Genomic DNA, 51,516 nt, shown 5'->3' with positions numbered 1-51,516 from the left:
GCTCCGGGGGTGGCTGGAGACCATGGATTTAGATACACAGCATATCCTTCAGCAGGACTTTTCTCCGTAGCAATCAGCTGCCAGGGCGTGGGTGTAGGGAAGGCAGACAGTTGGATTCTATTCTTAGGATCCTTAGAGTCCTACGAGATTTTTGTGCCTGGAGAGGAACACTAGCCACCGTCTGTGCTTTATTTATTGTTTAATTTATTTACTTCATAAACCTACTTAAGCAAAAATTGTCTCAACATTTAAACACTATTTATACAACCAAGTCAAAATCTACACACTTTACAAATCAAATTATTTAAACATTGATTGCAAACTTAAATCTTCCTATACATTTCAATCAAATCATCAGTATAATATGTCAGCTTCCCTAAAAGCATCAAGCATTTTGGTAAAGCACACACATCTTACAAGGATTATAAAATTTTTTACACCTACTCTTATACTCACTATAAAAATGGGTTTGTAGACCCAACAGAAGGACACTATCTCACTTCAGACCAATTTTTGAATTTGGATATCCAAAAGAAGAATATAATCTCTGTGCAGATGAAGTTTTGAATTATTAATCAATGAATTCTTGGTTGGGACCTGGGAAATACTTTACCTTCTAAGATGATGAAAATCTGAGCCAGTGCTTATCTTATATATCACTGGAACTTTTCAAGTCCCCACTTTTCCCATGAAGTAGTGTATTGTAACTGGATGCCTTTTCTTTAAACGATGTCATCTTTAAGTTTAATGACTATGATATGCAGATGTCCCAGAGATGTCCATGCCCAAACCTCTTATGTTTAACGGTAAAGGGACGTTTTCTATGTAATTAAAGTTATGGGCCCTAAAATAGAGAGCTTATCCTGGATTATCTGTGTGGGCCCAATCTAATTACAAGAACGCTTAAAATCAGAGAATTTTTAAAGCCAGAGACATGACAGAAGGGTAGGTCAGAGAGGTTCAAACTGTGAGAAGGACTTGGCCTGATGTTTCTGGCCCAGAGATTGATGGCAAGGAACCTCAATCCTACAACCATAAGGAACTGAATTCTGAATGAGCTTGGGAGTGGATTCTTCTACTTCAGTAAGGAAGGCAGCCCTGCCTACACCTTTCTTTTGACCTAATGAAACCCTGAGCAGAGAATCCAGTCATGCTCTGCTGGACTTCTGACCCACAGAAACTGTGAGATAATAAATAGGTCAAAGTTGCGTTAAGACACTACTTTGTGGTAGTTACTACACAGCAATAGAAAACTAATACAATAACTTTACTGACATTATTTACAAATTTATCTAGCTCATTTGCATTTTTACAAACTTCCCCAATATCCCCAATACTGTTGTTTTCCCCAATATCCAATCTCCTCTTCTTCCTTATTATATATCTCCTGCCTTTTAGCTGGGCATAGCTGCCTGGAATAAAGACTCTATTTCCTAGCCTCTCTCCCTTGCCTGGTGTGGCTAGACTAAATTCTAGCCAATGAGATGAAAACAGAACTGTCGGAGGTACCTCTCAGAAAGCTTCTTTAAAAGGAAATGGGTGTGCCCTTCCTTCCTCCTTCCTGGGACTGTAAGGGTGAAGTAATGGCTGGAGCTCAAGGAGCTATCTTGGGTCAGGAGGTGATATGCTAAAGGTGGTAGAACAGCAAGAAAGAAAACTGGGTTGTGGTGATCATAAAGCTGCCATCCAACCCTGCACTCTTTTTTTTTTTTTTTTTGTGGTATGCGGGCCTCTCACTGCTGTGGCCTCTCCCGTTGCGGAGCACAGGCTCCGGACGCGCAGGCTCAGCGGCCATGGCTCACGGGCCCAGCTGCTTCGCGGCATGTGGGATCTTCCCGGACCGGGACACGAACCCGTGTCCCCTGCATCGGCAGGCGGACTCTCAACCACTGCGCCACCAGGGAAGCCCCAACCCTGCACTCTTTATCTGCAGATTCTTCTATGTGAGACAGAAATAATCTGCCATCTTGTTTAAGCCATTATTATTTTGGGTTTTACTGTTACTGTAATCTCATTATAATTAGTAGGGTAGTATAGAGGCCCCCTTTCCCAAGAAATGAAGGATCATGTTTGAGCAGTGAGCAGTTATCTTTTGGATGTTTGCCTAATTCATGTTCATGTAACACACTGTTGGAGCTTCTTTCTTCCTAGTTGTAATATATGACCTGATGGTGCCAATCAGTCTCTTTCATTTTTGGTACAGTTCCAACTTTTTCTGGAATTACTGAGAGCTCTCTGGATCCACCCCTCCCTACTTCTGCAGATAAAGAAAAATAAGTGCACCTTATGAATAGATATAATATCTGCTATACTTATACTCTTCTACTTATCAAAATTAACTAAAAATATCCTATTATAGTCATACTTCTTCACTCAGTATATTAACTACATTTTTGTACATTGTATAGTTACTTTTTCCTTTTTGAAAATCACAACAGAGTTGTGGGTTTTAAAAATTCACCTTGTTCCAATTAACAATATTATTTTCCTTTTGATTATCAAATTGTCACAGAATGTCAATTTGTGGAAGCCTATTAAAATTGGTTCCTTTGCCTTCTCAGCTCTACCCTACATTTAAGAAAGTATCTTTGCTTTTTGTCTTCACCAATAGGTTCCAGGCCTAGAGTTATTTATCACATGGAGCTATTCTCCAAGGGACCTTGAGTCTTTTTAAAGGTAAATAATATTTGAGGCAAAGATTCAGGTGCTAAGAATGCATATCAGATTTTTTCCTGATGTTGTTTCTATGCCGCTTTAGTGACAAAGTTTGAAAAAGTTATTTCTTTTGAAAACCCCAAATTCACATTGGGATTTCCTATTTAACTCAGGCACTACCAAATCCTTTTTTATTTGACTCTGACATACAGTTTTACATTTATTTTCCCTACAGCATACCTGCTTGTATCCTGTAACCCCTGAACCCAGTTATAATGTCGTGTTCTCTCTTTAGTGATCCTATAGGGTCTCACTGAGCATCATTCTCTAATTACTTTATTGATAGATTCATCCATGCTGGGCCAATGGGACAGAGAGGTGAGACAGAATTTATAATACTGGCAGGAGAGTGGTTGAAAGGATGAATTATGGAATCCAAGGAATTTTAAGGAGGAGGATAAGACAGCACAAATCAGGAGAAAGAAGAGAGGTTGTGGGATAGTGTGGGACAGGTACAGTGAAGGTCCCTGAGAGAGCTGGGAGGAAGGAGGTGGTGGTCAGAGCATGAAGTGATTGAACTTAAGACTACAAAGGCGGAGCAGTTCTAGGAGGGGGCCACGGTCATGTGTTCCATGCCTGGAGATCTACAATTGACCACATGTGACCTACCTCCACCTCCAGCTGCCAAAGGAACCTTTGTATACCCACTCTCGGCCAAAGCAAACACACACACCCATGTCTTGGGTGGGGAGATGAGGGCCAGAGTCCATCTGGGATCTGCCACAAATAGACGCCCGGTTCACCGTCTGCTGGCTGCCCCAATGTACATGAAAAATGTATACTGTGTTCAGGCTGGGTGCATGCCCCCTTCCTGCCGCACCAGCCACAGGCCCTGGGCTGCTCTGTGGCCCTCCCCACAGTTCTGCTACTGGCCGAGTCTCCCTCCTGCTCTAGTCCACACAGTGCTGGCTCAGCTTCTGACTGTGCTGGCCGAGATCTGTCATGCTGGCACTCCTCACAGGAAGGAGCCTGCTGGGTATGCTGAGGCTGGTCCATCTGGTCCCCTGTAGGGGCCTGTCAGGCTCACCTGTACCATCTGTTCCCAAATAGCACTGAGCAGGAAGCTGGGTTGGAGTTGGGGGGACAGGAGGAGCAGAGTCTGCAAAGTAGCACAGGCCTCCCTACCTGCCAAAGCCTGCCCTGATCCTAGGGCTGCAGGCAGAAAGAGATGCAGTGAGAGGCAACTGTGAGGGGCAAGTTAAGAGGGGCAGGTCCCGAGACACCAGAGCTCTACTCTTCACCTTGGATGTTTGGCACGGGGTCCCATGCAAGGACGTGGAATAAAGGCAGCCAGAGGGAGTCTCTCTCCTGCCCTGAAGATGCTACTTCTGGGGCAGGAGAGGGCAGAGGGCAGGGGTCAGGGGCTAGATTTCCGTCCTTGAAAGGCTTGAGTCCTCAGAGTGGGAAAATGAGGAAGCCAGAGAAGCTTGAATATTTCCAGCCACCCAGCAGGTTCCCTCGACGCAGGCGCAGAGATACTCGGTCCCCGGGGTCCAGGGGCAGTAGCACAGAGCTGGTGGCTGCCTCCCGGGTCACGTCTGGGTCGTTGGCAAAGGCCGAGATGACAGGCCATGTGTTCAGCATCAGGCTTACCTGGGGAGGGGAGCCCAGTTAGCACCTCTCCCCAGTCCTTGTTCCGGGAACCCCACTTCCCTGAGGGCTTCCTTCCTTCCCTGCAGCCCCAGAGGGACACTCTGGAACCTGGGAACCCGAGGCTCAGAGCACCCTCGTGGGAGGGCTGAGAGGTGGCCAGTGTTGGACTCCGTGCCTCCTTCACAGTCTTTGCTAGGTGGGCCCTTTCCCACCTTGCTCCTGGCCCCCCAGGATGTAGGCCAATGGAGGTCTGCCTGGGGATCCCCTGGGCTCCACTTATTTCCCCCTTCCCTTCCTCTCCTGAGCCGGGGATGGGACAGGGCCTAGGGTTCAGGTCACCTGGACAGTCTGGCGGTTGTACACCTTCACCACATGGAACCGGAAGCTGTAGACGCCCCGGACAGGGGCCACGAAGGAGCCTGAGGCCCGGTCAAAGCCACCGCCCTCGTTCACCAGGACCTGTGAGAAGCGACCCTACTGAGTGGGGCTTGGGGATGCCTGGGGCTCGGGGAAACCAGGATTGGGGGGAAGGGGCAGTGAGTAAGGAACGGAAGGGGTGGCAAGTAGACCAAACAGGAGGAATGCACGGATTCAAAAGCAGTGGTGAGAAAGGGCAAGGAGGGTGTGGTGGGAATGAAGGGAAGGGAGCCGGGCAGAAGGCTTGGGGGCAACTGGCCACAGCAGGGCTGTTTCCTTAGCAGCACAGTGGGTTTGGACAGTGATTGCAGGTCTTTGCAGGGTAGAGGGATTACCTGGTCGAAGTATATGGCTCCACTGGTGCCATTGCCGATCTCCCCTGCTGGCTCGTGGTGGTGGCTTCGGACTGCAGCAAATGCCACTCTTCCAGGGGGCGCCTCTCCCAGGGCTGCTCCCCCTGGCCCCCCTGCAGCAGCTCGGCTGGGCTCACAGACCACCAGGCACTCACCTTCCAGGAGGACTGGCTCTGTCCCCTCCTGGGCCCACCCGGTCCCCAGGGCCAGAAGTGTCAGGGCCAAGGTCAGCCCGGGGCTGCGTGAGGGACCTGGTGGCCAGTGTCGCTTTGCTCCCAGCATGGCTGAGTGGCTCAGTGACCCACAAGCCTTCTCTGTCTGCTCCTTGGCTTTGCGCACCTCTCCTCCAGGCTCTCACCACCCCTCACCCTGCTTCTCAGCTCTCTCTCTGGGACTCGTGGTCACCTGGTCTTGGCATCTCCCTCTCCATCCCTCTCTGTGCCCCACGACTCTGTCCTGCCTCTCACTCCTGCTGTCACTGCAGTTCCTGCCTCCTCGGCAGGGCACAAAATGACAGCAGCTGGGCTCTGGGAGGGAGAGGAGAAATGAGGCAGCCATATAGGAGGGCTACAGCCAGAACCCCAGGGCAGCCCCTCCCGAGAGCACTGAAGGCTGGAACTGGGACGACAGAGAACATGGGTGTCTGTGTGAGGCTGTGAGTTCTTGTATGTGTATGTGTGTGAGTGTGTGCGTATGTGTGAGACAGCTCCTACAGCTCCTCCCCTCTTCAAAATCCGTCGCAAGTCAGCAGCCCTCTTAGCAGCATCTTTTCCACCGTTGGAGAAAAGGGAGTGTCCTTGTGTTTTCCCAGCAACTGTTTTGATGGAAAGTGCTTGGCTCAACAGTGCCACTATCCTGTGACCTTGGGCCCGTCTCTTTCTTTCCTTGGTCTTCTATATCTTCATCCGAAGGGACTGCATTCGTCCCTTTAAGGCGCTCTTCACCTCCATCTCTCCATGAAGTGGTTCCTCATTCCTGAGAAACAACTGCGTGGAGCGATTGAAAACTCAGAAGAGCGCGGAGACGTGACCCCGCAAGCTTGGAGCAGGAGCGGGCGAGTGGGCGGGGCCGGGGGAGCGAGTAGGCTGAGGGCGGGGCCGGGGGAGGGACCCGGCTGGGGCCTGGGCCCGGGCCAAGGCTCCGGCCGCGGGCGGGGAGCAGCCTGCAGCTGGCGGGGGCGGGCGCGCGCCGGGGCTCGGTGCAGGCCCAGCCCCGGGAGGGGCCCGGCTGACTCCGCCCCCGGCCAGGAAGTGACTCAAAAAACTGTTCGTGATGTGGGGAAGAGAGGTCCCCGTTGGGTGAGGAATCGGGAAGGCCCGCCCAGATTCGGGCCCCTCGCCCTTCTTCCCTGGGCCGGGGGCGCGGGCGAAGCTGGGGCCGGCGGGCACCGAGTGGCGCCGGCGGGACTGAGGCCGCGGCGGGCGGCGAGGCGGGTAGGCGCGCGCTCCCCGGCGCTCGGGCCGCGGGAGCCAGAGGCCGCAGTGCAGAGCGCAGTCGGGGGGCGGCAGCCGCCAGCGGCTATGGGCGGGGCCCGGTCCGACCCCTGGGCCCCGCGTGGGGCTCGTGGCGCGACCGAGGGGTGCAGCAGACGGCGGGGGAAGGGGGAGGGGTGGGAGTGGCTAGAACCTTGGAAATGGCTGACAAGGGACCCAGAGGACAGCCCAGTTCAAGCCCTGGTGAGGATTCATCTTTAAGAGGGCGTCTTGGACCCGGAGATTGCAGAGACCCGGAGGAGAGGGACTCTTTCGTCACCTGTCCCCTCCTTCTGGCCTCCAGACCCAGCTGGATACCCCCCGCCCCCACCGCCCCGCCCCCGCTTCCTGCCCAGGGCTGTGGTCATTTTCCAAAGGCCACACACCCATCCCAGAGAGACAGCCTTGTTTATCCATGACTTGTCTCCGGAGAGAAGGCCCTGTGTCCAGATAATCTGACATTCCCTCCCTATCCCCAGGATGGACTGAAGTGCTGGTTACCTCTTGGGTTTACCAGTTTGGTAACTAGGTGCGACCTGTTGATAGCTGGTGTAGGCCAGGAGACCAAATTTGGGTTGAGGGGACATTGAGGCTCTGAGCTGCTTTCCCGCCTTCCAGGGCTGGGCGGCCAAGGAGCCATGCCTACCTGGGGGGCTGGCTCCCCGTCCCCTGACCGTTTTGCGGTGTCTGCGGAGGCCGAGGACAAGGTGCGGGAACAGCAACCCCATGTGGAGCGCATCTTCAGGGTGGGGATGAGCGTCCTCCCGAAGGACTGTCCTGAGAACCCTCACATCTGGCTGCAGCTGGAGGGCCCCAAGGAGAACGCCAGCAGAGCCAAGGTGAACGCCTCTCCCTGACCCTTCCGGGGAAACAATGACTCCCTCCCCTGAGGAGGCAGAAGAGAGGAGGGGCTGGGGAGGATCTCCACTCTTTGCTTGTCTCACTGGCCCTGAGCTTTGAGGAGCTTCCGAACTCTATTTGTCAAGAGTTTTGGTTTCATTTCTGCTGCGGATGACCCAGATTCTGCCAGGGCTTGGAGATAAGTGACTCAGTTCAAATCAGTTTGTACTCTTTGGGAGAGAAGAGATAATCTGGTTGGGCAAGCAGGCCCCACCAAGGAATTCACTGAGGGGTGGGAGGCCACACTGATTCCTTTGGAGTTAGTCAGGACTTACAGTAAGGCGAGACCAAATACCATCATTGTGGTCCTAGTTTGTTTCCTTATCTATAAAATGTGAATAATAACAGTATCTACCTCACTGAACTTATTGTGAATTAGATAAAGCATGGAAAGCGTGAGTTCAGTAAAAGTTATCAATGATGATCGTTAGGATGGAAATATACAACACGCATACACACACATAAATGTTGAGAAGAGACAGCCTTTTAACCAACTAATTATAACAGTTACTTAAGTTGAGGCAAGTTCTAAATGGAAATTCAGCCACAGGCTGTCAACTGAAAAGGCAAAGAAGTGAGTTTCTCGATCCCCTCTTAACCGCCACGTTTTTCAGGATCTGTAGGGCTCCATTGCTCTCCTCAGGCATCCTGGAGCTCAGAGGAGAGCAGCGGCCCCGAAGGAGCTATTGGGCCACTTAGGATTCCAGCAGTCTCTTTTTTTTTTCCTACCTCCCCTCCCTACCTTTTCCCCCAGGAGTACCTGAAGGGTCTCTGCAGCCCAGAGCTACGGAATGAAATTCACTACCCACCCAAACTGCACTGCATCTTTCTGGGAGCCCAGGGCTTCTTCCTTGATTGCCTGACTTGGAGCACATCAGCCCACCTGGTGCCGGGGGCGCCCGGCTCGCTGATGGTCAGCGGCCTGACCGAGGCCTTTGTCATGGTCCAGAGCCGAGTGGAGGAGCTGGTGGAGCGGCTGAGCTGGGACTTTCGGCTGGGGCCATCCCCTGGAGCCTCTCAGTGTGCTGGAGTGCTGAGAGAATTCTCTTCTCTGCTGCAGTCCCGGGGGGATGCCCACACAGAGGCCCTGCTGCAGCTGCCCCTTGCTGTCCAGGAAGAACTTCTGAGCCTGGTGCAAGAGGCATCCAGGGGGCAGGGGCCCCAAGCATTCCCGTCCTGGGAGTGGGGGAGCCCAGGTCTGCTGGGTGCTCAGCACCAGGGAGTCAGGAGTCCCCTGAGTGACGGCAGGGAGTCTCTGGACACAGGACCTGCAGGGTGGCAGGAGTCAAGGGGAGAGAGACGTGCTATGGAGAAGGAGGGGACAAAGCACGGTGGTCCCAGGGAGATGGATTTGGGGTGGAAGGAGTGGCCCGGGGAAGAGGCCTGGGAGAGACAAGTGGCCTTCCGGCCACAGTCAGGAGGAAGAGAGGCAGGACAGGCAGTGCCTCTGAAAGGGAAGGCCCTGGGGAAGGAGGGGGTGCCTCAGGAAAGAGGAAGGTTCTGGGTCCAGGGCGAGCCTCCTGGCACCCAGGGCCCCTGTCAGAAGGCAGCCCAGCCCCGGGGAGCCTCCCTCCTGCAGCGGCTCCATAATGGGGAAGCCTCACCTCCAAGAGTGCCCAGCCCCCCACCAGCGCCTGAACCCCCTTGGCACTGCGGAGATCGAGGGGACAGAGGAGACAGGGCAGACAAGCAGCAGGTCGCGGCTCGAGGTCGGGGGTCTCCGTGGAAACGAGGCACCCGGGGGGGTAATTTGGTGACTGGCACACAGCGTTTCCAGGAGGCCCTCCAGGACCCTTTTACCCTGTGCCTTGCCAATGTGCCGGGCAAGCCAGACCTCCGCCATATTGTCATCGATGGCAGCAACGTGGCCATGGTGTGAGTACCTGGTGGGGCTGAGAGTCCTGGGGAGGGGGATGAGATGACGAGATGGGCAGTTGCATTCACCTAGGGGATATGTGCGAAGTGGGGGGCAGTACAGCCAGGCTGCCAGGCCCCCCTGGGGGCAGAATGCTGACCCCTTTCCACTGCAGGCATGGCCTCCAGCACTACTTCTCCAGCCGGGGCATTGCCATTGCTGTGCAGTACTTCTGGGACCGTGGCCACCGCGACATAACTGTCTTTGTGCCTCAGTGGCGTTTCAGTAGGGACTCCAAGGTCAGAGGTGAGTTGGGACTGGTCTTTTGTGTCCGGGGATGGGCCCTGCTTCCACCTTGAGGGTAACCCCATTGTGCTCCTCTCTTTCTATAGAGGGTCACTTCCTGCACAAGCTGTATTCCCTCAGCCTGCTCTCCCTCACTCCCTCCCGGGTCTTGGATGGCAAGAGGATCTCTTCCTATGACGACAGGTACTTGCTTCTCTCTTGGTCACAGGCTGGACATTCAAGGAGCCAAGTGGGAGACTGAGGGAGAGACAGAAGCTCCTGACCCTTCACACTGTCTGTAAGCCTGAGTCGTGGGACAAGGGTCAGTTCTTCTCCGTGTGCCCCTATGATTGGGGAGGTAAACCTGCCCTGCAGGCAGGATGAGATGGATGGTGGACAGCTCTGTTCGTCCCCTCATCCTTCACTTTTCACTCATCAAACTAAAGGATGCCTCATATTTATATAGTGCCTTACTGTCTAGAAAATACTGGTTTAGTGGAAAGATGGGAAAGCCAATGACATGAATAGCTGACAAATGCCTCTTACAACCTGGATGTCCAAACACATAGAGAAATTCCCCAACCTTCTGGAAAAACCAGAGTAAATGTTCAAAGTAATGATAAATGAAGAAACGCATTCCATGCATAATAAGACTGTACAAAACATGGTATAATAAAAGATAGTGAAAGATCACTGGTCTTAGAATTTGCAGGTCTGGATTTGAGTCCCAGGTTGCACAGTCATTGACTGTGGAGTCTCTTAGTGGATTAATCTCTTTGTCTCAAGGTCTTCTTCCATTCATTCATCCTCCTTATGAATGTCAAAAGAAGCTAAGGTATGTGTTTGTCTCACTCAAGGCGCTGGGCAGGAGGGCAGTGATATTCCTTAGTTTTTCATGGATCCAATCAAGTGTGGCAGAGGGCCTTACCTCTGTTGTACAGAAATGGAGACGGAGGGTCAGAGTAGTTAACTTTCTTGGCAAAGGCTATGAAGTAGCAAAGGGAAAATGAGAACTTAAAGCTGCTAGCTGGTTTAACTGAAAAACACGGGGCACATTCCCTCCCCAGTGTGCACACAGTGTGGGAGATGGGTGGATTTTAAAAGCTAACTAACCAATTTAAAAAAAACTAGTGACAAGTTCTTTATTCTCTAGGATTTCGGTTTTAAATTAAAAACGAGTTTCCAAACTGAAGTGATTATATATTTTGTTTTTTCAAATACTCCCTAACAGGAAAATGGTATTCTACAAAAAGTTCACGTTCTCCCAGTGCTATTCTGTTTTACGTCTAGATTTCACAGGTTATCTGCGCTATGGAATCTTCTTTACACGCCAGCACTGACAGAGTTAAAACTGAAGGTTGAGTCAGTTGTAATAAATTTTGAAGGCACATGTCTGTACAGTGGTGTACATCCTGATAGGCAGACAGCACAATATGAATTTGGAATTTTGCCTAGTTACAGTGAAAACACAGTGGCACGTAGCACAGGCCTACTGAATACTGCGGAACAACGTATGATGTAACGTGATAATAGTAAAATATGCTTAACTTGAAAATACCTTTTATACATTATGTGATACCATATACATTTTTATGTCATCTTCTTAATTTGTTTCCCAGACAGAAACTCAGAACCAGACACCTGTCACACCGAATCCTGATTACTAGTCCCCTCTATACCACACTGTCTTTCAAATACTGACTGCCTGCTTAGTACTAGGTGCGTGGCCTGCCGAAGGAAGCAGGAATGCAGGGAATCAGGGAAGACCTGATTCTCGAATTCAGAGAGCCCAAAGAAACTGTAAACCAAACAGTACAGAATGGAGAGGAAAGGGATCTCCCTTCTGGCTGGGATTTTGTGGGAAGAGAAGGCTTTGAGAGTTTTTGTTGATTGATTGACAAGGACATGGGACGCGTTGGAGCTCTAGGTTTTAAACCTGTTAAAAAGGACTCACCTCACGAGTCCTACCCCAGTCCTGTGGAATCAGAACTACTAAAGTGGGGCCCAGGCATCTATTTTTTTAAAGTTCCCCTGGTGGTTCCGTTCATCAGTGAGGTTGGGGAAGCCCCTTCCAGATGGAGGGAATAGTTTGAGAAACATGGAAGTCGGACAGCACGGGGCATGTTTGAAGAACAGGGTGTAATCTGATCATTGATTTTGGCAGGAGCTGAGTACAGCAGGGAGTATGGGGTGAGATAAGGCCGTAAGAGTGGCTTGGAGCTGGGTTCTAGACGGCCTTGGCTGCCAGGCCTGGGCGTGTGGAAATGTTTGGTAGATAAAGGGCAAGTTTGGAAGACTTTTGTGTAGGGAAGAGCATGTTCTCTTGGGGGAGGCCAGGAGAGACTGGAGGGTGGTAAGTGGCTGGGGGCAGGGGACCCCCTCATCAGGAGGCTATGCAGTAGTACCATGCTTGCAATGTCAAGGTAGCTCAGATGGTAATGGTGGGACTGGAAAAGATGGAAGCAGAGTGGAAAGCCTTTCAGAGGAGGAGCATGATGGATCTGTGACTGATTCATGGGGGCACGGTGGAAGAAGATAGAGCCAGAGCCAGATCTTTCTGTCTCATACTAATGAGGCACAAAGTGTTGAGTGGAGGATTGTGGTGACTTGAGGGGATGCTATTGGGGAACCACGATGGACTCATCTTTCATGGGTTTCCTTTCTAACCCGTGGCACCTGTACGCAGTCAGTCACCTGGTGGCTGGAGCAAGGTGAAGGGGCCAGAACTCCATCACCAGAAGTGGGTCACGGGAGTCGATAACGCTCTTTGGGGTTGGGACCTTGGAGAATCCCAATATGGCTGCCGTGGTTTTCGTGGCAGGTTCATGGTGAAGCTGGCTGAAGAGACCGATGGGATCATTGTCTCCAATGACCAGTTCCGGGACCTGGCAGAGGAGTCTGAGAAGTGGATGGCAATCATTAGAGAGCGGTGAGGGAGCCCTCCCCTGAGCACAGGGCACGGACTCAGACCTTTCTCTAAAACCAGCTCTGCTCTGCCACCGGGTGAGGACTCTGGGAAGGGGCTGACATTGCTTTGCGAAGGATGGTAGCTGGCAGCTTCTGATGGTGTTGGTCTTAGCTGTCCGGGAGGTGGGCAGAGGCCCCTCTGTGACCACACATCCTCTGTGCCCGTCCAGCCTGCTGCCCTTCACCTTCGTGGGAAACCTCTTCATGGTGCCTGATGACCCACTGGGGCGAAATGGCCCTACACTGGATGAGTTCCTGAAGAAGCCGGTCAGGTAATGCCTCAGACTCTCCTAGGCAGCCCTGGCTTTTGCTCTGCAGGGGCCTTGCAGGCCTGGAGAATTGGGGGAAGAATGACCTCAATCTGGGCCAGCTTTATTCTGTAATAGTTCAAGTTGCCTTGGGCTTGGCCCAAGGAATCCTGACTCAGACCCTTCTGGCTGGGAGGGAAACTCCTGTTTCCTGTTTTCCCTAATCAGTGTGTTGGACGGAGTTATTTGGAAGGTGCTTGCTTTTACTTACAGCCAGCTGCATTGAGCATGCCCTCTGTTGGACATAAAGTGATTAATTTATTAGCCTAGAACTAGATAGTGGCAGGTTCACCTTCCAGGTTCCAAAGGAACAGGCCATCTTCCCTTCAGAAGTGGGTTGATACTGCCCCCCAGTGGTCGGTTTCTGGAACTTCAGGGTCACTCCCCAGAGCCCAGACTAGGCAGGGCAGTTGACTGGGAGTGGAGAGCAGGGAGGCCCACTGGGCTCTCACCTCCCTCGAGGATGCTCATCAGTTCTTCCTGTTCCCTCTGCTTCTTCCCAGGGCGCAGGGGTCTTCTAAGGCGCAGCATTCTGCCAGGGGCTTCACAGAACACGGTAATCAGCAGCAGGGGAGAAAAGAAGAGGAAAAAGGCAGTGGTGGCATCCGGAAGACGCGGGAGACCGAGCGGCTCCGGCGCCAACTGCTGGAGGTGTTTTGGGGCCAGGATCACAAGGTGGACTTCATCCTGCAGCGGGAGCCGTACTGCCGGGACATCAACCAGCTCTCTGAGGCCCTGCTCAGTCTCAACTTTTGAGCCTCACCTGTCTGAGTGACTGCCACCCCGTCAGCTCCAGCCTCCTCCAGCTCAGCTCATTCTGTGAGGGTCCCTCTGCTGCTCAGACCCTGACCCCGTCTCACCCTGAGTTGGTGCTTTGTGTCAGGGAAGCACCAAGGAAGCGCCTTCGTGTGTGGGGAATGCTCTTGCCTGGGGCAATTTGGGGACAGGTCTGTAAGGTGACCTGATCTCATCTTGAGTCAGGACCTCAACCAGCTCTCAGGAGGTTCTGCTCAGCCTTAACTTCTTAACCTTGCTTTATGCAGGGTTTCTGTAGGGAATGGGGGCTGCTGGGAAGGGTGGGTCACGGAGATGGGGACTGTCAGCCCCTCCTCCACGATGAGCTGGGGATGGAGGCTAGGGTGGGTGGGAGGGGAATGTAGAACAGGTGGCCAGGAAGCTAAGCCTTTCCTCCTCCTGGCTGCTGCTCTGATGGCCAGAGGACAGGACGAGTCCCAGGCCTGGCTGGGCTCCTGGGCGCATCAAAGGGAATGCCGGGCCCTGGAAAGACTAGTGTTACGGGGTCTGGGTCACAGTGGGGCAGCAGGGATCTGGTGGAGAGGCAGAGGGAGACTTGGCTTCTGGTCTCAGCTATGCCTGCCTGTGACCTTGATTGATCTTGGTCTTTACTTCCGCCTACAAGTCAGGGGTAAAAAAGCCTGTTGGGAGGAGAGATGAGAACGTGGAGGAAAGCTCCTTGGAGGAAAGGTACTTGGACCAAGCCTCAGGTGTGTCTGTCTGTGGTTGCACAGGCTTCCTAACCAAAACCTCACTTTCAGAGAGCTGAGGGTCCTCTGTCCCCAGGACCTGTGCCCTAGACTTTTTAACACTGCATCCTCAGTATAATGTGCCCTATAATGGCTGCGTCCCTTTTGGGCAACCCCCCCACCCCCAAATCCACATTTACAAAACGGTTAATTAGGGGTGACTGTTTGCATTACCAGAAAACTCTCAGGGTTTCTTCCTATCAATGGCAGCTCTCCTGTTGCATTCAGGTGTTTGTTTACAGTTGAACGAATGTGTCAGAAAGTCCACAGTCCCCGGTTAATGCACTTGCTCGAGCGTTGAGCAGTCACCAAACCAGTGAAGCCATGTTCTGCGAGGAAAACGTTCATGTGACCTGACCCTAGCATCTTCTTTACAGAACATATATGTTGCATAAAGCGAGACCCACTTCTGCTCTGTGTGTGCGTGTATGCGGATGGGAGGGTTTATAGAGTTTGTATCTAGAGGAACCAATCTGGAAAACGAAAATTGAAGAATCAGAGTCAGAAGATACTTGACTGGCCACCAGACCAGCTGCTGTCTCCTCAGGACATTCTTTTTCCTCCTTGATTCCTACAGGTCATTGTCCTGTATCTGCTTGAAGTCCTCCTGTACCAGGGAATTTACTACCTCCAAGGCAGCACATCCATTCGTGGACAGTACTAGTCAGTCCTTCCTTCAGTGCATCCCCAAATATGCTTTTCTGTTACTTCTACCTTTGAGGCCGGTCATTCCATCAGGAACAGTACAGAGCCAGTCAACTTCCTAAAGAGTCCAAAACCAGATAAAGAAGACAGGTGTTCCTGGATTCTGTGCTGTCTGGGCCCTGCAGCAAGTCCCTGGACATGGCCCTCTTTTTAGGCTGATTTCTGTTCCCTGAGTGGCACAGGGAGTTGAAATCACCCCAGATCCTTGTATCAGCAACTAGCATGTGGAGCAGAATGATGATGGAGAGGGTCCTAGGGTCCCAGTGTCTTTGCCCCTCCCCATTGGTGCGGTCCACCACTACACTGCACTGAGCTGGGCTGGGGGCAGGCGAGTTGGAGAGGCTAGTTGGGGTGGTAACAGTGATTCAAAGACAACCCATGGTCCCCTCAGAAGAAAGGAGATTGGTTAATATGGCCTGAATTGGGGGCTAGGGGAACTGCTTCTGGTCAAACTGTGGCAGAAACCAGGGTTGATAAAAAGGGAGAGGCTCCTTGATGAATACTTGGGACTCTTTTTCCCTGAAAGGATTGAGTTTGTAACTTTTGATAGGTTCCTTGTACCTTTCACTTTGAATGCTGGTGGGAATGCAGTGGGCTCAAGGTATCTTCTGCCCTTTTGTGCTAGGGATCCTGGTTGACTGAAGTGGCCCCAGTCAGATGAGAGGCAAGCCCTTATCTTTTGACAGTCCTAAGCTTTGCACAGCTTTGTCCCGCAGCCTGATGAACTGGGGCCAGTGTGCGACTGCTTTATCAACTCACTGCTGTTCAGTGACAGACTGAAGGCTGTCCTGGACTTGGACCTTGTCCGTCCCTCTGCTGGCATCCTAATGGCACTGCATGAAACAAGTATGCAGGGTGACCACACAGCCCACTGGAAATGGATCACCATTCTTGCCTCTACCTCTGTCATAACCTCGTGCCTCAAATTTGTTGCCAGCTCTTTTGGCAATGGAGGGACCAAGAAGGGAGATGTTGCACATTATAACTTTCAAAACCCCATGTAAAGTAAAAGGTCTTCTAGGATGGCACTCCTTGAAATAAATTTCAGAACCCAGGTCAAAGAGATGAGCTGAAGCTAGTGAGATAATTTATCTTTATTGCTTAAACTGTGGAACATTCTCTACACAGCAAAAAGGAGAAATGGGCCAGGAACAGGACATGCAGGGAAACCAAACTTGGGAATTTATTTAGGAGCAGTTGAAGAGGGTAAGGTCCCAACTTGATGAGATTGCAACCTTCAAACAGCGGACAGTCTCTCAGTTAAGGTGAGGCAACAGGACAATGAGAAAGAGGAGATGGTTTCAGGTTTCAAGCAGAGGAGAACCTGAGCTCATAGTTTCTCATTAGGAAGCCCCTGCTGAGGGACAGGCCTCAGGCCCTTCCTTGAGCCTCCCCCACCTAGGATATGACTTCCTTCAAGGCGGCCCCCAGCTCTGGGAAGGAATACTGGTAGCCAGCAGCCAGTGTCCGCCTTGGGACCACCTTCTGGCCCTCCAGCAGCATGACGGCACGTTCTCGCCCAAAGACAGCTTGTACCACAGTGCTGGGGAGAGGGATGAAGGCTGGGCGGCCCAGGGCTGCGCCCAAGGCCCGGGCAAACTCAGCGTTGGTAGTGGAGGAGGCTGGAGCCACTCCGTTCAGGACCCCTTGCACATGGCTTGCTTCAAGGGCGTGGGCTAGGATTCCTGCCAAGTCTCTGATGTGAATCCAGGGGAAGAACTGGTGGCCTGAGCCGATGGGGCCCCCCAGGCCCAGGCGGAAGGGCAGCAGCATGTGACCAATGGCACCGCCTCCACGGCCCAGCACAACCCCTAGAGCAGGCAAGGACGGTACAGGAAGGCCCCTCAGCCTCCAGGCAGTCCCACTGCTCCTCCCTGCTTCCCCTTCCTCACCTTTTCCCCAGGCTGACTTTGCTCTGTGGCAGGCAAGGGGTGTGGCTCTCTTTGGGATGTCCCGCCCTCCCACCTGTAGGTTAGCTAGAAGTGGAGGCATCCTCTGTAAGCCCAGCTCCCCTTATCCCCCCACCCTCCCATCCCAGAGAAGACATTCCAACCCTGTCTGATACCCAAGGCCCTGGTTCTCACCTGAGCGCACCACCACTTGGCGTGTAGAATCTCCAGGAAGCCTCGCTGCAGCTTCCCATTTGGATACAAGGTTGGAGAAAAAGTCAAAATCCCCTCCTGGGCTGTCCTCGTCGTACTCGGCAGTCAGGCTGGGCTGGTAGTAAGCTGCCGGTGGAACAGCACTTGTTTGCTCTGCGTGTCCTTGGTCCTGTCTGGCCCTTTGCAGTCAAGGCTCCCCTTGGCCTCACCCTCCTTGGCCCTTGGGATCTCCCCATGGGAACTCAGAGCCATGGATATTTTCCCCTTGATCTTCTCCATGAGCTGACCTGTTCCGGCCCTGGAGTCATTCTTATCTTTCGTTATGGGGCTAAGCTGAGGTGCTAGAGTGAGAAGCTAAGAATAAAGACTTGGGTGCCAGACTGCCTGAGTTTTCATCTCAGCTCCACCATTTATTAACTCTGTGACTAAAGGCAAATTACATAACCTCTCTGTGCAGAATTTTTGCATCTTTAAAATGGGAATAATAGTATCTACCGCATAGGTTTTTTGTAAGGATTAAATGTAATATGTGCAAATCACTTAGAACAGTGGCTAGTTGTGTGTGTGTGTGTGTGTATATATTTATTTGGTCCCAAAGGTAAAATACAAGAATCAAGAATTCTGTTCCTAAAGAACTGTGCTATAAGAAATAAGGGACCTGGAAGTAGGTGGGACTTTCCCTGGCACTGGGAGCAGTGCCACTCCCCTCACTTTCTCTGAGGTCCCCATTTCTCAGTGAAAGTACACAAAAGTCAGGAGAAATATGCATGGAATGAGGGCCTAGGTAGTTCCCGCGCTTGGAAAAGACCAGCACTCTGGGGCCTGAGCCGCCCCTCACTGTGCTCCCTCCTTTCCCTGGCTAGTCTAAGGGTTGGTGGTGTGGGACATACCTACACCTGTGACTAAGACCCAGACCTGGGGGGATTGTGGGGCCTTGGCAATGGCTCTAGACAGCATTTGGGTGGTCTCCAGGCGGCTGCTGAGAACCTCTTTTTGGAAGGCTTCATTCCACCTGCAGGAGAAACAGGGGAAATAAAATGCCACTAAATACATGTACATACCCTTCCTTTCCTCTCTTTCCCTGGGGCCCATCCATATCCGTTTCTAATAAAACCCTGCATTGCAGCTTAGAGGAATGGTCCATCTCGTCTGTAGAAGAAAAAGGCACATCTACTTTGGGCAACCTGCGTGGGGAGCAAGGTCCACCAGCTGAGCGGGAAGAAGGGCAAGTGGCTGTGGAGGAGTGGGGGTGGGGGAACGAGCACCCCGGGATACGGGCTGAGTTCTCAATCTGGCAGTCCCATTCTCCACAGCTCACAGGTTCTCCTCAGAGTCGGCCCTCTCCTCCCTCTGCTCTGAAGGATGTCAGCTTCAGGGCCCGGCTGACCTGCGGAGAGGGTTGAGGATGTTCTCTCCCGCCAGATTGACGGCGGCATCGCAGCGGGGCAGCCCCGACGTAGCGAGCTCATCCTGTTGGAGAAAGCGCACAGTGACCGCGAGCCCTCGCCCTGCGCCACCAAACTAGGCCCCCCCCACCCCCCATGCTTCCAGAATTTGGACATACCCACGTGATCCGACCGGGCCCTGGCTTTCGGGAGACCAACGTCACTTTGTGGCCCCTGGCCTTCAGCAGCTGGGTTAGGGCTGTCCCAATGAAGCCCGTTCCGCCACCTGATCAGAAAATGAGAGGTGTTTATCCTCCCGGGGGCGCCTTCCGTCCCCACGTGGCCCCCTCTTCCGGTGCCCTCCCATCTGACGCCAGACTTCTCCCCTCCTCGCCCCCTCCCCGCGATGCAGAGGTGACACAGGTCACAGAGTTTAGGGAGATTCGGCTTCTAGGGCTCTGAGGCCAAGGCCAGGTTGCCTGTGCACGAGATGGTGACCTCTCTCAGAAACGGCCTCCTAGCCCTCAATTTCTGGCTATGTGTTCTTTGTATAAACCGGCCTCCTCCCACCCGCTCCCCCTTCCTGCCCTCCCTCACCCACAAGAACCCTCATAGCAACCAGGACCTAACGCGCCTGCGCAAGATTTAGAGTCCACCTCCTCTAGGACGACTGCACCCTTTCTGCGCATGCGTCTTTCGGGAAGCGCCCTCCACTTGTGGGGCGGGCAGGACTGGGCGTGGCCCTGCCTGGCGACCCGGAAGAATTCGTAGTGAAGGCTGTATATTTCACTGCAAGGAGAGGCGGGGATCTTGGCAAGGAGGCCGGGGGGTGGGGAAATAGACCGAGGGGGCGGGGAAAGAAGGGGAGGAGGCGGAGGAGGGAAGGTTTTAGTGTAGAAAAAACCTTTGACCTAAAGCCCGAAGATGCTCAGTCCTCCGAATTATGGCTGTCTCTTCAGTTTGGTGGATACGTAGTACAAGAGAATCCGTCCAGAGGTACAATGGATTTCTCTCTACCCGGCCTATTAGTTCACCTTTTCTTCTCCCTGTTCCGGCTCCTTCCTGTCGGCATTTAAACGTTCTCAAGTTCCCCTAGAGTTAAAATAACCCTTCTCCAGCCCTCTTCCTCCGCTAATGTCCTATCTTTCTCTTCACCTTCATAGCCAAACTTCTTAAAAGAGTGGTGTCCATTTTCTACTTCTACTTCACATCCGTCTGGCTTTGCCGTTATCATTCATTGCCCCTCTCGCCAATATCACTAATTTCCCACGTGTCACCAAAACTAACGCCTAGTTTTCAGTCGTTTTTCTTGACCTCTGTATCACTGGACACTTGCTGACTCCTCCCTCCCTTTGGAAATTCTCTTTTCTCGGCCTCAAGGAAAGCCACACTCTCTCCTGGGTCTTTCGCCCAGCTTTATTCAGTCTGTGTTGCTTGCTCCACCTCCTCTAAGGTCTTACAATGTTGATATTCCTCAAAGCTGGGTCCTACGGATCTTCCTTTCTTCCCATTGTGCACTTTCTCCCAAGAATCTACCTCGGTGAATTCGGTTACCAGTTTTTTCAAAGAAGACTTCCCGAATCGCCTATGAACTACAGGAGAGCCTCAGAGCTCCTGAATCCTATAAAAACTTCCCACTGGATATATCTTCTTGGATATCTAAAACCCTTTTGATTTTACTTACTAAATATTTCCCAGATCCATCTATTTCTATCTCTGCCACCATGACTCTTCTTCAAGTTATTATCCTCTTTGATCTATTTTCTGAAGTAGTCTCTTTAATAGATTTCTGCTTCAGCATGCTTTTCTCTCTCCAAACTGTCCCACACACTGCAAGTGGAATGGTCTTTTAAAAATATGTGGGGAAAATTCCTTGGTGGTCCAGTGGTTAAGACTCTGTGCTCCCAATGCAGGGGGCCTGGATTTGATCCCTGGTTAGGGAACTAGATCCCACGTGCATGCTGCAACTAAGAGTTAGCATGCCACAAATAAAGAATCTGCATGCTGCTACTAAAGATCCCACATGCCGCAACGAAGATACTGCACACAGCAACGAAGATCCCACATGCCGCAACTAAAACCCAGCACAGCCAAATAAATAAGTATTTAAAAATATATATATATATATAAAATATGTGGGAGGAACACTTTGTGGCATATGTATCCTGAAACACTTCCGTTACAAATGAATATGCTGGATAGAATTGAGCACATCTTCACTTAAGTGCATTGTCGAGTTAGCTAGAAAATAAAAGAACTCTCCAGAGACCAAAAACAAAGTGTGCTTTGGGACTGAGGCTATCTTGTGCTTTGTCAGTCAGTCTTTGTAACCCAGAGGCCTGGTTGACAGGAGACAATACCTGGGACAGTGCGGGCGTGGGGAGCTGTGGGGAGAGGGGGAGGAGAGTCTGCTAAGTCAGATGCCTTTAGACCACAGATTCAGGAGGGTGGAGGTCCATCAGTATCCTCATGGAAGTGAGGTGGGAATCCCAGAGCTTTGTGCCCCTTGTAAGAGGTGACATACATAGGGACAGCGCTCTGATCCCAGTAACCACTCCTCCTCCCCTGGGAGGCTGATGGAGAGCAGGTTTGTAATGCCTTAGAGTCTTTTTGCTCTGGGGTTCTGGAGATGGGTGGGTCAGCTTCTCCCTCCTCCTCAGCCTCTCCTTTGACAACTGATCTAGTTAAGTTAAACCGTTTGCAGATCTCAAAGTCCATCTGACACTTTGGCAGTTAAACGTTCGAATCCGAGCCAGACGACAAGACCTGAGAAATTTCTGTCTGCACATCTGGGTGTAGGGGCAAGTGCAGCTGGTGCCCTTCAGGAAGACAAGGGCCCCTCCTGAGTCTGTAGCAATCACAAGGACTTCTTTCATTGAAATGGGACAGTTTCCCCCACAGCTGCTTCCTGAAGCAGCAAAAGGAGTTGAGCACAGTCCCTCTGGGTGGTCAGGCCATCACTGTGGGGCGGGACAGGAAGCCAGGACTCAGGGGGTGAGTCCTCCTCCTCTTCCTCTCAGCGTGGGCTGGGGCAGGGCAGGATGAGGGGTTTGCTGGCAACTCTGCACCTTCCCCCATGCCAGCTCTGTGTGAATGCCCCCTGCTTCATTTTGCTTGGGCAGATTTTTACAACTTCATTCAGGCTCTGGCATGTAATTTGCTAAATGCTATTCACATCATCATTTCACATAGTTTCTAATTAAAGCATGATAGGACCAACCAACCAATCAACCAAGATCGTAACATGGAGATCCAACAGATAAAGGAGCCTAGAACCCCTCTGTTCCCCCCCTTCCTTTTTTTTTTTAAAGAAGATGTTGGGGGTAGGAGTTTAGTAATTTATTTATTTATTTTTGCTGTGTTGGGTCTTCGTTTCTGTGCGAGAGCTTTCTCTAGTTGTGGCAAGCGGGAGCCACTCTTCATCGCGGTTGGTCCCCCTTTTTAACATAGTCTCCTTAGACCCCAGAGTTTGTGGAGATAGAAGTGAAACCAAGCAACTCAGATTGGGACTTGAACCCACGTGCTGAGACTCGAACCTGGCCAAAACCTAGATTGGGACTTGAACCCATAGACATTTTTTTTTTAAATTAATTAATTAATTAATTTTTATTTATTTTATTTTTGGTTGCGTTGGGTCTTCATTGCTGTGCGCAGGCTTTCTCTAGTTGCAGTGAGCGGGGGCTACTTTTCATTGCGGTGCGCAGGCTTCTCATTGTGGTGGCTTCTTGTTGTGGAGCACGGGCTCTAGGCGCCCAGGCTTCAGTAGTTGTGCTGCGCGGGCTCAGTAGTTGTGGCTCACGGGCTCCAGAGCGCAGGCTCAGTAGTTGTGGCGCACGGGCTTAGTTGCTCCGCGGCATGTGGGATCTTCCCGGACCAGGGCTCGAACCCGTGTCCCCTGCATTGGCCGGCGGATTCTTAACCACTGTCCCACCAGGGAAGTCCCAGTTGCATTGTGGTTTAAATTTGTATTTTCCTGATTACTAATAAGGTTGGGTGCCTTTCATATGTTTATTCGCCATTTGGATATCTTATTTTGTGAATTTCCTGTTCAAGTCTCTTGTCAGTGTTTCTTTAGGGTTGTCTTATTTTTTTTTTCTTATTGATTGACAGGCATTATGTATAAATTCTGCATGTGAGCCCTTTGTTGGCATATGTGCTATAAGGATCTTCCTCCACAGGGTGGCTTGCCTTTTCACTCTCTTAAAGATGTCTTTTGATGAGAAGTCCTTCTTGTAGTCCAATTTATCAAATCATTTTTCCTTTAAGACAGTAATTCGCAACTGGGGGTGAATTTCAGATAAAATACAGGACTGCTAGTGAAATCTGAATATCAGATAAACCATGAAAAAATTTAATTATTTCCCAGGAAATTTTTGGGACACACACTGTTTTTGTTGTTGTTGTTGTTGAATCTGAGGTTCAGTTCTAACTGTGTGTTCTGTCCCCCCTCACCAAACATGGCAACATTTCCCCCAGGGGACATTTGGCAATGTTCTGGAGATATTTTTCGTTGTCATAACTGGGGCAGTGGTGGTGGTGCTACTGGCCTCAGTGGGTAGAGGCCAGGGATGCTTTTAAACACCCTGCAAGGGCCTCCCTGGTGGCGCAGTGGTTGAGAGTCCGCCTGCCGATGCAGGGGACACGGGTTTTTTATATTTTATAAAAAAATAAATAAAAAAAAATAAACACCCTGCAATGCACGGGACATTCCCCCACAGCAAAAATTTATCCTGTTCAAAATGTCAATAGTGCAAGGTTGAGAAACTTGTTTTAAGGTTAGTGATTTTTTTTTTTTGCAGTACGCGGGCCTCTCACTGTTGTGGCCTTTCCCGTTGCGGAGCACAGGCTCTGGACGCGCAGGCTCAGCGGCCATGGCTCACGGGCCCAGCCGCTCCGCGGCATGTGGGATCTTCCCTGACTGGAGCACGAACCCGTGTCCCCTGCATCGGCAGGCGGACTCTCAACCACTGTGCCACCAGGGAAGCCCAAGGTCAGTGATTTTTGTGTGCCTTGAAGAAATCTTTCTAAACCCCGAGGTGATAAAGATACTCCTGTCATATTGTCTAGAAGTTTTATTATTTTACTTTTAATGTGTGGGACACCTGGAACTGATGTTTGTGTGTGTGTGAGATAGGGGTCAAATTTCACTTTTCCCCATGGATATTCACTTGACTCAGCAATATGCACTGAAATGAGTGTCCTTTCCCACTGCCCTGTATTTCCTCCTTTGTCATAAACCAAGTGTCCATGGATGAATGTGTCTTTTTCTGGACTCCGTTCTGTTTCACTGCTCTAATTGATTGTCTTTGCATCAACATCACATTGTAATAATTGTAGTAGATTTAAAAAATCTCGATTTCGGGGGGTATCTTAGTTTGGGTTTTCCCAGAAACAGACCCTGATAACAAAGACTTGAGTGCAAGTAATTTATTTGTGATGTGATTCCTGGAAGGGGTGTGGCTTTAGGACTGTCAACCAAAGACGTGAGAGACAGAACAGGCCAAAGGCCTCAGTGGAAGGTTCTCTCAGGGATTGGATGCAGACAGGAAAAAGGCCCTATTCTCCACTCACCTCTTCAGATCCACTCTCCTCCCTGCTCTGTTACCCACCTTTTGCTTCATCTGTATCATTTTTTTTTTAGATTCCACATATAAGCTGTATCATATGATATTTGTCTTTCTCTGTCTGACTTACTGCACTTAGTGTGATAATCTCTAGATCCATCCATGTTGCTGCAAATGGCATTATTTCGTTCTTTTTAATGGCTGAGTAATATTCCGTTGTATATAAGTACCACATCTCCTTTATCCATTCCTCTGTCGATGGACATTGCTTCCATGTCTTAGCTATTGTAAACAGCACTGCAATGAACATTGGGGTGCATGTATCCTTTTGAACCATGTTTGCAAAAAGCAGATTTTAGTTCGAGAACTTTCTAATCTGAATGGTCAGAAAGTGGAGTAGCCACCTTGCTTGGTGATCACCAGATGAGGATGAGGTAGGAGGATTTAAGCATTTGGTTAGAGTGGCTGGTGGGTAAGTTAAGTTCCTTTGAGTGAATTTTCTAGTTCCTTAGAAGATCAGTGACAGAGAGAATAGAACATTGGTTAAGGGTCAGAAACTTTGTATGACTGTAGAAGTCCTTTTACCTTTCTGGGTTCTAATTACACAATTAGGACTTTGGATTAGGTGATAGCAATGATAGCTAACTTATATTGAGCTCTTCTGTGTTTTAAGCAGAATACTGGTTCATTTAATGCTAACAACAACTGTATGATTTGGGAACTATAATTACCTGTATTTCAGACATGAAGAAACCGAGGCATAAAGTCATTATTTTCCCTATGGTCGGCACGTAGCTACTAAGTGGTAGAGCTGGGATTTGAACCTAGGCAGTCAGTTCCAGAGCTGGCATGCTTAACCACTAAACCATACAGCTTTTCAGCGCTAAGTCTTAGTGTTCCAGCTCTAATCCTACTGTGATTTTGGGGTTAAACGAAATAATATTTGTGAACTTTGCATTATTCTATACAAATGACACAACTTCACATCTTGTATTTTTTTCGAAATGAGATTATTACATAAATCAGGCAAAGCCTCATAGACTGTGAGCTCTGATAGGGCAGGCACTGAATCTGTCTTATTTACTCTTGTCTCCCTGTGCCTGGGACACTGTAGGTGCACAGCACGATTTGTTTCTGGATTGAGGGCAGGGCCGTGGCAGAGAGGCACGTTTTTGCTCAAAAGGTGGCCAGCTGGGGGAGTCCTAGCCCCAAGTCCAGGGCAGGCTGCAGGAAGCCGAGGCTGCCTAGTGACTGGACTTCCAGGGGGCTCTGAGTCCAGCGGGAAGCTGGGCTGGATGTGAAGGGTTGGGCTGCTTTTGAGAAGAGGCCCTGTCTAAATCAGGGGTCTGCTCCCCTCTCAGCCAGGGTAGGGGACATTGCCCTGCTAGTGCCTTACTGCCTCTCTCCTCTGTGCCTCCCCACAAGCGCTGGGCATTGTTGAGGTCACACAGACTTGGGCTTGTAGGGTGAGCGCCAGTGCTTCCCTTGGGACCTGGACTGGACTCTGGTGCACCTGGGGACCTTGAGGACTGCCTGCCCAGCCCTGCCTGGCACTGAGCCTGCTTTTCCTTGGCTTAGGGCTGACATTTGTTTTTTGTCATGGATAGAGAAACTTTATTCAATATTTTATAACAATCACAATGACAACAATCTGTAATAATAACAGTAACAACCACAATAATGATGACTAACAACATTGATGATGCTCGATATGATAATCATCATCATAATATATTATAATTTGATATTATAATATTAATACTTATAGGCAGATAGGCCAATCACACATTCCTCTGTGAGTGAATGACCAAGTGCCCTTATTGAGACTCATGGGTTGGTTTGGCGTCCGAATCATAGTTTTTCACCTTGAATTGGGTTCTGTGAAGACAAAGGCCAAGCAGCAGAAGGAAAAAAGCAGGAGGAAAGGAAAAAAGCAGGAGGAAAGGAAAAGCACTGTAAGTTGAGTATTGAGCAAGGTGGGGGACTCCTGGGATGACATAGGAAGTGAAGCCTGGCAGGGAGAGGAGACCAGGTCAAACAAAACCTGCCTGCTTGTACCTCCCCATCCTCTGCCCTGAGCTTGGACATCTGGCTCTCCAAGCCAGGTGGTGCTGGCCTCCCTGGAAGAAGGTGGGACAACCCCCCGCCCCTCCCAGGTTGACTTCTGTGGAGGCATAAAGTAGCCTTCCAGCCGCTCTAGGTTTGCAGCTCTGTGCAAAGGCCGATGGCTGCTGACGGCACCGCCTACAGCAATCATTACCTGCGTCTCTGCTGGATGCACAGAAATGTCTTCCCACCAGATCTAAAATGAGAACCAGGTAACCTTGCAGTGCCTGGAATGCCTGTCTTCTATCACCATCCACACAACGTACCAGCTCTTTGGTTGTCTCCCACGCTGTCTTGCCTGCTGCTCAGTGGTGCCATCTGCCGGACATGTACCCCTTCCCAGCCTTCTTCATTTGGAATGCTCTATTCCCCAGTAGATAGCTACTCGACACCTGTCTTTTGCGTGCTTTATTATTATCAAGTATGCACACAGGTAGTTAAATCGTTAAGTGATTCTGCAAGAACGTTTATGAAAATACTAGCCCCATTCCCCACTTTTGATTTTTCCCCACACCAAAGGCTGTCATCCTGGGATCTCTCTTCACTTCTTGGTTTATTCTCTTGTGTTGGTGGAGCACATCCTCCAGTGCTGAGAAAGGGGGCTGGGAAGTAAACTATTTGAAAATGTTTTAATTTTATGCTGACGCAAACTTCTGTCATTCAGGTGTTGAATTTCCTAGACTGGTGCTCCAATTTTCTTTTTATTTCTCTAGTTTTTGTCAGTCTTTTTTTTGCTCTAGTATCTGGGAGATTTCCTTAGGTTTATCCACCAATTCTCTATATCAGGCTGGATGGCGAGGGCGCCACGGTAACCAGGGGAATGATGGGAGGCAGAGAGGGAGGGAGACAGCTCCCATTGCCTTAGGTGAAGGCTCAGCTCTGTGTGGAGGTACACTGGTTAGCCTCCTCACTTCTTTCTTAAAAATTTAATTAATTAATTAATTTTTTGGCTGTGCCTCACGGCACGCGGGATCTTAGTTCCCTGGCCAGGGATTGAACCCACGCCCCCTGCAGTGGAAGCGTGGAGTCTGAACCACTGGACCGCCAGGGAAATCCCTGGCCTCCTCACTTCTGTCCCTGCCTTTTTGGTAGAACCCAGGGAAGCTGTCTGCTTTGGACTGTAATTGTGTAGTGTTTGTGCTGGGCAGGTCCTAGGCTGTTCTTTTCCATGGCATGGGGAAATCATCTTATATTTGGGCTAATTCTCCTGCAGATGTTGTAAAGTTTTCCTTGCTCTTATCAAACCCCAGCATCTGACAGCTGGAGCCATGACTTTCTCTGCATCTCTGAATCACATCTGCACTGGTGGTTGATCTTGTCTTTTCTGGGTGAGCTGGTTGAAGAGATCAGTGTGGCATCAACAGCTTTTTTCACACTCTGTGTCCAAGAAGAGCTTCTTATTTTCTGGGCTCATGGCTCGGGGCAGACCCAGACACTGCCTTCAGGGCATCCTTAAAGTTCTCCCATAGGTGGTCCCTCCCAGCACAGCCTCTGGACAATCCTGAGGAAGTCTACCCTCCCTCATCTTCTTTCCTGGACAGCATGGCACTGTGTCCTGTGGTTTCCCTGCTCCCTGGGGACTGTGCTGTGTATGGGAGTAACAGGGATAAGATCATTCGCTGAGCATCTAAGCAGTTTCAGAAAGCACTTTTGTTTCTCTGCATTTTTCATGTTTTTGGTCATTTGTAAAAATATAGAAATAATTTTAAAGAGAATGGATAAGCCCTTTATTTAATTATAATTCTGACACAATTATCTCCATTTTTGAAGAATTCTGTCCAGTTTTTCCCAAAACGTACAGTATTCCACACTGTTGCAGTCAAAGTGAGTGTACATTTTTGAATATTCTGCTTTCTTCAATTCACACTGTATTGCATTTCTAACTAGATTTGGAGTTAGGACTCCCAAGCTCTGAGGCAGGAGCAAGCGGGAGATGTTGGCAGTCCCTCAGTGTGGGCAGCCTAGGTGTGGGAGGCTATGGAGGCAGGAGAGTTACTTCAGAAGGAGGAGCCAGGCAGGAAGGCCTGTCCCCCTGTCTCCTATAAATTAGACTGAAGTCTGTTTGATGATCCCAGAACTGTGGCCTGGCATTCACCATAGGCTCTTGTCAGGTATCCTGGGACTGGAGGTTTCCCAGTCCTGGTTCCAGCGGTAGGTGGTGATAAGCATCAAGTATGTGGCAAAGAATGTTAAGAAAAGCTTTTGTTATGAGGCTTGGCTTAATTTCAAAAATTCTGCCTAGAATTCTCTAGAAATTTGGGGTCACTCTGGTGTTAGTGACAGGCTGGATTTCAGGTGCACTCAGAGTTGGCTCTAGGGCTAGGTTTGGCTGAAGCCTAAGCATCCCTTTTCTGGGTTGGAGATATCCTACCCTGTAGTGGCCTCTCATTCACTGGCCTGATACCTTTCATTTACTGTGGATGACTTAATTAGACCTGAGATTCCAGAGACCTGCAGGCCCATGATGCTTCCCACTTTGTCCTAAGGCCTTGGGCTCAGGAGAGCTCTCTGTTTTTTTGTCACAAACATGATTTTGGTATAGATAAAGGGTATAAGGGATAGAGACTGCCAGAAGCCATGGGACTGAGCATCACCTTTAGGGATGCTTCTGATGAATCGATATTGGCTTATCTGTGACCTGGCCTGGTTTGGGTAGGTGTGGGGTTGGTGGAAGAGATGGAAGGAAAGGAGAAGGTGGACGAAAAGTTAGAAAAGGAGAAGGAGAATGAGAGAGGGCACTCACTTCCATAAAGCATGGCTCTTTTAGTTACTGCAGCTTTCACTGGAGCTACATGGAGTGAGTGAAGTTAAATGCCATGTTGCTGTGAGTCCGAATTTTTAGGAAGAAAATGCTTTCACTGAGGGAGGTGGTAAAGGCTCCATGAACTGGAAGTTGTGACTATCACCTGGCCATTTTAGGCTCCTCATATCAGTGGACCAGCGGGCAAAGAAAGGAGGTACGATACTGGCTGGAGTAATTGACCATGATGCCTATGAGAAGCTAGGGTTGTTGCTGTACAAAGGGCGAAGAGAAGAGTATGACTTGAACCAAGGGGATTCGCTGGGGACACCCCTTGTACTTTAGTGCTCAGTGATCATTACAAATGGGCAACAGCGACTAGTCAAACCTGTCAAATATAAGGCAACTAAAGACTCAGCCCCCTCAGGGTTAGAAGTCTGGGTAACCCCAGCAGACATATAACCCAGGCCAACTCAAGTGTTGGCCAAAGGGGAGGGAAATCTAGAATGTGTGGTAGAGGGGTGAGATGAGAAATATCAATTAAGACCTGGGAGCAGCTGCAGCACAGGACCCTGTAGCTTGATTTGCCAACCCTCTTTAAGTCTTTTTAGGAGACTGTGATTGGCTATTAAACTGAAGGTTTGAACTTGTACCTTCCCTCTCAGGAAAGAAAGATGGGCATCTTGGTCTCAGGCAAGATCCAGATACTGTAAGAAGGTGCAAGTGGATTGGGGTGGCATAGGGAAGGCTTCGTCAGGACCATTTTATCCACTACCTCTGATCAGCTCAATCAGCTATACTTCCCAGCTCACACCATTCCCATGGGTATAAATCCCTGGCCACCACTACCTTTGCTAAAGGCAAAAGAACGTCCATGCAAGGCACTAATTGACAAGGAGAAACCACCATGCCTGTGCACTGACCCAAGGGATCCCATGAAGGCTTAGCTTCTTTAGCCACATCCTGGATATGGGCTGAGTGATGCGATCTGGAAGTGCAAGGGTATTTACCCCCAACAGAGCAAACCTTGACCAACGGGAGAATGAATGGGTGTATGTGTTTATGCACAGGTAGGTCCATGTATGGTACTGAGTCAGCAATAGTTAGAATACCAGGGGTTTGGAGCCAGCATATAAAGGAAATAAAGATAGTTATTAATCCTAGCATCTAGAATAGCCACCATAATTATTCTGATATTAATTTCTTCTAGTTTTCTTTCTATACATACATACAATATATAATTACAAAAATTGAGATTCTACTACAGGGAGATATTTATGTTGCTTTTAAAAAGCATTCTATTACACTGCATTTTCCTACATGATTCAATGTTTTGAAATACATTTTTAATAACTTCAAAATATTCAATCATATGAATTTATTATTTCAACTTTGTTCCATGGCTTGGAGTCTAGTTTTTCTACTACTGAAAATGCTGAGATTAAAATTTTTATTTATAAACTTCTGTGTATATCTCTGATGCTTTATTCAAGATGAATTTCTGGAAAGAGTTCACTTAATTGAAGGGAATCACCATGCCCTCAGAAGCGAGGAGTGGTATCAGCCACAGGCTCCTGTTGTGTCTGTCCCTGTCCCGCCCTTTTTCTCTCCTCCAGCCAGTCCCTCAACTGGCAAGAGTTGGAGGCCAAGCAGGCTCTAGGCCTTCATCTTCCTGCTGGTTCCGGAGTAGCCGTTTGTGGCTGTCGTTCGTGCAGAACTTGGGATGCTGTCCCTCCTCTTATCTGTTATATGTATTTGTTTTGCAGAAGTGAGTGAGTGACAGATGGTCTTCTCTGCGTCTCATATCAAAACAAAGCTCCACAGATGGTAGATCTTTTCTTATGGAGGTGGACTGTGAGGAGGGCCCAGTGCGGTGCCAAATGCATGTAAACTGGGGGTCCTCAACGGAGGGTGATTCCTGCCCAGCTCCCTCACCCCTCCCCAGCCACACCCCCAGGGGACCTATAGCAAAGCCTGGAGATGGTTTTGATTCACAAGTTGGTTGAGACGAGACTGTTGCTACTGACGTCTAGTGGGGAGAGGTCAGGGATGCTCTAAACATCCTACAATTCAAAATGTTCTTAGTGATTCTGAATATCCCTAAATATAAATCAGAGTTGGTGTTGAGTTGATGATGAAGGCAAGGAAGGATCTGGTGTAGTTTCTTCTTTATGTTGGAAATACGGGTCCTGCCTCTCCAGGGAATCCCTTTCTCTTCTTTCTTTCCCTATTTTTCTTCACCGTTTCCTCTCCGTCTCTGTCTCTCTCACACACACATCACACACCCACCCCTTTCAAGGCTTATGGAATACCTGACGCTGGGAGGAGAGAGCAGCAGAGAGAGGAGACACACACTCGGGTCTGGAAGTGGGGATTTATTGGGAATTATTGGGAATTCTGTGATCTGGAGGAGCCTTCCTGAGGCTTAGGGATGTGGTGGGACTTGAGCAGGAACCAGAGGCAGATCCAGAGTGAGTGGCACAGAGAACCTGCTCGGGTCCAGTTCCAGATTTCCCTTCAGGCTGGCCCAGGTTCCAGGTTAATTCTCTTTCAGGCCCTTATTGATCCAGAGCCAGTAATGGGAGATCCGGGTGAAGACGGCAGGGGACTTTGCATCTGACTGTCCATAGGAGACAATGCCCTGGGCCACCCCAGCGCAGAGAAGAGGGCCCCCTGAGTCTCCCTGTGGGACAGAGAGGGAAAGGGAGAGAGAGAGAGGAAAGGTGAGCCAGGGAACCACCCACTCCTCCCCATGGACCAACTCTGAGTTGGTCAGACCAATTGGGTTAGCCAAAAAGTTCGTTCAGATCTTTCCATAACATCTTAAGGCAAAACCCGAACGAACTTTTTCGCCAACCCAATAGCATCAGCGGCGGGAACCCTGGTTCCTCATGAGGTTCTATGTCTCTGTCTGATGCTGCTTCTTGCTTTCTTTCCTGGCACCCCATGACCCTGTGTAGCAGCCTGGGAGGGATAGTCAGAGACTGCCTGGGGCCATGGGAGGATGATCAGCACAGGGACAGTTCCAGCTCCTCAGTTCTATGATCTCAAACTTTGTCACTGGCTGACACTCTTCTGACTCCATCTCCTTCCAGGAGATGTCCGGACCCTGAACAGTGACTGTGGAGAAGACCCTAGTCTGAGGATCACCTTAAATGCAGATTTTGTCTTCTGGGGATTGCCCATGCACAGCGGGAGATTGTGGTCAAAAGTAGTGAAGTGTCTGCAGGTCTGGGGCTCCATGAGTCTCAGCTTCACCTCTTGCAGAGTGTTGGAGCCCGGTTCCTGAACATTTGTTCTTCCCCCGCCAGCCACCTGGCACATTCTCCCGGGTGGGATGAAGTTGAATTGGGGTGGAAGGGGGAGTGTCCCCACGGCCAGGGTCAGGTTGGCTTTCCCCTTCAGCTGTGAAGGAAACGAGGGCTGTCAGAGCTAGAAACGGGCTTGGGGGCAACTGGAGGCAATCAGGGAGGGATAGGGCAACTTGCTTCACATTACAGCCACTTCCAAGGGGGGAGTTGAGGGGCAGAGGCAGGTTGGGGAAATGTCAGGGCAATGGGACCTGAAGGAGAAGCGCTGGAGAACAGGAAGTGGAGAAGGGGAAGAAGAATTTCCACCTTCAGTAACATGATGTCATGGCGAACAATAGAGTCATTGTATTTTGGGTGAGGGAACTGTTTTATGACTTCAAGCTTCTGCCCTGTGTCTTCTTTCTTTTTTATGTTATGGGCTCCCAGGATGACCATTGTAGACCTTTGTGAGGGAGAAGAAGGACAAGGTAAAACAGTGACAGTGTGATTTTCTCCTGAGATATGCCCATTCTGAGAAAAGGGGACAGCGTCTCTCCCAGGGTCAATGGTTTCTTCCCAGCCCTCTTTATCTGGGCCACTTGTGGTATTGGAGGGGCTCAGGTTTTACTCAGGGAAGAGCTTTCCCAGGGAACAGAGACACTTTCCAAGACCCTTGGGACTTGCTGGGGACTGAGCGGGCCGTGGAGGACCCAGGGGGCAGGACTGGCCTTTCCTAAGCAGGACCAGCCCTGTGGAGCCAGAGGTGCCGGAGGGAAGGGGGAAGCGCTGGTGTCTCAGGTGGATGCAGTTCTCTGCTTCCCTTGGAAAGGATGGGTTCAGGTCCCTGGGAACCGAAGGCCAGTGTTCCTGAAAAGGACATAGGGGAAGTGGCCCAGAGAACTGGGTGGCACCCTGAAGAGTGAGTCCATATCTCTTGTGCTGGGGTCGGGGAGAGGGAGCTACTTTTAGAAGAGGGGTGCTGGCATGGGGTCTCCTTTCCTTTGAGGGGAGCTGAGCTCACAGTGACTGAGTGTCAGGGGAGCTATTCAATTATGAGACCGATTTCCTTAAGCCCAAGTCTTGCCTCTCCTTAAAGAGACCCAGACCCAGGAGCTCCCCCTCAGGCCCCCCAGGGGGTGTCCCTGGTTGCCCCTCTGGCTGTTTACCTCCCATTCAGAGATAAACAGGACCCTGTTGTCTCACTTCCCTGCACCGTGAGCAGCCATCAGGACAAAGTCCCTTCTTATCAGGAAACCACCACAAGCCACCAGCATATCCTGGGGAGTGACAAGTTCCAGGTGGGCCATGTAGGGGCGGGAGTGTGGCTTGCTCTCTGTGCCCCCGATGATGTCCCCTGGAACAGAGAACCCCAGGGCTTGAACACAGAGAATGCACAAGCTGGGTTAAAGTTGGGAGAGGCTTCTATCGAATGCATCGTCCTCCTGTGATCTGCCCATCCTCCCTCTCTGGTGGCTCTGGTACCTGCTCTTCTTCCTCCAAGCACAGCAGCCAGCTCGGCCTCAGATGCCATGCTGTCGTGTTTCACCTCGGATTTCCCCCACTCCCATTCTGCACCTGCTCGACTCTTCTCTGTCACCATGCAGGACAAGCTCTCCAGGTTCCTGTCTCAACCGTCTCCATATCCCGTGAGTGCTCACAGATCGGCCAAATTACAAGGCCAGAAGGTGAAGGCAGCACAGGACTTGAAGCACAGTGTCACATGTTATATAAAGAGAAGACACCCTCTTCACCCTGCCTGCTCTGGGATTTCCCCTGATCAAAGTGGGGTTCCTCGTTCCTGGGAACTACCACAGGCTGCAGGGAATGGGTGGCCACAACCCCAGTGGAAACTTCACTCTGGGCTCTTGGGGAGAGATCTGGGGTTCTGTTTAAGAGTCAGCTACTTTCAGACTAAAATCTTATTTAGTCTTGATGCTGCAGCTTCCAGATGGAATGACCCAACACTCACCAGCTTCAGCTCTGGAACAGAGGAGGAAGAGCAGCAGGGGGAGAGGAAGATGTTGCATCTTCTCAGAGAGGCTGTCCAGGACAAGTGCCTCTTCTATTTTCCAGTCTTGGGTTTCTAACTCCCAGCAAGTGAAGGCAGGGCAGGACTGGTTACCACAGGAACTGCATGGTCACTTTTTCTTCTCTCATTCTGAGCTGGTTATCTTTCTAATCAGAAGTTTCCCCAGAGATGCCCTCTGTTTTGCTGGAGACAAGGTTGAGTCCTGAACTCCTGAGTCTTGGCTTCAGGGATGAGCTCTCAAGCCTGGTGTTTCATCTGTGGTGGGAGATGGAAGGATCATGTCTTTCCCAGGTAGGGAAGCTCATTAAAGCCCCATCAGAGACACGGGTGGGGGAAAGTCTTTACACTGCGCATTCAGAAAGCACATGCGCTTTTATGGCCATGACCCACAGTAGGAAATACATTTTGCAGAATGACCCAATGCATATACTATATTTATGTGTGAGTACATGAACATAAACTTACACACATGTGCATGAATCAAGAGTTTCAGGAAACAGTATTTATCCTTATGTGCAATGCTCTCCATTAGTTTCCACTCCATTCCATTCCATTTTATTCCACTCCATAGTAAAACATAAGCTGCACCCCACTTAAAGGATGATTACCTGCAATTTGAAAAAATACTGATGTGGATCTCTCTCTTCCTCCAAATCAAAACTTCACTGGAAGAAGAGAATGATCCAAGAAGATTAGATGCGGGAAGTGATCAAACCCTACAACTGGACTTTACATATCTTATCACGAGAGCAAAGGGGATTGGAATTAGCATTTTTTGAGGGAGTATGCATATCATTCATTGTCATAATCTTAGATATATTATTATTTTCATAACAACCCTGTGAAGTAGGTAGTATTATCTCAATTTTATGAATCTGTCTATCAAGGCTTACGGTTCAGAATCAGACTTTCCTCGTTTCAAATGAAGGGCCCTTTCTGTCCTACCACCAAAGACAAATAGAGAAATAGAGTCCTGCTAATGGGAATGTAGATATAGAAGGATGCTTTGCTCCTGGGGTGCTGGGGTTTCCTACTCTCACATTAGGAATCAAGCTTGTTTGATTGAAATAGAATATACACAGATGTCAGTATCTGAGGTTTGACTCTTTTTTTTTTTTCCCACCACAACCTTGGGAATTACCATTACTGTCACTTTACAAATGTAGAATTGAGAGTCAGACACATTAACATGATCCATATCACACAACTCGTAGCTCTCATAACTGGGTTTCAGGCACAGCTGTTGTTTTCCCCAGACTTCAAGAAGCAGCGAGTCCAGGGAAGAGTGGGATAACTTGGTGGAGTGTCATTTCTCTTGGAAATTTATAGGGTACTTAGTTCAGAGATGGGGAAGCACAGGGGATAAATACTTTCCCCAAATCATTCTATCATGCCCTTGGTCTCATCTTGGGCTTGTGACTGAGGTGATCCATTCCTTAGTATGTACTGGCTGGGTGCTCTGTTGCCCTCAGCTCTGACCATCTCTAGAGTGCAACATTTACACATATTCCCAACGTCTGAGGAGTCTCTGCACCAATTCTTTCACTCTCTAGAGTTTCCAGATAAAGAGTGCCAGTTGAATTTATATTTCAGATGAACAAGAAATCATTTTTCAGTACACGTATGTCCCAATATTGAATGGGACATACTTATAATAAAATAAGCTGTTGTCTCTCTAATATTCGACTTTAATTGTGGGTCCTGTATTCTTATTTGCTGAAGCTGTCAATATTACTCTGGCATCAGCAGAACAGAGGAGAATCTGGATGTGGAAAAGTTCTCTTCTGTAGCCATGCACCCCATAGACCAAAAAGCGGAGGTGTAAACAAATGAAGGGTTCCTGTTTTTCACTCATGCAATTAGAAATCGAGAGGTAGGTAGTCCAGGCCTAGTCAGATAGCTTCATAGCATCATTAAGGTTCAGGTCCACCTATACTCAAGTTTTGTTTCACCTGCACTGGCTGAGGGCAAGGGAATGGAAAAGATATAGCTTCAGAAATGAAGTCTGCACTATTCGCCCATATCTTCTTCTTGCTCTGTCCTGGTTGTTTTTGCATACTTTAACAGATTTCCTTTTTCTCTCTCCTCTGTCATCCTTCTACTATTTTATATGTCGTATGTTGTTGGTGGTGAACTTTACATTTAGTCTATGGTTTAGGGATATCAGTTTGGGAGTGTGACTAAGTTAGAGGTGGAATGGCTATCACCTAGAGATCCTGAACTTGGAGTTGAAAGTGGTAACTTATGAGACTGGGTCGTTTCAGCCCTAAGGAGAGTTAAGCCTCATTTTCCTTTGTACCAAAGATAGTGAAAATTATGTTCAATGGGATAATTTTTGTTTTTAGGAGGATTAGGTATGAAAAAATAGTGCACATTCATGTTGCGCAGCCAATGATGGATTGTAGTGGACATTTACCATGTACGTGGTGGATCCTTAGTGTCTTTTGAACACCTTTCCTGTATTAGAGGAATTCCCAGTTATGATTCTTGCCTTCCTAAGATAGAATCCACAACCTCCTTCCTCAGATTCTTTTGCATCTAGGGCCCAATCATGTGACCGAGACTCTGCCAATCAGATGAATGGGTATAAAATTTGATTTAGAAGGGGGTAACATGAGGGAGGAGACATCGTGTGGGATTAACTTTTTGAGTGAGGGTGAGTGGTAGAAAGTCTGGCTTGGGGGGAAGAATTAGTTATGGTTCAGTTGTCTGGTGTTTCCTACAATGCCTGGGTCAAGCCAACAGTCCTGTGGTGGAGTTGGGACGTTGTTTCTGGCTAGGTAGCCTCCAAATCCAATTCTACAACATCTTAGGAAGCAGATATTGACTCTATAGAAGGGAGACTTTACTAATAATGAACTGTTACAACAGGGATGTGTGGTCAGGGGAGGTAATTTCCCCACTGATGGAGATATTCAAGTAGAGGTTGGATGGAGTTTTGTTTAAGATTCACACTTAGTGGAAAGCAAAGAGTGGACCTGATGTAAAAGCAATGGCATTTTAATTATGGCAGTGATTCTTCAGCTACTAAATGCAGAGGGATCATCCCTTCTTTGAATTCCTGAAACATTTTTTATCTGTGCTGTTATTCACTTTGTCATTTAAGTCATGAGGCTGGCTTTGCAGTTAGACGGGGTGAGCTTGAATCTTGCTTCTGCCACTTAACGATCTATTGACCTTAGGAGAGTTCCTTAGGTTCTCAGTCTTAGTTACTGCATCTGTAAAATACGAAGAATGATATGAAGCAGGTTTTTTTTTTTTTTGAGAATTAAATGTGGTGCTAAATATAAAATGCCACATGGTTGGTCCTTAATAAATGCTGGTTTGTTCTTTTAATGGTGTCATACCTTGTGCTGCCATATAACCTTTTGATGCATATATGATGCATATGTCCTCAATGAGGCTGTATATTTATTTGTGTAAAGAATAAATATTATACTTCATTTGAATTCCCCTAAACACCTTACAGATTAGTCAGATTTACAGACGTCAGTTACGGTATGTTTTGCACAGCATCTTGTTTCTATTCATTCAACTTCGGGCTGCCAGGTTGTTTCTTAACCTTGTTCTTTGAGTAATGGCTTGTCTTGTTCAATTGAGCACATGTCTTAAAAGTGGTTTTACCCTTAATTTGCCATGTAGGGATTTAACACCTATAAAGTTTCATATATGTTGAAGTCTCTTTTAAGAAATACAACACATAAAGGAAACTTGGCAGGGGCTTGTGCCACCTTGCATTAGATTGACAGCAATGCAGTGGAGCCGGAACAGCACATGGGCTGCATTTTCCTGAAGCGGACTGGAGCTCACTCTGTGCTTTCCCTTACAATAAGCTCTATGTGCTTCTGTAGTTGATGTTTCCAAATGAGTATGTTTTCCTAAATTTAAAGTCTAAATTTAACAGCTTACATTCAACATCTGTAAATAATTTGCAAGGATATAAGCTGATTCGTTTTACGATATTCTTTTTTCTTTCCCTTTGGACTTTCTTTTATTATGCTAAAATAGTGGTACTTTTAGGATTTACATTATTGTACTCTCCAATACAAAGTATGCACTGTGTTAAAGTATACAGTACACCATTTTCATACATGTACAGCATTGGTGGATGAAAAATGTCTCTTAGCAGTAATACTGGATTGTAGCCTCTGGTTTTATCAGCTGCATACTCTAGGACTATTATATAAGTAAAAATCTCTCTTGTGATACTGGAAAGTGATGAGAATGTGCAAACTGATGTAGTAGCTTTCATCCGCTTCTTAAAGGGTGCCACCACGGAAAGTCCATTTAAGATGTTGGTAGGTTTAACAAAGTTGGAATGCTGGCACTTTCGAATTGAGCAACAGTTCTTCAGACCTGGCTCAGAGCTACAATGCATTTAGTATATTAAAGCAGCTCACATGACGACTTTTTGCGGGCCTTCCCAGGCACTGGAGTTTTTCTGTTAATTGGCTGCACTAGGTCATAAAAGATCTCATTAACATTTATGTTTGATTTTGCAGAGGATTCTAAGAATGCACAGTTGTTCCATTGTCTTGCTAAATTTTGACCTTGTTCCTTTCCTACAACTCTTTCATCTTCCACGTCACACTTATTACCAACCAGAATCATTGGAACATCATCAGTGTCTTTAACTCGAAGAATCTGTTCTCTCAGATCTTGTAAATCATTAAATGTGGACGGACTGTGCTGTGATGGAATAAACTAATGCAAAGCCTCGTGCGTTTTTCAATCCCTCATTGCTGTAAATTGTTCCGTTCCTGTAGTATCCAAGATTTCAAGCATACACTGTTGTGCATCTACTTCAACTTGCTTTCTATAAGAATCTTCTATCGTAGGATCATATTTTTCCACAAAAATTCCTTGAACAAATTGTACAGTCAGAGCAGATTTTCCAGCTCCTCCTGAGCCAAGAACGACTAGCTTATACTCACACATGGTGCAAACTTGTAAAGTCTAGTACCTCTTGCGCTGTCACCGGGTCCCCGCAGCCAGCGTCGCCTCGTGCTCCCTCCGGGTCGCTGCTACCAGCCCCACTGCGGTCCTGCCGCTACCCGCTGGCGCCGCTCCTGCTGGCTTACACGCCTGACTCTGGGCGAGGTTTGGCGGTGTTGCCTTGACATCAAGCGTTCAGCCTCGGGGCGCGCGGGTGCGGCCGTTTTACTATATTCTTGCTTTAACTCCTAACACACTAGTTCCTTTTAGAATTCCTGCACTCTGCACATTATTATTATTTTTTTTAAGTAGACAGAGTATCCAGGAGAATGATGAATAGAGAGGTCCTCTGAGATGGCCCCAAGTTTTGGATCGGGAGGAAGATAGGTCATGCTTGTGTGTCCTTATTTCTGCCCCAGCCTCCTCAGCAAGAAACCCCCAAATCATGCTTTTTTAGAGTTGCTTTCTGATATTTCTCTTTTCCATTCACCATTCCTGCAATAGGCTCTTCTTTGAGGAGGGAAAGTCAGAGGGCGCCTCTTCTCTTGAGTTTGGGCAAAGATCTTTTACCTGGACAGTTTCTCCTATAGACCCTGTGATGCTATCACTCCCTTAATGTTCTCACCGTCAGTCAGACAGGCCCACTTCATGGGCCATCACCTTCTGCATCTCAAAATTAACACTGTAGCTATGATGATCTTATCTTTTTTGCATGGGCTGTAGGGGAGACTGGTGAGGCAACAACTGTTACTTCCAATCCAGGAATCCACATGATTTTTAAAAATCTGTTGTTGTTGCCAGTGGTAGAATCAGCACTTTCAGGTTCAGTGCTGCTCATCACAGTCTACACCCCTGCTTTTCGTGGGTCAAACTATCAGGGAATATAGTTCCTGGATTGGGAGAGACTTGTCTTGTAGATGGTCCTAGAATGGCCTGTTATTCTCCTTCTACTGGGATGGTTGTACTATGTTGAGGCCTTATAAGGATGTCTCCTTTGTCTAGTCATTTCTCCACATCCTACATTCTTGGTTGCAAGGATATTCTTTTGTTTCTAGAATGGCAAATGCTGCCCAGCTGCAGATATGATTTTGGTAGGCAGTTGGGAAAGTGTGAAGGGGCAAGTTATGTGAGACTAATGAGACAGATAGTGTACATTTTCCACAGTCAAAGGGTTGGGCCAACCCTCCAGGTGTCATTTAGGGATTTTTTCAGTAGAGCTCTGTCTAACCACATTTGGGGAAGGGTAGAGGGAGGAAATCAGGACCACGGACAGCGTTAATGCTTCTTTTCCTGGGGACCAAAGCCAGGTTGTTCAGAGAGAAAAGAAAATGAATGGGTTGGCATCTGGAGGAGGTGTGGTGGGTGGTCAGGGGGAGATGTATACATAACCTTATATCTCAATTGTATATTACTGTGAATTACCGCTAGGAAGATCTCTCTCTGAATCTCTCTCTCTCCCCCTCTTCCTTTCTTTCTTCCTCTCTCTTTTACTCTCCCTCTCTCTCCTTCCTTCCATTACTTCCTTTCTCCATCCTCAACCTGAAGTTCTTTTACAGAAGGGTTGAGTGTAGGGAGATGTGACTATAAAAGAATAGCGTGAGGGAGTTTGGGGAGGTGATGAGACTGTTGAGTATTTCAATATTGGTGGTGGTTACATGAATCTATATGTGTGTTAAAATTCATAGCACTGTATACCAAAAGAAGTCATGATGATTTAAAAATAAAAAATTTCGGGCTTCCCTGGTGGTGCAGTGGTTGAGAGTCCTCCTGCCGATGCACGGGACACGGGTTCGTGCCCCAGTCCGGTAAGATCCCACATGTCGTGGACCGGCTAGGCCTGTGAGCCATGGCCGCTGAGCCTGAGCGTCCGGAGCCTGTGCTCCGCAACGGGAGAGGCCTGCGTACCACAAAATAAATAAATAAATAAATGAAAATGAAAAATTTCTTTCCATAGTTCACTGTCACCACTGTTCCTCAGATGAGGAAACTGGGCTTAAAGGGGCACAAAGTCAGAAAATGGGAGAGCATGGATTCAAACACAGGCTCATCTAATTTTAAAGTTCAAAATCTGCACTCTTTTTTTGGGGTGGGGAGCTGTGTTGGGTCTTCGTTGCTGCACGCGGGCTTTCTCTAGTTGTGGCGAGCAGGGGCTACTCTTGGTTGCAGTGCACGGGCTTCTCATTGCAGTGGCTTCTCTTGTTGCGGAGCACAGGCTCTAGGCGCATGGGCTTTAGTAGTTTCAGCACGCGGGCTTCTGTAGTGTGGCATGTGGGCTCAGTAGTTGCGGCACGCGGGCTCAGTAGTTGTGGTGCATGGGCTTAGCAGTTGTGGCTCGTGTGCTCTAGAGCGCAGTCTCAGTAGTTGTTTCACACGGGCTTAGTTGCTCCATGGCATGTGGGATCTTCCTGGACCAGGGATAGAACCCGTGTCCCCTGCATTGGCAGGTGGATTCTTAACCACTGTGCCACCAGGGAAGTCCAAAATGTTTGCACTCTTGATTGCTGCATGCCTTGAATGTTCAAATGAATAGTCCAGAAAGCATAGGCAGGATCTGTTATCCGTCACTATAGTTTTGCCTTTTTGGGAATGCTATATAAATGGAATCATACAATGTGTGACTTACTGAGGCTGGCTTCTTAAACTCCACTTAATGTTCTTAACTCAACATAATGCCTTCTTAAAGTCAACATAATGCCTTTAAGGTTCATCCAAGTTGTTGCATGAGCAATAGTTTGCTTCTGTTTATTGCCAAGTAGTATTGCATTGTATGCATGCATCACAGGTTGTTTATCCATTCACCTGTTGAAAGACATTTGGTTTGTTTCCAGATTTTTATAATTATGAATAGAGCTTCTATTAACATTTGTGTACAGGTTTTAGCGTGAACTTAAGTTTTCATTTCTAGAAGGTAAACATCTAGGGGTAGGATTCTAGGTTGTATAATAAGTGTATATTTAATTTTGTAAGAAACTGCTAAATTATTTTCTAAAGTGACTGTATTTTGCATTTCCCCCAGCAATGTATGAGAGTTCTAGTTGGTCTGCATCCGTGCAAGCCCTTGGTATTTTTGGTACTTTTATTTTTAGCCATTCTAACAGATGTGTAGTGGTATTTCATTGTGTTTTTAATTTGCATTTCCCTAATGACTAATGAAGTTGACATCTTTTCATGTGCTTATTTTCCACCTGTAAATCCTCTTTGGTGAAGTGTCTATGTCTTTTGCCCATATTTTAATGGAGTTGGGTTTGTCAGTACTTAATATATTCTGGATACAAGTAATTTGTCAGCTTTGTGATTTGTAAATCACACCCAGGGGTCTTTCCTGACTCACTCTGAGGCAAGTTTCCAGCAGGGTGGCAGTTTCTTACAGGGAAAGGTCTTAGAGATGGAGCAGCCCATGGGGTGGGCTCAGGAGCAGGGAGCAGTGGATTATGAGGACAAGGCAAGAGTAAAGTCCTGGGCCTGTTATTCTAATTACAGTAAAAAAATTTTTTTTTTTCTCAAACAAGCTGGAGTTACACCCTATAAATGTGTTTTTGGACGCGCAGGCCCAGCGGCCATGGCTCACGGGCCCAGCCGCTCCGCGGCATGTGGGATCTTCCCGGACCGGGGCACGAACTCGTGTCCCCTGCATCGGCAGGCGGACTCTCAACCACTGCGCCACCAGGGAAGCCCTATAAATGTGGTTTTAGTGACCTCTTCACCCCACTCATCATAGATTCTTTCCTTGATGATGTTTGAATGGCAAAGCTTTTTATGAATTTAAAGCCTACTCAATATAAATCACTTATTAAAATAAATAGCAATTTTTGGAGAAAACCTTAAATTCCCAAAACTCTGCCTTGACTCCCATATAAGACTCCAAAAGTCACTATAACAAAGTACCACAAACGAGATGACTTAAAACAACAGAAATTTATCCTCTCACAGTTCTGGCGGCTAGTCTGAGATCAAGGTGTTGGCAGGATTGGTTCCTCTGAGGGCTGTGATGAAGAATCTGTCCCACACCTCTCCCATATATTTTCTTTACACCTGTCAATCCTTGGTATTCCTTGGCTTATAGATGCATCACTCAATCCCTGCCTCTGTCTTCACATGGCCTTCTCCTCGTGTGTCTCTCTCCTCTTCTCTTTTTTTTTTGGCTGTGCCATGCAGCTGTGGGGTCTTAGTTCCCTGACCAGGGATTGAACCCAGGCCCTTGGCAGTGTAAGTGCTGAGTTCTAACCACTGGACAGCCAGGGAATTCCCTCTTTCCTCTTCTTTTTTTTAAAAAAATTAATTAACTAATTTGGCTGCATCAGGTCTTTGTTGCGGCGCGTGGGATCTTCATTGAGGTACGTGGGCTTCTCTAGTTGCGGCGTGTGGGCTCCATTGCACAGGGGCTCAGTAGTTGCGACACGTGGGCTTAGTTGCCCTGTGGCATGTGGGATCTTAGTTCCCTGACCAGGGATCAAATCCACGTCCCCTGCATTGGAAGGCGGATTCTTTTTTTTTTTTTTCTCTTTTTTTTTCTGCGGTACGCGAGTCTCTCACTGCTGTGGCCTCTCCCGTTGCGGAGCACAGGCTCCGGATGCGCAGGCTCAGCGGCCATGGCTCACGGGCCCAGCCGCTCCGCGGCATGTGGGATCTTCCTGGACCGGGGCACAAACCCATGTCCTCTGAATCGGCAGGCGGACTCTCAACCACTGTGCCAACAGGGAAGCCCTGGAAGGCAGATTCTTAACCACTGGACCACCAGGGAAGTCCCCCCTCTCCTCTTCTTATAAGGACAGCTATATGGATTAAGGGCACATCCTACTCCAGTATGACCTCATCTTAAGTAATTACATTTGCAATGACTCTATTTCCATATAAGGTCACATTCTGTGGTACTGGGGGTTAGGACTTCATTATATAGTTTCTAAAGGATGCAGTACAACCATAACTATTCCTTCATTATACCCACATGCCAAGCCACTACACAGGATATGACTATGTGAGGGTAAAAATTGTCAGAGGAACTGTGGGTGTGGGAGGCACAATCACCAGGTTCCTGGGGAAGGGATGAACATTGGGGTGGGGTGGGAAGAGCAGATATTTTCCCGTTGGGTTTTATGACCTCGGCCCTGACAGCTGTGACCCCAGGAGGAACTGGCTCTGTAGCACTTCCCTATGTGCTGGCATCAGCTGTACAGAGGCCCTCTTCCCATGAGTTTGAGCAAAGCCCTCTTATCTAGACCGTTTCTCCTTCTGACCCTGTGATGCTGAGACTCTCTTATTGCTCTCAGTGTTGGTTAGGCGGGCTCACTCCTTGGACCCTATCCTCTGCATCACAGAATAAACACTGTAGTGATGCTGATGTGCTTATCTTTTTTTGGGAGGCTGGGCCAGCAACTGCTATTTCCATGTCAGGGGTCCATGTGATGCTTGTTTGGTCTGCAAACAAGCTAGGCCAAGCTAGAGTCAGTGCCTGTCAACCCCTTGGGGTCCAGTTCATCCTGTGGGTTCAGTCCAGCTCCTTGCAGTCTCCACCAGCCCTACCACTTCTTGGGGGCCAGGCTGGCAGGGTAGGCTGATTGTTCTCCCCATGTCTCCAGTTGTCCAGCTTCCTGGAAAGAAGGGATGCCCTGTGGATGTGTTGTCCTCAGGGTCTGGGGGTCAGCAGTGGGTGGGGCCCAAGCTACAGCTCAGTATATGTGCTGGTTTCCCAAGCAAACATTACCCATAGAGCTTCTGCTCCTTGTATTTCACATTTAAAAACTCTTACTTAATTACACAAATATAAAACAAGAGTTAGGGCGTAAAAATTGTTTATTACCATTCCAGCATAAGTTCTTTCATTTCTGAGATCCTGCCAAGTTTTTTCTTTTTAAAAAAAATTTGTGTACATGTATCTGTTTTCCACATAGGGTTAGTGTTTATAATCAGATGTTTATGTTTATCACGATTTCTTTATCTTACATCTACATTGATCAGTGGCAGAGCTGGAAGCCCAGATCTGTGGGCTGACAGGCAGTGGGGAAGATGGAGCTATGGGTCCCTGGTCTGGGTCAGGAGTAGCAGCTCCTTCTTGCACAGGCCAGGCCTATCTTCTTAGGCCTCTTCGGGACCATGGTGGAACCTGTATGAGGGCCCTTTAATGGCAGGCTTCTGAGAGTTAGCTGGAGTTTATGCTCCATTTGCCTTGTATTCGGGTATGTATGGCTGTGAGCGCATTCATCCATCTCAGATGCTGGCGGGTACGGCATTCAGAGCATTGCAGTTCACTTGCAGGAGGAAATTTTGGAGAACGTGACCTAACTCAGATTTCTCTTTTGGAAGACTGGAGACACCGTGTCATTTCCAAAGGAAGATGACAGTTGAATTGGGTGACTCTGATGTAGTTCAGGGGCCAGACTCACTCTGACATTCTAGGGGAACTTTCTTCTGGACTGGCATGGCCCTACTTCGTGGTGACTGTTGCAGTTGACAAACCCGTCCTGAGGACTTCCAGGGCTCATCCCTCCCCGCTGTCCTGAGCTCTTGAACTTGGGAAATTTTCCTCTTTCTCACTTGGCAGATGCTCCTCTGGCTGCAGACACATTATTGAGAGGGATGGTGATGATGGGGCAGAGGCGGGTGTAAGAATGCAAGGTATCAACAGCCCAAGCCTGGGACCGTCTCCAGAAATAGTCCTGGAGAGTTTGCTATGGCACATCTATGCCCTGAATTGTAGTGGCGGAGGCACAAGGTTCATGGGAAGAGAAGGGAGAGGAGGAGAAGGAGGGAGGAACAGGAGAAGGAGGAAGAGGTGGTGGTGGAGGAAGAAGGTGTTACTCTGGATGGTAAATCCTGTTGTGCAGGTGAAAATATTTTCTTTAATAATTCTTAACACCACACAATGGACAAGGGAATTGGTAGGCAAGATTATTAATTAGCAAGAAGGGAGCCCAGTGCTAGTGTTCATTCAAGCTAGAAAGGGGGAGCTGGACTCCTCCTTGCAGAGCAGCGCAGCTCTCGGGGAGAGAGGAGAGTCCCACAGACACACTGGAGGCTGCATCCTTATTGAAGTTTGCGGGGGATACAACCAGCAGGGGCTTTGTTGTTCTTGGAGAGGCTTCCTGGGCACAGGCAGGGCCAGGCTCCTGTGGAATGCAGGGGCTACCAGGGAGGGCTCTGGCTTTGGGGTTCTCCTGCAGACTGGCCAGGCTTCTGTGGCTAGCTGCCATTTAGGACTTTGTTAATCCAGGACACACATGGGGAGATTTGAGTGAAGACACCAGGAGGCTTTGTGTCTGTACTTCCATAAGACTCAGTACCTGGGCCACCCCAGCACACAGAAGGGGGCCCCCAGAATTGCCCTGTGGGTTAGAGAAAGCAGATCCTGAGCAGCAGGCATTCTTCTCTCCTTTCTGTCACGTCATCCTGGTTCTCTCAGCACCCCAGTCAAGATACCCCAGAATCTGGCTAGGGATCCTGGCTCCTCATGGAGTCCTTAGACGGGGGTTTCATGTCTTCACTCTCTCTCTGGCATAGAACCACACCTCTAGTCCTGTCCCTTCCATCTTCTTCACTTCTCTCCCGGAGCCCTGTACGGCAGGATAGATGGGAGGGCTAGAAGCAGGACGTGGCTATGGAAGGATGGCACCCGGAAGGAGGAGTCCAGTTCCACAGTCCTAGAAACCCATGAACTCAGATATGTTCACTGTACTCGGGACTTCCTGACCCCATCCCCGCCCAGGAGGACGCTGTCTCCCAAGTACTGAGTTGGGAGACGGAAGCGTAGGTATGTGGTTACCTTGTATGCTGATCTTCTCTTCCTGGGATTGCCTACACAGAGTTGGAGGTTATGATTGGGCAAAAGAAAGTGGTTGCAGGTCTTGTCATCCATGAGTCTCAGCTTCACCTCCCTCAGAGTATGTGACACTGGCTCGGTCACCCTTGTCTTCCCCCAGCCAGCTGCCTGGCACATCCTCCTGGGTGGAATGAAGGTAGATGGGTAGGCAGGGGGATCGTCCCTGCAGTGTGGGTCAGCTTGGCTCTTGTTCGTAGCTGTGAGGGAGGAAGAGCAGGTGGATTGCCAGTCCCAGGGAGAGTGGAGGGAGTGGTGTGGTAGACGGTCCCCAGGCAGGGCCTAGAGCTTCTCCCCAGTGGGGTGGTGATGACATGGAGCAGAGGGAGCCCCAAGGAAATGGGTTGGCATAGAATGAGAAATGCACAGCTCAGGAGAATGGGTAAAGGAGGGGGCTGAGAAGTGAAAGAAAGATGGCACCTTCAGTAACATGTCATTGAGGTTGGTGAAAAAGCTGTTCTTCGACCTCCAGCTACTGCCATGTGGATTCTTTCATGTCATGAGCTCCAAGAGTGACCCTAACATGCCTGTAGAGAGGGAGGAGAGAGGCAGAAAAAGGTGCTGGTCTCTGGAGAAGGGACCATTGTGAGCAAAGAGACCCCAGGCCCACTTGTTCCCCAGTGCAGGGCCACCTGAGGAGCTCAGATCTTGCTCAGGGAAGAAGTTCCCCCCAGAGATCATAGCCGTTTCAGGAAGGCCCAGGCCCAGGCAGCTACATGGACTGAGAGCTCTGCCAGCACCAGGATAAGGAGGCAGGGTTGGCCTGCCTTGACCCGGGTTGCCCTGAATGATGCCCTGGCCTCTGGAAATGGACATGACAAATGAAACTGGCCTGGTTCCTCCCAGTGTACATTGCTGATCATCCTGAGATGAGCAGGCACAAGAATCCCTACTTTGGTGTGTATAACTCTGGTTCTTACAGCTCCTCACATGAGAAGAGAGCTATTCAAAATTTTCTTACCTTCCTTAACAGTGAGCACCTGTCAGCACAAATTCTTTTTTTTTCTTTTTAAGATTTTATTTTATTTATTTGGCTGCATTGGGTCTTTGCTGCTGCATGTGGGTTTTCTCTAGTTGCAGCGAGCGGGGGCTACTCTTCGTTGTGGTGCATGGGCTTCTCATTGTGGTGCCTTCTCTTGTTGTGGAGCACAGGCTCTAGGAGCATGGGCTTCAGTAGTTGCAGCACTTGGGCTCCGTAATTGTGGCACACGGGCCCTAGAGTGTGCAGGCTTCAGTAGTTGTGGTACGTGGGCTCAGTAGTTGTGGCTTGCAGGCTCTAAAGCACAGGCTCAGTGGTTATGGCACAGGCTTAGTTGCTCCACGGCACGTGGGATCTTCCCGGACCAGGGATTGAACCCGTGTCTCCTGCATTGGCAGACGGGTTCTTAACCACTGCGCCACCAGGGAAGTCCCAGCACAAATTCTTTCTTTTTTTTTTTTTTAATAAATAAATTTATTTATTTATTTTCGGCTGCATTTGGGTCTTCGTTGCTGCGCACGGGCTTTCTCTAGTTGCGGCAAGCGGGGGCTACTCTTCGTTGTGGTGCGCAGGCTTCTTATTGCAGTGGCTTCTCTTGTTGTGGAGCACGGGCTCTAGGCGCGTGGCCTTCCGTAGTTGTGGTTCGCGGGCTCAGTAGTTGTGGCTCACGGGCTCTAGAGCGCAGGCTCAGTAGCTGTGGTGCATGGGCTTAGTTGCTCCGCGGCATGTGGGATCTTCCCAGACCAGGGCTCAAACCCATGACCCCTGCATTGGCAGGCGGATTCTTAACCACTGCAGCACCAGGGAAGTCCCCAGTACAAATTCTTGACTTATGAGAAACCCACCACAGGTGGCAACGTATCCCTCGTCAGTGATTATTTTCAGATGGGCCTTATAGGGGCGGGAGTGTGGCTTGGACTCAATGCCACTGATAATCTCCTCTGAAACAGAGAATCCAGATCCTCAAACACAGGCTCACTGAACTGTCAGACAGAGCGTTAGGTGAGAAAAATGAGATGAATGATGTGCGACAATCCCCTGCATCCTCACCCTTACCTCTAAAGTAGCTCAGACCTCTCCACGTGTCATTTAGTTGGCTTCCCCTTCTCCAATGCACCCTGGAGCACCCTCATCGTACTTTTGAAAACACAGTGGCTAGTCTTGATTCTGAGTTGTCATGAAACATTTCTTCATGTCCCCATCCTGACCTCCACATGAGAGCAAGGCCAGAGAAGGACCATGAATCAGAATCGTGGATATTTTGAGGAAAGGTCGATAGGAACTTCCAAAGCCATTTTCCTGTTCTTCCTCCACCCAAGACTTCCCGTCCCCGGGACACTGTCATCATCTGCAGGGAAAGGGTATGACTCTTCCAGATAGAGGTTCCCCCCTGGAGCACTTGCAATGGGAGCTTGCAGGGTCAATTTAGGGTCCTCTTTGATTCAGCTTAGTAAGTTAAGAGTACCCAGAGGACAGAAAAGTTCCACCCTGGACTCACCAGCTCTAGCTTCAGGAGGCAAGAGAAGGACCAGTAGAAGGAGTAGGACCTGCATTTTCCCAGGGATGCTGCCCATTGTAAGCTGCTTCTGTCACTCCCTCCCTTGCTCCTGCTTTTATAACTCCAGAATTAAAAGAAAAGGGGAGGGTAAACAACAAGGTCCTACTGTATAGCACAGGGAACTATATTCAATATCCCGTGATACACCATAATGGAAAAGAATATAAAGAAGAGTGTCTCTGTGTGTGTAACTGAGTCACTTTGCTGTAAGCAGAGATTGCCACAACATGGTAAATCAACTGCACTTCAATTAAAAAAAAATAAGAGTGTTAAAAAAAAAAACGGGGGAGGACTGCAAACCACAGAAACAACATAATCACATCTTTGCCTTTCACTCTGGCCTGGCTGTTTTCCTCATCAAAAATTCTCTCAACAGTCCTCTCTGCTCAGCTGGTATTGAAGCTTCAGTCAGAGCCCAAGAGTCCTGACTCCTCGGATGAGGCATTCACTTTCTCATCTAATGAAACTCTCTTGAGCCAGAGAAGTAACACAAATGGAGGGGAGGTGGGGATTTTTAGATGCTGTAAGAATCTAGAATGAGGATGAGCAAACTTTTTTCTGTAAATAGCCAGATAGTAAGTATTTTTAGCTTTGCAAGCCATACTGTCTCTCTGGCAACTATTCCACTCTGTTGTCATAGCACAAAAGCAGTCATAGACAATACGTAAACAATCAAGTGTGACTGTGTTCTAGAAGATCCATCCTTCCTTCAATCCAAATATTCAGTAGAAGAATAGAATGTGGCAGTGAGAGAAGGAAGGAAAAAGGGAGAATTTGTTGACTACCCACAATATGTTTGGCACTGATAGGACTTTACACACATCATCTCATTTAATCTTTTTATTTATTTATTTATTTTATTTTTTTGCATTACGCGGGCCTCTCACTGTTGTGGCCTCTCCCATTGCGGAGCACAGGCTCCGGACGCGCAGGCTCAGTGGCCATGGCTCACAGGCCCAGCTGCTCCGCGGCATGTGGGATCTTCCCGGACCGGGGCACGAACGCATGTCCCCTGCGTCGGCAGGCAGACTCTTAACCACTGCGCCACCAGGGAAGCCCATCTCATTTAATCTTTTTAACAGTCCTTTTGGGTAAGTAGTATTATACAAAATTATGGAACACACAACTGAAGCTCAGAATGTCACATAGCAGCAAGATCTAACATTTAATATGTCAGATTCTGAAACTCATATTTTCCATTTCACTAATCTGAATAATGAGAAATGGGAGTTGAAGGGTTAGTCCAATGACTGGGGAAAGGAATGCAATGTATGAAGAAAAACATGTGTGTTCTCTAGGGGGTGCTGGGGTTTCTGCTTTTGCACTGAGGGTCATTTTTAGTTGCATAATAAAATGATACCTGCATCTGCATCATTTGAGATGTTACTCTGGGCTTTCATTATTTTATTTGCCACTGAGAAAGGGAAAAACTGTTCTCAGTTAGACGATAACATGCCATTGATTACAAGATTCATTACTGTTGTAAAGAGGTTAAAATGTGAAATATTGTGCATCTTGGAATCAATGAAATATGGTATACTATAGATGGAAGCTTTGTCCCATTCACCCTAACATCAACCCTGAGAAATATTATTGTTTCCATTGTACAGAAGAGGAAACTAAGGCTCAGAGAATTTGAGTCACTTGACAAGATTTCATAGCCATGACTCCAATCACATGATCTTTCCATATAACATCTGGCTTTCCTGGACTGTAAAAATAAATCAAAAGAAGGATCAAGGATATCAAGAAGGATCTAGAGAGGATTCCTTCACCAGTTCCCATGATTTTATAAGATACAATTTTTATAATAGATCCCTTACTGTACATCACTCATAGTGCTTCTGCTTCCTTAATTGAACTCTAAATAATAGAGATATTTATTCTGAAGGGGACGCAGGGAA

General features: G+C 48.6%; 4 protein-coding genes and 2 pseudogenes across 12 annotated transcripts; 1 reads left to right on the top strand and 5 right to left on the bottom strand.

Moving 5' to 3' along the window:
- Positions 1–1,839: 1,839 nt before the first annotated feature.
- Positions 1,840–7,401, bottom strand: CBLN3 (cerebellin 3 precursor). Its single transcript, XM_060096373.1, has 4 exons — positions 7,197–7,401; positions 5,061–6,053; positions 4,648–4,767; positions 1,840–4,308 (listed from the first exon to the last, which is right to left on the bottom strand). Exons 2-4 carry the CDS (start codon positions 5,358–5,360, stop codon positions 4,111–4,113), a joined length of 618 nt encoding a protein of 205 aa, XP_059952356.1. The 5' UTR covers positions 5,361–6,053; positions 7,197–7,401; the 3' UTR covers positions 1,840–4,110.
- KHNYN (KH and NYN domain containing) lies at positions 6,274–14,820 on the top strand. Of its 4 annotated transcripts, none has more exons than XM_060096364.1 (8): positions 6,279–6,511; positions 7,169–7,389; positions 8,205–9,325; positions 9,481–9,611; positions 9,698–9,794; positions 12,412–12,519; positions 12,728–12,829; positions 13,369–14,820. In XM_060096364.1, the coding sequence occupies exons 2-8, from the start codon at positions 7,189–7,191 to the stop codon at positions 13,619–13,621; spliced, it is 2,013 nt and encodes a 670-aa protein (XP_059952347.1). In that variant the 5' UTR covers positions 6,279–6,511; positions 7,169–7,188; the 3' UTR covers positions 13,622–14,820. The 4 variants fall into 4 exon arrangements, 3 of the variants coding, with proteins under 3 accessions (XP_059952349.1, XP_059952347.1, XP_059952348.1); XM_060096365.1 differs by lacking the exon at positions 6,279–6,511 and adding an exon at positions 6,737–6,754; XM_060096366.1 differs by lacking the exons at positions 12,728–12,829; positions 13,369–14,820 and adding an exon at positions 11,210–11,309 and having other exon boundaries at positions 6,274–6,511; positions 12,412–12,500.
- Positions 14,821–16,190: 1,370 nt separating this feature from the next.
- Positions 16,191–19,290, bottom strand: SDR39U1 (short chain dehydrogenase/reductase family 39U member 1). Of its 6 annotated transcripts, none has more exons than XM_060096367.1 (6): positions 19,227–19,290; positions 18,781–18,887; positions 18,604–18,686; positions 18,107–18,228; positions 17,199–17,342; positions 16,191–16,925 (listed from the first exon to the last, which is right to left on the bottom strand). In XM_060096367.1, exons 1-6 carry the CDS (start codon positions 19,288–19,290, stop codon positions 16,513–16,515), a joined length of 933 nt encoding a protein of 310 aa, XP_059952350.1. In that variant the 3' UTR covers positions 16,191–16,512. The 6 variants fall into 6 exon arrangements, with proteins under 6 accessions (XP_059952350.1, XP_059952351.1, XP_059952354.1 ...); XM_060096368.1 differs by having other exon boundaries at positions 19,199–19,262; XM_060096371.1 differs by lacking the exons at positions 18,604–18,686; positions 19,227–19,290 and adding exons at positions 18,535–18,603; positions 19,100–19,174.
- Positions 19,291–31,550: 12,260 nt separating this feature from the next.
- Positions 31,551–34,328, bottom strand: LOC132489295 (chymase-like). The gene is made up of 5 exons (XM_060098192.1): positions 34,271–34,328; positions 33,505–33,655; positions 32,629–32,764; positions 32,162–32,416; positions 31,551–31,694 (listed from the first exon to the last, which is right to left on the bottom strand). Exons 1-5 carry the CDS (start codon positions 34,326–34,328, stop codon positions 31,551–31,553), a joined length of 744 nt encoding a protein of 247 aa, XP_059954175.1.
- A 4,067-nt stretch (positions 34,329–38,395) lies between these two features.
- Positions 38,396–39,268, bottom strand: LOC132489294 (ras-related protein Rap-1b-like; annotated as a pseudogene).
- A 7,173-nt stretch (positions 39,269–46,441) lies between these two features.
- On the bottom strand, positions 46,442–47,507 carry LOC132489298 (mast cell protease 2-like; annotated as a pseudogene).
- Positions 47,508–51,516: the final 4,009 nt, after the last annotated feature.

This window comes from Mesoplodon densirostris, chromosome 4, assembly GCF_025265405.1.
Source record: "Mesoplodon densirostris isolate mMesDen1 chromosome 4, mMesDen1 primary haplotype, whole genome shotgun sequence".
NCBI lineage: Eukaryota > Metazoa > Chordata > Mammalia > Artiodactyla > Ziphiidae > Mesoplodon > Mesoplodon densirostris.
The sequence above is the reverse complement of the archived record's forward strand: the minus strand, read 5'-3'. Positions and strand labels throughout refer to the sequence as shown.

Excerpts from the sequence above, each read along its gene's own strand:
- KHNYN (XM_060096364.1), top strand. The coding sequence starts at position 7,189 with ATGCCTACCTGGGGGGCTGGCTCCCCGTCCCCTGACCGTTTTGCGGTG. Across the intron at positions 9,326-9,480 it reads GGCAGCAACGTGGCCATGGT|GCATGGCCTCCAGCACTACT; the intron begins GTGAGTACCTGG and ends TTTCCACTGCAG. Across the intron at positions 12,520-12,727 it reads ATGGCAATCATTAGAGAGCG|CCTGCTGCCCTTCACCTTCG; the intron begins GTGAGGGAGCCC and ends GTGCCCGTCCAG.
- LOC132489295 (XM_060098192.1), bottom strand. The coding sequence starts at position 34,328 with ATGCAACATCTTCCTCTCCCCCTGCTGCTCTTCCTCCTCTGTTCCAGA. Across the intron at positions 33,656-34,270 it reads CTGTTCCAGAGCTGAAGCTG|GGGACATCATCGGGGGCACA; the intron begins GTGAGTGTTGGG and ends TCTCTGTTCCAG. Across the intron at positions 32,765-33,504 it reads GCTGCTCACGGTGCAGGGAA|GTCTACAATGGTCATCCTGG; the intron begins GTGAGACAACAG and ends TCCCTCACAAAG.
- SDR39U1 (XM_060096367.1), bottom strand. The coding sequence starts at position 19,290 with ATGCGCAGAAAGGGTGCAGTCGTCCTAGAGGAGGTGGACTCTAAATCT. Across the intron at positions 18,229-18,603 it reads ATCCTCAACCCTCTCCGCAG|GTGGAATGAAGCCTTCCAAA; the intron begins GTCAGCCGGGCC and ends TTTCTCCTGCAG. Across the intron at positions 17,343-18,106 it reads GGTCTTAGTCACAGGTGTAG|CTTACTACCAGCCCAGCCTG; the intron begins GTATGTCCCACA and ends TTCCACCGGCAG.
- CBLN3 (XM_060096373.1), bottom strand. The coding sequence starts at position 5,360 with ATGCTGGGAGCAAAGCGACACTGGCCACCAGGTCCCTCACGCAGCCCC. Across the intron at positions 4,768-5,060 it reads GAGCCATATACTTCGACCAG|GTCCTGGTGAACGAGGGCGG; the intron begins GTAATCCCTCTA and ends CGCTTCTCACAG. Across the intron at positions 4,309-4,647 it reads ACAACCGCCAGACTGTCCAG|GTAAGCCTGATGCTGAACAC; the intron begins GTGACCTGAACC and ends TCCCCTCCCCAG.